Source organism: Manihot esculenta, chromosome 15 (genome assembly GCF_001659605.2).
Source record: "Manihot esculenta cultivar AM560-2 chromosome 15, M.esculenta_v8, whole genome shotgun sequence".
NCBI lineage: Eukaryota > Viridiplantae > Streptophyta > Magnoliopsida > Malpighiales > Euphorbiaceae > Manihot > Manihot esculenta.
Window position 1 is genome coordinate 27,474,993 of NC_035175.2, and position 72,089 is coordinate 27,547,081.

Below are 72,089 nucleotides of genomic sequence, written 5' to 3' on the forward strand. Positions count from 1 at the left end.
TCCCTCCCTACAGGATGGCCCCAGCTGAGTTGAAAGAGTTGAAAGAACAGTTGCAAGATCTGGTAGATAAGGGCTTCATCCGACCGAGTACCTCACCTTGGGGTGCTCCAGTGCTGTTTGTAAGAAAGAAGGATGGATCCCTCAGACTTTGTATCGACTACAGACAGTTGAACAAAGTCACTACTAAGAACAAGTACCCATTGCCAAGGATCGACGATCTATTCGACCAGCTAGCAGGAGCGGGTTGTTTCTCCAAGATAGATCTGAGATCAGGGTACCATCAACTGAGAATAAGGGAAGAAGACACACCAAAGACAGCTTTCAGGACCAGATATGGGCACTATGAGTTCCTTGTAATGCCGTTCGGGTTAACAAACGCCCCTGCAGCATTCATGGACCTCATGAACAGAGTGTTTAGACAGTACCTGGACCACTTTGTTATTGTCTTCATAGATGATATCTTAGTGTATTCCAGGAATGCAGAGGAGCATGCCCATCATCTGAGGATAGTTCTGCAGACCTTGAGGGAACATGGCTTGTATGCCAAGTTCTCCAAGTGTGAGTTCTGGTTGAGGAGCATCTCATTCTTGGGGCATGTAGTGTCAGAGAATGGAATAGAGGTAGACCCCAAGAAAGTGGAGGCTGTGAATAACTGGCCTAGACCTACCACAGTGACTGAGATCAGAAGTTTCTTGGGTTTGGCTGGTTATTACAGGAGGTTCGTTCAGGACTTCTCAAAGATTGCAGCTCCTCTAACCAGATTGACCAGGAAGAACCAGAAGTTTCTGTGGACCGACCAGTGTGAAGAGAGTTTCGAGGAGCTTAAGAAGAGGTTGACTTCAGCACCAGTGTTAGCTCTGCCAACTAGCAATGAGGACTTCACAGTGTTCTGTGATGCATCCAGAGTAGGTTTGGGTTGTGTGTTGATGCAGAACGGCAAGGTGATCGCTTATGCTTCTAGACAGCTGAAGAGGCATGAGTTGAATTACCCCACACACGATCTTGAGATGGCAGCAGTCATCTTTGCACTCAAGATGTGGAGGCATTACCTCTATGGGGTAAAGTGTGAGATCTTTACTGATCATAAGAGCCTGCAGCACATCTTGAGCCAGAGAGAACTGAATTTGAGACAGAGGAGGTGGGTAGAGCTGCTCAGTGACTATGATTGCAGAATCCAGTACCATCCGGGTAAGGCGAATGTTGTGGCAGACGCCCTAAGCCGGAAGTCACTAGGCAGTTTATCCCACATCACGGCAGAGAGGAGACCGGTGGTGAAGGAGTTTTACAAGCTCATGAATGAAGGTCTACAGTTGGAGTTGTCTGGTACAGGTACTTTGATTGCACAGATGAAGGTGACACCCGTGTTTCTGGAGCAGGTGGCTCAGAAACAGCATGAGGACCCAGAGTTAGTGAAGATTGCCAGGACTATTCAGTCGGGCAAAGATAATGAGTTCAGATTTGATAGTAAGGGGATCCTCCGCTATAGGAGTAGATTATGTGTACCAGATGACATAGGGCTTAAGGGAGACATTATGAGAGAAGCTCATAATGCAAGATACAGCGTTCACCCCGGAACCACCAAGATGTATCAAGATTTAAAGAAGGTTTATTGGTGGCCAGCGATGAAGAAAGAAGTGGCACAGTTTGTGTCCGCCTGCGAAGTATGTCAGAGGGTGAAGCTGGAACATCAGAAGCCGGCTGGAATGCTTAACCCGCTACCTATTCCAGAGTGGAAATGGGAGAATATAGCTATGGACTTCGTAGTGGGGTTACCGGCAGCGTCCAACAGATTGGACTCCATATGGGTGATTGTGGACAGACTCACCAAATCTGCTCACTTCATCCCTGTCAGGAGTGGCTATTCTGTGGACAAGTTAGCGCAGGTGTATGTAAACGAGATTGTCAGACTGCATGGGGTTCCCGTTTCTATAGTGTCAGATAGAGGGCCCCAGTTCACCTCCAGGTTTTGGCGGAGTCTGCAGGATGCCATGGGTACCAGGTTGGATTTTAGCACTGCCTTCCATCCACAGACAGACGGACAGTCAGAGAGGACCATCCAGACCATAGAAGATATGCTAAGAATGTGTGTGCTGGACTTTGGCGGTTCTTGGGGGCAGCATCTACCTTTGGTGGAGTTTGCCTACAATAACAGTTATCATGCTAGCATCGGGATGGCTCCATATGAAGCTTTATATGGAAGGAAGTGCAGGTCACCTGTTTGCTGGGAGGAAGTTGGAGAAAAGGCCTTGGCAGGGCCTGAGTTAGTAGAGATCACCAGCAGGGTGGTACCCATCATCAGAGAGAGAATCAAGACAGCTGCGAGCAGACAGAAGAGTTATGCAGACATCCGCAGAAGACTAGTAGAGTTTCAGGAGGGGGATCTAGTATTGCTCAAGGTGTCTCCAATGAAAGGGGTGGTTCGGTTTGGTAAAAAGGGTAAGCTAGCTCCACGGTACATCGGACCCTTCGAAGTCTTGCAAAAGATTGGGAGTGTATCGTACAAGCTGGACTTGCCTACATCTATGGAAAGAATCCATCCGGTTTTCCATGTTTCCATGTTAAGAAAATACGTGTCAGATCCGAGCAAGGTTCTTAGTGAGCCTGATGTAGAGATCCAAGAGGATCTCACCTATGTAGAGCAGCCAGTGCGGATTCTTGACACTCAGATCAGAAAGTTGAGAAACAAGGAAATCCCAATGGTGAAAGTCCTTTGGAACCACCACAACATAGAAGAATGCACTTGGGAGACACGGGAGTCTATGCTCCAGCAATATCCCCACCTCTTTTAAGGTTAGTCCCTGTGTGTTTTATATGTATGTATGTATGTTATGATGTTTGTTATGCTATGTACTAGTCGAGGAACATTCGGGGACGAATGTCCTTAAGGGGGGGAGAATGTAATACCCGGCTAGACTCCGGTATCGAAATCCCTACCGTCCGGTGGGATCTCGAACGTCGGAAATCTCTAGTAGGGTAAGAACACGTTTTATAAAATGTTTTTATGTATTTTAATGTTTTAAGTACAAAAGAAAATGAGTTTTTACATGAAAAGAGCATTGGAGAAAACTCAGGTTCGGCCGCCGAAAGGCAAGTTCGGCCGCCGAACATGCATGCGTTTTGGAGGCACGTTAGGCCCCCGAAAGCATGAGTGAGGGAAGTCCAGGTTCGGCCGCCGAACCTCATGTTCGGCCGCCGAACATGGCATGCATGCAATGTGCCTCCGCATGCATGCCATGTTCGGCCGCCGAACATGGCATGCATGCGGAGGCACATTCGGCCCCCGAACGTGGTCTGGCCAGCCACTATAAAAGGGTCCCTTAGCCGAAAACGGGCGAGCTTTTCCCCATTTTCGGCCAAGGTGAGCTTTCCGCCGTCTCTCACCCATTTTTGACGTTCTTCCTCTAAATCTTTCAAGATTTTCACTTGTCTTCCCTTGGTTTTGAAGATTTAAGCTTTTGAAACAAGTTTTGGAGCTTTGGGAACTCAGGAGCTCATTTTCGTGGATCTCCAAGTTTAGGTCGTCTCCCTCTCGATCTTCAAGAGGTAAGAGCCGATCTTAAGCTCCTTATGTGTTTTAACTAAGTTTTATGCAAGATCTATGGGTAGAAATGCATGTTAGGATATATGTTGAGTTTATGGGTTTTGATGCTTTGATGAACAATGTAGCTTGTTTATGTGTTGTTGGAAGTGTTGTAGATGGGGTATATGATAGTTTGAGACCCCTAGGTGTAATGTATGTGAGGTATGCATGTTTTAGAACTAGTTTTTTTTTACATGATTTGAGCTTGGGAGGCAAAATGTGCATAGAGGAGCTGAGTTTCTGCCCTTCGGGAGAAGCTCAGGTTCGGCCGCCGAAGTGACTTTCGGCCGCCGAACCCTCTTTTGTGGAGGCAACATTCGGCTGCCGAAGTTGCCCCCGAAAAGAGACTTTCGTCTCTGTCTGGGACTTTCGGCCGCCGAAGGTGCCGCCGAAAGTGCCTGACTTTCGGATCTGTCCAGGGCTTTCGGCCGCCGAAGGTGCCGCCGAAAGTGCCCTGTTCAGTCATTTCATGCATATTTCTATGTGATGTTTTCATGATGTTCTAAGGGATTTTTGGGGAGTATTTTAGAGTCATGTTTATGTATGTTCGGTCCCTCATTTGAGTTCGCCTGTGTAGGTTCGGACCCGAGAAATCAGGGACCCCAGCAGTGAGATAGCTGCTTCAGAGTCTGTTGAGCTTCAGCTAAGATGTGAGTGGAATAAACCTTAAGTTTTTGAATAAATGAAATATAACTTTTTGAGCACGTTCATGCATCATATATGCCATGTGATATTATAGGGTGTTTGCATTAGTAATCACGAATATGTTGCATTGCATAATATGATGTGGATGCGGATTGGCTATTGGATGATCCTTTAGTCCTCCTATGATATGATATGATGAGGATACGGTATGGATTGCCAGTGAGGCCCATTCTACGCCCCTGGACTATGTTAAGAGAAAGACCAGTGAGGCCCATTCTACGCCCCTGGCATATTGGAATGTTATGTTATGTTATGTATGCAAGAGAAAGACCAGTGAGGCCCATTCTACGCCCCTGGCACGATTGGACTATGTTGAGGACTATAGGTGACAATACCATCCTTATGTGATATGTTTGTGATGTGTTGCATTTCATGGAAGCATGAAATATTTTAATATATGTTTTCTCTATTCTGCTCACTGGGCTTTATAGGTCACCCCTCTCCCCTAATCCCAGATGTGCAGGTACAGGGTAGACCAGGAGGTTAGCCAGAGTATGAAGTAATGTTATGTAATAGTTAGAGTGTGGACATGACAATTGTATATTGATGTAATGTAAAAGAGTTTTAATTTATGTTGTGAAATTTTGAATATTGAGGATAGAGTTGTGCTTGACCAATACAGATTGTTAATCCCACTTGCATGTACATGGTCTTTATGATAAGAGATATGAGGTTATGTTTCCACCAAGCTTATGTATGATGAGTTACCCCATTGGAGCATTTGATGAGGGCTCCAGTGGAGGTTTATGATATGTTTATGTTTATGTACAGGTTGAGCTTGGTTGTTATATGAGAATGTTTACAGGTTTATGAGTTTTGTTGATCATGTATGGGATTTACAGGTTTACAGGATATATGTCAGGCTTGCTACGGGTCCCGGCGGCCTTACGCCGATCTGGATCCTAGCGCCGGTAGCGGTCCGGATTTCCGGGCTGTTACATCCGGGTCGTTAGAGTAATTGCAAGAGCCATGAAGGAGCTCGGACAATCGTCCGGAAAACATTCAAGCAAGGGTACTACTGGCCGATGATAATGCAAGATGCCAAGCAACTTATCTAAAAGTGTCGAAGATGCCAAGTACATGCTAACATCCCAAAGACCCCGGGAGAAATGCAAGCGACCATTAGAAGTCCCTAGCCTTTCTTTCCGAGTCATCCTTGGCCCATTTCCTAAGGTATTCGGGTTAAGGAAGTTTGTAATCGTAGCAGTAGATCATTTTAATAAGTGTGCCAAGGCTAAGGCAATGCAATCGATCACCACCCAATAAGCAATTTCCTTTATCAACAAAAACATATTCACTCGATTCGAAATACCAAAGGTAGTAGTCACTGATAATGGAACTCAGTTAGCAAGCTCCAAGTTTAAAGACTTCTGCAAAAAATAGGAAATTGACTTGAGGTTTAGCTCAGCCTATTACCTCTAGACTAATGGAATGACCGAGATAACAAACAGGACCATCCTATAGGGGCTAAAGAAAAGGCTTGACCAAGTCAAGGGCAACTGGCCTGAGGAGTTATCTCATATACTGTTGGCATACAAGAAACAAAACCCTGAGATTTCAGGAAATCCCAAAGAGATGCAATTCAATTTGGACCAAGCCAAATTTCGACTATAAAAGGTCACAATTAGAATGAAAGTTTATAGAAATAAAATATCTAGAATGTTCAATAGTAAGATCAAGCCACGAGCTTTTATTGTGGGGGACCTAGACCTCAAATGAACAGATGTAACGAGCAACAATATTGGGCCTAATAAGCTGGACGAGCAAAAGCACATCCGGGTATGTCTACACTATAGATGGGATAGTAGTGAGTTGGATGTCTAAACTTTAGAAGTGTGTCTCTATGTCATCTATAGAGGCTGAATATGTTGCAATTGTTGAAACTGGTAAGGAGATGATATACATGACTAATCACTTAGAAGAGTTGGGCAAAAAGCAGCTTGACAAGGTTCTTTTCACTAATAGTTAGAGTGTCATACAATTGGTGAAGAACTCAGTGTATCACTTCAAAACAAAGCACATCTGGCGTAGGTACCACTTCACTCGTAGTCTGGTGGAGTTAGAGTGTCATACAATTGGTGAAGAACTCAGTGTATAACTTCAAAACAAAGTATATCCGGCATAGTACCACTTCACTCGCAGTCAGGTGGAAGAAGGTGAGATATTATTTGAAGAAAATTGAAGGTACTAAGAATCCAGTAGACATGCTGACTAAAGGTGTTGATGCCGGGAAGCTGGGGCTATGCAAGGCTTCAGTTGGTCTTCTATATTAGTATGGAAGATGTTTTGCAGCTAGGTGTTTTTTTGTTGGGTACATTGACATGGAGAATGAAGATGGTTGGGTTGACTAGATTAGTCTCCAAGTGGGAGAATTGTTGAGATATGGAGTCTAATGATATATTATGGATTGTATACCATACCCCTCTGAAGGCGGGATCCGGGGACAGAGCCCCAAGATGAATTTTTTTAGGACTATTTTATCCTTTTTACATTTTTTTAGCATATAAATATATAATATTCTTCTAGTATATCCTGTTCGAACACTTATAGAGAAATAAGAAAATTATAGCCATTGTGGACGTAATTAAATTGGTGAACCACATTAAATCTGTGTGTTAATTACTTTTTGTGCTTAATTTTTGGATTGTGTGATTGTTTGATTCTTAACATTAGATTTGTTATGACTTTGCCGACTTTAAATTAATCTGAATCCTAGTATTAATAGTAGTTCTGAACTAGAATCATTACAGAGTCCTTTATAAAATCTATATACTTCTTCTTAAGAAATGATGATGCTTGAAGTTAATTTTTTCGTGTGCTATTTGATTATAATTTATTAATAGATAGTGATTTGTTGAGAGAGATTAGATGAATTTTTAGGTGTAGAGCATTGATTATGAAATTATAATAATTAAGAAAAATTTTAAAATTTTGTGATTTTACCTATTTATTTTTGCTTTCGTTGTGGGTGTTGGGCAAAAGTCATAGGAAGCTTTCAAAAGCGTCGTAGTACTTATCGATAATGGAGTCTGTCATAATTTCTGTCCACCTAACTAGTACAACGGCTTCAATTACTTGTTATTGCAACACCATCCTTAATGGTGAAATTGGGAGATGGATACATGATTCCTTCAACAAGTATTTGCAAAAACCTTAAATTGCAATTAATTGAGTTTTCAATGCTTGCAGATTATTATGTGTTTTCTTTGAGTTGTGTGGATGTTATATTGGGGTGACTTGATTGGAAACACTAGGATATGTTCATGTGAATTGGTAGAAGATGTCGATGAAATTTAAGGTTGGGTAAAAGCAAGTGCAATTGTAAAGGAATAACTCTTTGGGCATAACCTGAGCCTCTATAAGAGGCTTGTAAAAGACTAAGAATGTTGATTTCTCAGTAATATTATGACCGATTAACACGAATATTTCACTAAAACAGGAGGAGAATCCATTATCAATGAAATAGAGTTAGGAATTGAAACAGTTATTAGAGGAGTATAGGGATATCTTAGGTGAGATCAAATGACTATGGCCCCAACGCGCTGAAGATCATCAAATTCCTCTATTACTTGGGTCTAGACCAATATCGGTATGGTCATACTAATACAAGGATGTTCAAAAGGATGAAATTGAAAAGTTAGTCTCAGAAATGCTTTCCACAGGGATAATTCGACCGAGCACCAGCCCTTTTGCAAGTTCGATTCCTTTAGTCAAAAAGAAGGATCAGAGTTACTGATTTTGTGTAGATTATCTCCAATTGAACCGAGCCACTGTTCCTAATAAATACTCCATTCCAGTCGTACAAGAATTATTAGATGATTTGTGCAGTGTAGAATACTTCTCTAAGCTGAATTTAAAATTGGGATATCACCATATTTGGGTAGCAGCCCCTGATATTCATAAGATAGCCTTCAAATCCCATTCTGAATATTATGATTTTATAGTTATGCCCGTTAGACTCATGAACGCACCTACTACCTTTCAAGCAAAGATGAATGATTTATTCAGGCCTCACCTTCAGGATTTTATCTTTGTTTTTTTCGATGACATTCTCATCTACAACAGAGGCTGAAAGGAGCATCTACAACAATTGTAGATTGTGTTGAAGCTCCTCGGAAGGGATCAATTTCAACTAAATAAAAAGAAATGTTCCATTGGAAGATCATCAATTAAATATCTAGGCCATGTTATTTCCAAGAAAGGTGGAGATGGACCAAAAAAGATCCCAGCCATTATTCGGTGGCCGATTCCTACAATTGTAAAAGCTGTATGTGGATTCTTAGGAATTACTGGGTATTATCGGCTTTTTATAGAGCGATATGGACATCTTGTTAGGCCACTCACCAATTTGCTAAAGAAAGAAGTTCAAGGAAATTTTAAATGGAACAAAGAAGCTCAACATGCCTTTGAGACTTTGAAGAAAGCAATAGTGACCTTTCCAGTTTTGAGAATGCCCGACTTCTCAATCTGCCCAATGTGGTATTAATAAGGCTTGGATATCCAATAGAGCAGCGGATGCACTATCCTAAAAGGAAGAAGAGCCAAAATTTTGGGCTATATCAATACCACATTGGGAAGATTAGGACAATATTGCATAAAAAGTAAATGAAGATGAATATTTGGAAAAAAAATTATTATGGAGATTAAGATGGATACAGTAGAATATCATAATTATGCTCTTATTCAAGGTAGACTGTATTACAAAGGAAGGTTGGTTCTGCCTACAAAGTCTCCTTGGGTAATGAAGCTTATCTCTGAATTTCATTATACTCCACAAAATGGTCACTTCAGCCTATTGAACCTATCGAAGGTTGGCCCCCAATTTTTACTAGAAGGGAATGATGGGATGGTATAAAATTTGTGGCAGCTTGTTTTATTTCTCAAACCCATAAGTATGAAGCCCAATTTCTTGCTGGCCTTTTACAATCTTTACCAATTCCAGTTGCCATTTGGAAGGATATTTCGATAGACTTTATAACTACTCTACCTCGCTCCAATGGCATGGTGATTGTGTGCTGATAATGCTACATCGCCTATCCAAATTGGCACATTTCATTCCCTTGCATCACTCTTTTACTGTAAGGATAGTAGTAGGGAGCTTTATTAGAGAAATTTTGCACCTTCATGGCATTCTAAGAACTATTGTAAGTGATTGGACCCCTTATTTCTTTCTAATTTCTGGGGGAAGTTGTTTAGGTTGTAGGGAACTCAATTGAAGTTCATTTCAGTTTTTCATCTATAGACGGATGGCCAAACAGAAGTGTTGAATCAATATCTCGAAATATACTTTCGTTGTTTTTCATCGAAATAGCCAAAAGGATGGGCGAAATGGTTCTATTGTGCAGAATATTAGTACAATACAAGTTTTCAAGTAGCAATTGGCAAGACACCGTTCAAGGTAGTTAATGGAAAACCTCCACCTGTCTTACAACATTACTTACCAGGAGAAGCACGAATGGAGGCAGTATCTCAGCATTTATGTGATTGAGATAAAATAATTTGCCAACTCAGATCCAACTTGACTAAGCTCAACAAAGACACAAAGGGACCTAGAATTTATTGTGGGAGATCTTGTATTCCTTAAATTATGGCCTTATCAATAATTTTTTGTTGCTACCACTATTTATCTAAAATTGGCAAGTCATTATTTTAGGCTATTTGAGATTCTTAGTAGGATGCGAGCTATTACATATAGACTAAAAGTACCGGCTGGTTCCAAAATTCATCTCGTATTTCAATATCTCAATTTAATAAAGTGGTTGGAAACCATTATGAGAAATTACCTAAACACTTGGTAATTACAAAAGAATCAATGGTAGAATCAAATTCATCGCACTAATCAGTTAATCACTAAATTTCTGATTCATTGGAAAGGACAAATAGCAAAGGAAGCAACATGGATAAATAAAGTTGATTTTTAGAGGTAATTTCTATCACAAGGTTTGGTTCTCAAGAGGATGGTAATGATAGGAAGTCCAAATACAAGGTAAGTAGAAATTTGTCCAGGCCTTTAAAGGTTTATACAAGGACGCCTAAGGGCCAAGGCAATGGAAGAGGAATAATTAATTCTCTCTGGGAGGTTGCCACAACAGAAATGTAGAAGGGGGACAGCTGTCAAGAAATGGTTATTGCAGAATATTCCTTGTCAAAATATAAAGAGGGAGATGATTGGAAGAAATGGCATGAAAATTAGCATTCAGAAGTTTTGAAAAGTGGAAGGATTGTTCTGCTGAGGAGCGTTCATCTTTCTTTGGGGATCTGCGAGCCCTCCCCCCCCCCCCCCCCCCCACCTTTTTTTTTTCTTTTTCTTTTAATTGTAATAGCTACTTGTTTCAATAACGTGTTTTCTTGCTATTTGCATTGTTTTGGCTAGTATTTTCTTACAGAGCTTAGATTGGGTGTTTAAACCTTTCTTTTAATAGGCAATACAAGCTGGTAGCTTCCCTTTAAAATTACTGGTTATACTTTGCCTCCACGATCTTCTAATCATGCCTCTTATTCTCAGGCAGTACATGACAGAAGGATTGTGAAGAGAGGAAATCAGGCTTCCATGCAATGGTTTAGACTCACTCTTTCCAGAGGCAGCAACCTGGGAATTTGTCGATTCAATTCAACTGAGATTTTCTTCATTATGTCCTCGAGGACAAGGACAATTATAAGAGAGAGAGAGGGGGGGGGGGTTGGGGGGTTGAAGGTTTGATACGGTGTCGCACGCTGGGAGAGCACTTGTTGAGAAGCTGTTTGGTTCATTAGGCAAGGTGGGAATTTGGAGAAGGTTGTTAGGGTAGTTAGCTGGCAAGATTGTTTAGCTATATTAGTTACTGTAATTGTGTGGGAGAATCGAAAGACGATTCTAATTGTTAATGAGATTGTGTGGGAGAATCGAATGATGATTCTAATTGTTAATGAGAAGCTTCTCTCTCTTCTTGCTGAGTTCATAGTTCCATCCCATTTCTCTCTCTTAGAATTCTTTTGAATCTAATCATAAAGGGTATGGTGGTGCGTATGTCGTAAGAACAACACAACCAGAAGAATGTTACAATGCCTAGGAAAAGCCAAATTTAAATAATAATAATAAGAAGAAGAAGAATTAGGGGTGTGGACTGGGTACAGTAGTAACAAGGGCATTCTACTATGAAGTGAATAACTTGGTACGCAAAACTAGAGTGAATAGATTTAAACAGGAATATTAATGTAATAACATAAATAAACAAAAAACTAAACCTAGCTATCCTTGTACAATAAATAACAAAAACAGGAAGCAAATTATATTTTCTGAAGCTAAAGGTTTCTTCGCCCAAGCTGCCATGCAAACTGATCAACAGCCATTACAGCACAAGACGCTACCCCAATTGACCCATCATACCTGTCAATGCAAGTGAAATTCAATCCTTTTAATATCTCAAGTCCTCTAGCCTTTTATTAGGAGGAGGGAAAAATGGGAGGAAAATCAAGGGAAATTCAGATGACAAGAAACAGATTTATCCAAGTTTCCCTTCCTCACATTTTCCTGTCTCCCAAACGGAGACTTGGTTCCCTAAATCATACAGATGTTTAAATTGGCATCCAACAATGCAGAAATGGAGATGTTAACAGAAGTATGGTAAAGGCTTACAGTGCAAGCAAGAGAAATGCCGCTGTCTGCATGACGATGGCACCTTCACCGGCAGGTTTTGATGTATTTAAACACCTTGCAGAGAACCAATTCTCATGAATTGAAGTAACCATGTCTGTTACCCAATTTAGCCATTGCAAGACAATAATTACATAACGTGCCAAAAGAAGGATGTAAAAAAAATTATGCAGGAGCTACAATTACTATGATGTGGTACCAGTATGTATAGCGAGGCATGGATTAAACTAAATGGCCCCGTTTCCAAGCACTTCAATTTATTGCTCCATTGAAATTAAATAACACGTATTACTAAAATATTCTTGAAGCTAATGAATTTTAATATTTCAATATATATTAAAATAGTCGCAACTTAGAAACATTACTGGCTCAGAAAAGAAAGTGATCTATATTTAAGGAAGAAATGAGAAATTTTAATTTTCAATACATGCTAAATAGAGTCAAATTAGTAAACTAAACTACCATCTCTGAGAAAGACATAAATAATTAAGAATGAAAAAGAAAACTAAATCTATCTTCGTGAGACAACTCGAGTATTTTAATATTTAGGAACCTGCAAATGGGTTGCACAACACAATATGCAATCCAACTTATAACCCATTATTGGCAAAAAAAGTGCTTTCAGAATAAATTTTTTTTAAAAAAATCATTTTAGATGCTATGAAGAATACAGTTAAGAAAAAACTATTTTTTGTTTATTTTGAAATTTTTGTGACTAAAATATATCAAATATATTTTTAAATCTAAATGTTTAAATTTTTAAATAATATATTTAAGAAATTGTTTTTCTTTAACTGCAACACCAAATAGACCCTTCGAGTGATATCACTAATATCCCCCAAACTAAATATTATTAGGTTAGGGGAGAAGATTATTGGAAGAAAACTAAGAGACCGAAAGATTCATTGGTAGGCTTATTATTTTGGCTAGACACCCTAGAAAAAGTAAGCTAATGCATAGAAAAGTAAATTACGAAGTATAGTTGCACTACATCCAAAAGAACATAACAAAAGACAATAGCTCCAATCTTAGAGACGTTATATAGTGTAACCAATGGAAGAGATCGGCCAGAGAGTGGCTTGTGTAAACCAAATAAACATCTTTTTGGTCTAGCCTGCACAAGTCGATGTTCCCTAATGACAACACATATCCTTCCAACTTCAAGTTCAGAAATAATATCTCTCCATACATTGGCCTCCATATCCAATCTCTAAGCTGGTTCCCAATGAAGAAAATCTTCCACGTGAATCTTTATAAAAAAACAAGAACTTCAATCCTAAAAGAAGATCAAGAGCTCTCAATAACTAATCTTCAATTTCAACTCCTTGGATATTCACAAACTAGTTGATCTTTTCCTTCACATACACCTTTCCATCCTCAATAACAAAAGTTTCAGTCCTTACTCCTTAGCTCTAGTTAACATAAGAAAAATGCCAATTTCAATTGCATAATAAAGTCTATTTGTTATCCTACCAAAGTTAAAAATGCACAGACATTGTATTTTATTCGAAATTGATTATAGCAAAATATTGACCTAGTCCCATTCAAAACAAAAATATTTGTACCACAGGACAAGTCCAATCAGATAGGACTAAGGAACAAGTTGGAAAATATTAACTTCACTAGAAAACCATTTTTTTTAATAAAGAAAGACAAATACACTCCAATCAGAGAGGGTGGTACCAATGCAGATGGAGGCCCAGTTCAGGTGCAGGGAATCTGAAGGTTTATCATAAAAAGGCCCAGAAGCACCAAAGGTCCAGGAAACAGATTGGGGTACTCTCATTGTTATAAAGGCGAGAGGCGATCTTAAGGAAATAGGACGAGAGGCGACCTTAAGGCAATAGGGGCTCCTATCGCCTTAGGCAAGAGGCGAGGCGACAAAAAGGCGACAAAGCCAAATTCTTGCTATATATTTTAAATATAAATGTATATATAGGCATAATGTACCATCAATAATATTTTATATATTAGATTAAAATATATAAAATATAGTTGATGATATATATATATAGGAGATTAATATTAATTTCTTAATATATATATATATATATAAATAAAAATATAAAATAGTATATAGGTCTCTAAATTATATATAATGTAATCTATATGATAAATAATATTATTATTTAATAAGAATATAAATAATATATAATATAAAAGAATAATATAATATATATAATAAAAAATAAAATAATAATAAAATATATAAATATAACTAAATAAATTAATATTAAATTTCTATAAATAAACATTATTTATAAATATTTATTATATATTAATATTTCCAATATTAATATTTTATTTCCATGTTACTAATACCAAGGTAATTTATTGTCTAAAAGAAGAAAAAAGTAAAAAAGAGGGAAAAAGGTCAAAAGATTCCATATCTCTTCTTCTTCTTGAGAGAAAAAGCAACTTTTAAATATCATTTAAACTACTTTCTCTTCCACCAAGGCATCTTCTTCTTTCTTCTTCTTCTTCCAACGAGATTCTGCTGTGCTCTTTTTTTTTTTTCCTCTTTCTCTTGCTGTTGAAGAAGAAAAATGGAGGACTGGCACCAGGCAACGCCTCGCCCCTGGCGCCTCGCCATCTGAGGCGCTCGCCTTAGTGAGAGGCGCCTCGTCTGGCACCTCCCATCGCCTTTCACAACACTGGGTACTCTGAAGAGAACAGCTGGTAGTCCTGGGAGAGAATGGAGCACTAGAATAAGAAGCTAACAGCTGGAGGGAATAATGATAGTTATACCGTTGGAGGGATTCTAGGAAATATCTTCTCTTTCCTAAGGATGAACTTGTATTTAGAGAAATTATGCTAGCTGAAGAGGGTATTATTTTGGTGATATTTCTTTTGGGCACTTGTCACTGGCTAGCTTGAGCTAGAAAGGGTTTATCCTGGTTTCTTAAGTTTGGGAGTTGTTATGCTGTGTGGAACCATTTCTTTGCCCTGTATTTGACTATTCTAGTTGAGAATCCAATATAATATCCATTTATTGGCCTTAGTATGGTGATGTGAAACCTCACGTCACTAAACTGGATCCCAAAACCTTAAAGTGTGTATTTTTGGATATTCTCGTCTTCAAAAGGGGTATGGATGTTACACTATTGACCTTCGCAGATATTTGGTCTCAACCATGATTTTAAATAAAGGTCGTTACGGTACGTTAAGACCACTATTTTCAGGTTTTTGACCCTTTCGTTACTGTTACACCTATTATTTAAAGGGCAAGAAAAATCGGTTCCCGTTACGGTTGTTACGACTATTATATAACAGTAACGGCCGTTATTTACCGTTAAGTAATGGTAACAGCCTGTTACCTTGTCTTTTTAAAGTTGCATGGGGTAACAACTCGATTTTTTTTTCATAGATTGAGAAGTTCTATACTATTAATCTCATTTTTCACAAATTTCTATCAAAAGTTAACTATCTTCTACAAATGCCTCACTTTTTTTCTCCTAAACTAAGATCATCAACTACCTTCCTAATTCTATACATTTATACTTTAATAAAATTTGAGTTATTTATCTTTGTGTTACTTATTTGTTAAAGAAAATAATATTTGATGCCAAGTTCTTTTTGTCAAATTTGGAGTACGAAGAATTATTTTTTACTATCCATGTTATCTACATTATTATTTTAGCTATAAATTAATTATTGTTAAAGATGTCTAATAATGATGAACTATGTTGCTTGGACTCGAATCTGGGTCTCAAAAATGGGTGCATTTCCACTTACTACCTATTTTTCATAATTTTTTTATCTTGTAAATTCTACCTTTACATTTTATACTTAGTACTTAGTTATCATTGATTATAATTTATCAGAGTATAAAACTTAATTTAATAATATGTAGTAATCATATTAGGTTGTAATTCTAACTTCTAAAGTTTTAAATTTCTAGTCTAACATTTTAACTTCTAATTATTTTTATTCATGCAGTCACTAAAAAATGATTGCAAGATATCTAAAAATTATTGAAAAAATAATAAAAACTAACCTTTTGCACAGTAGCACTTCAAAACCACTTAGCATGTTAGATGATTTGAGTTCTTCAACACAGTTTGTAGAGAAGTTGATTAATAGCACTTGAAGAGTCTTGAAGTTGAGAGAAACTTGAGAGAACAGTGGAGAGAAATCAGAAAAAGGATATTTTGGCTTGGGAGGAAATTGGAAGGCTTCAAAGTGTGAATAAGAAGGTGTCTTCTGACTTTAATAATTCATAGACAACGTAAAAGCTGCCTCCTACAGCAATTATGAAGGTTCCTGCACATCGAGGGAGAGTAACGGTTGTTATAGCTGTTAAGTCACAGCTTATAATGGTCGTGATTGTTGTGTAACGACCATAATTGGTAACATTTTTTTTTTCACCGTGAAAGAGAGGGCCTTAACAGCCACGGCTCCTTTGAAAACCTTTAAACGATGGCTGTTACATTGCGTAATGACCTTCATTTTAAAACCATGAAAGCAACTGAAGATGCTACTTTTTTTTTCCTTGGATGACTGTCACTGATGTTTTGAATCAGTTTCCTTACATCAAAATTGAGGACAAGGCTGTTTTTGAAGGGATGGGTAATGATACCAATGCAAATGGAGGCCCAAGTTCAGGTGCAGCGAAGCTGAACATTCATTATAAAAAGAAAAAAAGGCCCAGCAGCACTAAAGGTCTAGGAAATAAACAGACTGGGAGACTCTACAAGAGGACAGCTGGCATTCCTGGAAGAGAATGAAACACTAGAATGAGAAGCTGCCAGCTGGAGGAAATAATGTTATAACGTTGGAGGGATTCTAGGAAATATTCTTATCTTGCCTGAGAATTTGTATTTAAAGAAATTACGTTAGCAAAAGAGGGTATTATTTTGGTGATATTTCTTTTGGGCACTTGTTGCTAGCTAGCTTGAGCAAGAACAAGTTTATCCTGGTTTGTTAAGTTTGAGAGTTGTTTTGCTGTGTGGAACCATTTCTTTGCCTGGTATTTGACTGTTCTAGTTGAGAATCCAATATAATATCCATTTATAGCCTTATTTCAATTCTTAGTAAACTCTTCTTAAGTTCCTAACTCTATCAGATAGTGGTTAAGAGAATAGAAGGATAAAAAATAGAAACTGCATATAAAGCTGAAAAATATTACACTTCTGGAAGCAGTGATCCCAATTAAGAATAACTTGTTTGCCAAAAGTAGCAGCTTTTGGATTAGAAGCAACTTTGTCAGTTAACAATATTAACAAACTTACTGCATTCAATTTAGTAGAAAAATTTTAACACTTCAACAACTAGCTAACAGAAATTTTGTTTGTCACTAGATTTTATTTAATTCAACACAAATATCAAACATTAGATCAACAGCTGAAGCAGAACTCACATTGATTTGGCCCAATAATAAAGCTCTCAGTTTGGAGTTTGTTGTGCTTGATGAAATCAATGAATTGACTTAGTTCAATTGGATTGACTTTTATCCCTTCTTGTTCTGCACTAAAAGCACCCAGATCATAATTTTCCATCACTTCTGAACAGAAGTTGCTTAACACTGTCCATCTAAGAAAAGCTTCTTGCAACACATTATGAATTTACAAAGGATGTAAGCTTATTTTAGTCTCTCCAACATGAGAAAAAGCATGGATTTCATACATGCCCATGAACAGAAGTAAGTTTTAAACAGGTGAAGTGAAATATATCACATTTCAATTTTACTTTCCTGGGTTCCATATAAATTCATTTAAATTTTACCAAGTATCCAGCATGTTTCCCACAATAGCATCTTTTTCTTGTTCTTTTCTTTAGCTTATATCAAAACAGAAACTTTTTATCACATCTTCAAGTAAATTAAAGTTTTTAGCCCATCTTATATTTTCACTATAGCATGTGATGCTTATGATAGAAACTTTATGGACTTCTAAACAAAGTAGGAAAAAAAACACAATTTCACTTCCCCATAAGTTAAAACAACCCCAAAAACTGGAGGGAGAGAGAGAGAGAGAGAGAGAGAAAACTCCCGCAGGACCCTTCTTTCTCCCTCTCTTTCTTTACCCTACTTTTCCCCTAATAAGCAGTAAAATTCATATTAGAGTGAAAGGTAAAGGAAGATCATCTGAAAGCATATTGTCGGTATTGCACTAATGCTAAAATTTTTCTCAGTGAATAAACAGAAAAGTTAAAGAATAATATCACTTTCAGATAGAAATTAAAACATAGAAATGTAAGCACAGTTATCACTTACATGGTAGACAACAACCGTGATGGTCCAGAGGGTTCATAGTTAATAAGCAGGGCTGCCTTCAATGGTTTATCTAATAAGTCATAAGAAACAAAATCTGTCAATATACGAATACACATATATATATGTGAATTCTGATTGAAAAGTCTGCCTTACCAGTGGAGCCAATATTAAGCAAAGCCCACTTCTCCCAAGTTTTGTGTACAAAACCCCAATCCATTCCACCAAATGCTCTAATCAACCTGTGCAAAAATTTCAAATTTATACATCAAGAAAGAAAGTTTACTAGAAATTGCAACACATTATTTTTTCTAAAGAGGTGGGGGGGATGACAAAAGAAAACACACAAGTCAAAGAATCTCTAGTAAAATCATAAAATGCTATAAAAAAAATATTTGCTTTAATAAAACAGTGCAGAGGCCGTTAATGATATGGTGAGGTTTGATTAAATGAAGATGGGAGAGCAGGAAAGGCTGTTGTAGCTCGTTGACTGTTAAGAAGCAGATGAAAGACAGTTATAGTTGTTAAGCCTTCAAAGGTCACAGTGAACAGGGACTTGACAGTTGACACATGGATGGATGGTGCAAAATGCAGCAGCATTGGTTAAAGGCTCAACAAACCCCTGAGGCTATAAGTAGAGTAGTAAATAAACTGATGTATGGATCCATATGAGACAGTTAATGAAATTGATTCTTGATTCTTGCTCTCACTCTTTGTATTTCTCTTGATAGCGTGGCTTCAAATCATGGTCACGGGTAACGGAAATAGACCTGTAATTACTGTTGCAGCGCAAATTTTTTTCGAAAATTTGCAAAGTTCATGAAATTAAAAGAAATCTAAAGATGAAATCAAAACTAAGTTATACAACTTAATAATAAGTTAAAATATATCAAATAAACACAAAATTAAGTTAAGTTATACAACTTAGTTTTGTGTTTTATTTGATATATTTCTACTTATTATTAAATTATACAACTTAACAATAAATATAAATATATCAAATAATAAGTACAAATATATCAAATAAACACTTAAAAGGTACTAAAGCTTGAGAGAAATTTGAGAGAGTTGAGAAGAAGTTGATTAATATCAATAAGTAATGTGTAGGCTGCATTGAAAGAACTTGAGAGAAATATGAATGTTTTTTTAGTTTTTTGCTTTGTAATATGAATATGAACGAAGGTTGCCGTGTAAGAACCCTCCCATATTTCATATTTATGTGACTAAGGCTGCTGGTGGAGGGAAAAAAAAAAAAAAAAAAAAAAAAAAAAAAAGATGATCTGAAGATTCCAGCATTGAAAAGAAAAGTAACAGCCGTTATGGCCATGAAGTTGCATGATGGCCATTACAGCAACAAAATTTTATTGCCGTTATTTCAAGGTCTTAACGGCCACGGGTTCCTTTAAAACTAGTAAATAAACATAACAGCTGTTATTTAAAACCATATTGATAGTGTAAATTCCCATATCAGTGGTATTAGAGCAGGTCAATCCTTGGCCATGGCAGGAGGAACTCGCTCATATGAATTGGAAAGGAAAATTACAGCATGATACAGGAATTTGAAGGCAGGCAAGAGAATTTCAGGAAAGAGTCAGAATTGCGCAACCAGAAAACTTTAGATGAGATCAAGGCTTTGCTAGGAGGATTAAGTGTATAAAATATGGTAAAGGCAGAATGAAGAGGACCAGAAGGGAATGTTGACAACCATGTGGGATCCAGTAGCAGAAGCCAGCAATCTTGGGGAAAGTCCACTAAATTGGAATTCCCTAGATTCAATGGTCAGGAATTGAAGGGTGGTTACTGCTGCTTGATTACTTCTTTGATGTAGTAGAGGTTGCTGAAGGATAGGATCAAAATGGCAGTCTTGCACTTGGAAGGGAAGGCTCTAAAGTGGCACCAAGGGTTTTTGAAGATTAAAGGACCCGTTGCCGACCAGGATTGGTAAGTGTATGTTGGTCCTTTGTCTACAAGATTTGGCAGCAATGCCATGAGATTGAGGACCCTCTGGCAGATCTGAGGAACCTGAAAAAGTTTAGTTCTTTGCAAGAATATCTTAATGCATTTGATGAGATATATACTAAGGCTGGTATTAGGGAAGATCAAGCCCTAAGCTTCTTTCTCTCTAGATTGGTTAATAAGTTACAAATGCTAGTGAGAATATTTAAGCCAGCCACTCCTGATCAGACTAATTCTTTGGCCACATTGCAACCAATTACTGTGGCTTCTATTCAAATTTCAATATAAACCAAAGCCTCCTGTTAAAAATCATAATTCTAGTTTTACATACGCCCTATTCACTAGAACTACCACTCATGTTCATAATAACAAACTGGCATTGCCTAGTGCTAATTCCAAGGAACAAGTGGTACTCAATTCATTCTGATCAGTACCTAACCCTACTACAGTGGCTGGGAAGAATCTGAGGATTACTAATAAGGAAATGGATGAGAAAAGGGCAAAAGAATTATGTTTTTGGTGTGATAAGAAATACACACCTAGTCACAAGTGCAAAAAGAAACAGGCATTTGTAATGCAGTTGGTAGAGGAAGATGATGATGAAGAGCTAGGAATCAATGGAGAAGTAGGAGAGACTTTTACTCATATGCAGTTATCTCCTTAATGCTATATGGGGGTTGCATGTAGGAATGTTACCGGGTAGGATACGCGAAGTTTTAAGTATACAAACCTGAATCCATTTATAAACACAATACTCAAACCCATTTAGAAATTAGATTTCACTATACGCACCCGTTCCAAACCCATTTATCATTACCTGCATACTACCCAAATCCAATCAACTCAAAGTAATGTTGCTGAAATGTTACTCACAAAATAGCTTCATGGGTCAAAAAATACCCGAACCCACACTGGAAAAGAAAATGATAAAACAAATTCATCTAAGTTCACCAACATAATAATAATCGTAGAATATAAATAGAATTGCAAAAAAAGAAGCTGAAAGGCATAGTATTTAAACAAGACAAACAAGCCTAACAACAAGCTTACTGTGTCAGAATCCAAGGCTTAACATTACATTTTTCATGTATATATATAGGGGTTTCATTTGCAGGGAAATGAGAACTGTATTAAACCTGCAGAATTGTACCTATTTCACCAGGAAGAGCTTTGTTTTTATGAAATAATGATGTAGGAGACATCAAAAAATATAAATTGTAATTGGATTTGTCTTGCAAATGCAGGTCATGCGATAATTAACCTTGCAGAGAAGTCAAAACAAGAAAATGATCCCTTAATGATGTTTTTCTAGTCATCTCCTTTAGTGAATGACTGTAAACAACTGGTGGTTTGTGGTGCCATTGTGTCAATTTCTATCTTCTTTACATTCTCTCCAACTCACACAAAAAATTGTTCTCCCCTTTTTCCCTGCCTCCATGCCCAGTTGTAACTTGAAAAAAATAAGTATTATTCGGAAAATATTTGACCAACAGAGATAGTTATTTGTAGATAACAAGCTTTCCAAATTTGAATCTGTCAAGCATTTTGTTGTACAATTAGGACATTTTAGCCAGACCCATGAACAATTAAAAAATGCACAAATCATTAGTAGATACAAAGCAAAGTATTCCTAAAACCTGCACTGACTTAGAGTGGCAAGGCGGCGAGTAGGGCTAGCGGCGGGACAAGAAGCAGCACCGAGGACGAGTACGGCGGGCCGGTTGACAGCGAGCGGCGGGAGAAACTACGTTGGAAGTTGGTGCGGCTGTCGGGTGCTGGTGCTGCAGCAACTCGTTGGGTAAGGAGAAGTTGGAGAAGTTGGAGAAGTGTGTTGGGGTAATTTTCATCAGTATTCTTACAGCTTCCTCATGTCACTCATCTTCAACTCTTTTTTTTAAAGTCTAATTTATGTAAGCATTGAACTCTTGTTAGGGCACTAGAATTTTAGGGAATAAAATTGTAATTTTTAAATAATAAAATTTTTAAATATTAATATTGAAATAAATTAATATAAATAAAAAGCAAGTTAACCATCTAAACAGATATTTATAATTCCTTTTATATTATTTATTTAGGGTGTATCATCTTTACAAATCATTTTATTTTTAAAATTTTTATTAAAGAGTAATTAGTTGGTCACAGAAAAAATAATGTTTAATTAATTATCTAATGCTATTAAATTCTATTTTATTTTTAATTGGTATAGATTTCAAATCTATAACAAAAAGTTAGGATTAACTAATAGGTCAAGCTTCTAGGTGACTATATTAAAGGAGTTATTCAACACCACCTCTCTCAAAGAGAAGTTCATCAAATTTCCGGCCGATCCCCGGCAATACGACCCCGCTCCAAACATGCACGTGTCCTCATGCACCACCACTGCATTCTACATCTCCTTCCATGTGCTGGCGTGTGAGCTCTTCTCCAGCATCCTTTTCCATCGACACTCCTTTCTAGCCCTCTTTTTGGCATGTCGCGCCTTTGACTGGTCTTGTTTTGTGACCAAATTCTCCTTTGAGCTTTTCAAGGTGTTTTAATAGTAACTTGGTCATTACTGCCTCTTTTGTATTATCGGTCTCTTTTTTATCTTTAAAATATCATATAAGAAAGGCACCAATGGAGATGATGTATGTGTTTTTGATATTGCCCCATGGATTATTGATTCTGATGCAAATAGATATATATTGGATTCCTCTAAATGCTTCCTTAATTACCTTTCGTGTCTACAAAAGGACACAGTCAAAATAGCTGATGGTTATTTTGTTCCTGTCTCTGGAACCAAATCGATTGTTTATACTTTTAATATTAAGCTATCATCTATTCTCCATGTTCCTCATTTTTCTATTAATCTTTTTTCTGTCAGTGCTCTTACTAAAGTTCTTAACTATAAAATTGAGTTTTTCCTGACCATTATATTATTCAGGACCTTCAAACTAGGAAGAGAATTGGCTATGGCAGACTGCACAATAGTTTATATATGTTGGAAGGGAAATTAGGTTTGAAATCACCTCATGCTCTTTCTGAAAGAAATCAGGATGTCAACCAGAAAATCATATAATGACATCGACGGTTAGGACACCCATCTTTCTTTGTTTTAGAGAAACTTTATCCTGATTTATTTTCCAAGGCTCAATGTGGTCTTTAGTTTGTAATGTTTATGAGTATGCTAAGCCTATACAAACCTCTTTTCCCTCCAGTAACAATAGGAATACGATCATTTTTATGACCATCCATTCCGATGTTTGGGGACCTACTCAAACGGTCTCACTATTTGATAATCGTTAGTTTGTTACTTTTATTCATTGTTATACTCACATAACTTGGGTTTATTTGATAAAGGCATAGAATGATGTGGTTTTTTGCTTCCAATCTTTTCACAAGATGATTTGTACTCAATTTGATGCTAAGATAAAAGTTTTGAGAATTGATAATGGTACATAGTACATGGATGATCATTTTTCTACTTACCTAGAGTCTAATGGGATACTGCATCAAACTAGTTGTCCTTACACTAATGCGCAAAATAGTGTTGCTGAAAGAAAAACTAGGCACCTATTAGAAGTATTTTAATATTTCCTTTTCACCATGAATCTTCTAAAAAACTATTGAGGAGATGCAGTCATAACCGCAACTTATCTCATTAATAGAATGTCTCTTAAAACTCTTGCCTTTAAAAGCCCTTTAGAGGTGCTACAAGGAAAAAATATTTATACTGTTCCACCAAAGGTGTTTGGATACACGTATTCTGTTCATTCTTAGATAGGTGGGAAGCTTAATCTGAGGGCTTTTAAGTGTGTGTTTGTTGAGTACTCTCCCACACAAAAGGATTATAAGTGTTACCACCATCTAGAAAATACTTTGTCAGTATGAATGTTATGTTTAGAGAGACTGAACCTTACTTCAGTACTACCCCATTACCTCTTCAGGGGAAGAACAATGAGAGAAAAGAGATGATTCCTAGTCTTACAACTCTAGAGTGTTTTATTTTAGAGGAGACTACTATACATAGAAAGACTATTGGTGATCAGGAAAAGATAATTGGACGTTTGAATAAACCAGATTTAAGAAGATACTCAAGAAGAGACACAACAAAAGTAGAAAAAGCTATTGTGTAGCCTACTCAGTGTCATGAATCTTCCTCTCCTCCATCTGATGAGTCATCCCTAAATCTTGAGCTCATTGATGATTTAAATAAACCAATTGGTCAAAGAAAAGGAGTTAGATCTTGCACAAAGCACTCTATTTCTAACTTTCTCTCTTATAATTCTTTGTCTCCATCCTATAGAACCTTTGTCTTGTCTATTTTCTCTGTGTCTATCCCATAGGATTAGAAGGAAGATCTCAAATATTCTAATTGGAACGAAGCAATGATTGAAGAAATAAAAGTATTGGCTAAAAATGAGACCTAGGAGTTGATATCTCTTCCACCTAAAAAAAAAAACTAGTTGGCTGCAAATGGGTGTTCACTGTAAAATACAAAGCAAATGGATCAATTGAAAGATTCAAGGCTAGACCAGTTACCAAGGGATACACTCAAACCTATAGAGTGGATTACCAGGAGACATTTGTCCCTGTTGCCAAAATGAACTCAATCAGAGTATTAATATCTTGTGCTACCAATCTTGACTAGGACCTACAACAATTTGATGTGAAAAATGCATTCCTCCATGGAGACTTAGAGGAGGAAGTGTATATGAAAATTTCTCCGGATTTATTGATAAAAAAATACAAGAAAAGGTGTGTAGATTAAAGAAGGCTTTGTATGGGTTAAAGCAGTCACCTAGAGCTTGGTTTGATCGATTCAATAGAGCTATGATTTCCTTTGGCTATCAACAGAGCTATGCTAACTATACCTTATTTTTCAGACATCACAAGGATAAAATTACTCTTCTCATAGTCTATGTTGATGACATAATAATAGCAGGAGATGACACTGAAGAGATGACTCAGCTGAAAAAACTTTTGGCTCAGAAGTTTGAAATTAAAGATCTAGAAAAATTTCAGTATTTCATGGGAATCGAGGTTACCAGATCAAAGAAGAAAATCTTTATTTCTCAGAAAAAATACATTCTTGATCTTTTGGAAGAAACTGGTATGTTAAGCTACAAACTAGCAGAAACTCCCATTAAGAGCAATAACAAGTTACAAGCAGGGATTGGTGAATCAGTAGATATGGGCAGATATCAGAGATTAGTAGGCATACAAACGGATTTATCTTTCACATACTCGACCAGACATAGCATATGCAGTCAGCTTAATCAATCAGTTTATGCATGATCCTCGTGAGTCTCACATACAAGCTATTTTTCACATTTTGCGATATTTGAAGTATGCTCCTGAAAAAGGTCTCCTATTCTCTAAGCACAGTCATCTCCACATACACACATTCACAGATGCTGATTGGGTTGGATCCTTTGATGATATGAGGTCAACTAGTGATTACTGCACACTTGCTGGAGGAAACCTTGTCAATTGGAGAAGCAAAAAGCAAAGTGCTATTGCTCGATCAAGTGCTGAGGGGAATATAGAGTGATGGCATAAGGAGTTTGTGAACTCCTATGGTTGCAGAGATTGTTGGAGGAATTGGAATTATTGGAGAGGGACAAACTCCTCTTGTATTGTGACAACAAAACTGTCATCAATATAGCTCACAATCCGGTTCAATATGACTGAACGAAATACATAGAGATTGATCGACACTTCATTAAAGAGAAGTTAATAAATGGTGTCTTGAGATTAGATCATATGACTTCTAATTCTAATGAACAGCAGCTGATGTGTTTACCAAATGGCTCAACAATAAGACCTGTCACACCTTGGTTTGCAAGTTGGCAATGTGTAATATTGATGCACCAACTTGAGGAGGGGTGTTGACCAATATAAAAGATTTCTAATTAAGAGGATTCAAATATTTGGGATCCTAATTAGACTTGGTTATAGGGCTTGGTTGTAGAGATTTTATTCTTATTGTAAATATTCCTAATTTAAATTGATTTTTTGTATATAGATACTCAAATCTTGTAAAAATTAATTCAATTGAAATATAAATAAAAATTCTCAAAATTCTTCATAGGTAACATAGAGTTTAATGAAAGTGAACTTGAAGTTCAAGGAGTTTTAAATAATATATATAATTAAATGATTCCAAGGGAGATTTTGTCGGAAAGTTAGAATTCCGACACTGAAGTTTAGCCGGGTATTACAGGTTAGTTGTACAGAAAGTCCTCAACTCAACCATGGCTACGTTGCATTATGGAAGAAGAGGGCTAGAAAATCCTAAAGGACAATAATGAGGGTAATTGTGAAAGCCATGAAGGAGCTCGGATGATCGCCCGGAAAGCATTCAGACAAGGATACTACTGGCCAACGATAATGCAAGATGCGAAATAGCTTGTCCAAAAATGTCAGAGATGTCAAGTACATACGAGCATCCCAAGGACCCCAAGGGAGCTGCAATCGGTAATTGGAAGCCCCTGGCCTTTTTTCCAGTGGGGGCTAGACATCCTCGACCTATTCTCGAAGGAAGTTGGGTTAAGGAAATTCATAATCGTGGCAGTGGCTCATATTTCAGTAAGTGGATTGAGATTAAAGCAGTCCAATCCATTACCACCCAACAAGCGATCTCTTTTGTCGGCAAGAACATCCTCACTCCGTTTTGGAATCCCAAAGCTAGTAATCAATGACAATGGAACTCAGTTTGTAAATTCTAAGTTTAAAGATTTCTATAAGAAATGGGAGATTGACTTAAGGTTCAGTCCGACCTATCATCCACAGACTAGTGGAATGACTGAGGTTACAAACAGAACTATCCTACAAAGACTAAAGAAAAGAATCGATAAAGCTAAGGGCAATTGGCCTAAGGAATTGCCCTCATATACTTTGGGCATACAGAACAATCCCAAGCATAGCAGCAGGGGAAACATCTTTCTCTTTTGTGTACGAGCTAAGACAGTAATCCCTATGGAAATCCAAGTAAGCAGTTTCAAGACATAACACCTAGAGATTTCAGAAAGTCCTGAAAAAATGTAATTCAATCTGGATCAAGCCAATTTTTTACGAGAAAATGCTGCAATCAGAATGGCAGTTTATAGAAGTAAAATGTCCAGAATGTTCAACAGTAAAGTCAAGTCATGTGCTTTTAATGTGGGGGACTTAGTCCTTAAAAGAATAGATGTAATAAGCGGTAATACCGGGACTAGTAAGTTAGGCGAAACTGGAAAGGGCCATTTAGGGTCTTGAAGGTTATTCATCCAAGGTCTTATAAGCTGGCCAAGTCATTCCTCACTCTTGGAGTATTTGTAATCTGAGGAAATTTTATCAATAACTATTAACGAGGTATTTTTTCACGTGTTGTGTTCTTCAATGATAAGGAACATTGGGATTATCTTCTTCAAAAAGATTAAAGAGCACTCATTAAAGGCCACAAGGAGGGTTCCGCTAAGCCAAAATCCGGGTGTTAGTCCCACAAAACAAGACATCTTATGCCAAGCCATAAGGCGGGTTCTGCCAAGCCATAATCCGGGTGTTAATCCCGCTAAAGAAGGTATCTTATATCATGCCACAAGGCAGGTTCCACCAGGCCACCTAATCCGGGTGTCAGTCCCGCTAAATAAGGCATCTTATGCCAGGCCACAAAGCGAGTTCCACCAGACCACTAAATCCAGGTGTCAGTCCCGCTAAATAAGGCATCTTTTGCCAGGCCACAAAGCGAGTTCCACCAGACCACTAAATCCGGATGTTAGTTCCGCTAAATAAGGCATTTTATGCCAAACCACAAGTGGGATATCCGCCAGGCCATATGTCTGGATGTTAGTCCCGCTTTATAAAAAGTTACAAAGGCATTTCATACCTAAGCCGCAAGGCAGATATCCGTCGGGCCGCATGTCTAAGTATTGGTCCCATTTTGCAAAATTTCCAAGTTATTTATTTTATGTCCACTAGTTTGGATAGTAATCGGGTGTTATAGTCGGGTGTTGATCCCTTAGCATTTTTTAGAAATTATTCAAGTCTGGATTGACAAAAGTTGGATGAGGACGAGTATGGAGCACATAAACACTTAGTGAAAATAACATAAGAGGAGGGATATCTTCATATTCCTCCTCCTGAATCTCTATTAAATCGGTATTTTCTACATCTATTGTATTATCTATAGAGACTCGGTCGGTGAGATTTTTCTCAGCTTGTCCCTCCTCCTCTTGCTTGCCTTTATCTCCCTCCTCCTTCAAAAAGATGTTGTCTATTCAGGTAAAGTCTTCAGAAGGGAACAACTTCACCAGCTCTTTCTTGACCAGTCTTGGCCCTCGATGAATATCTCTCCTCCTCGGGCCACTATCTCTTAAAGTTTTGCTTCTAATTCAGTGATCCTAGAAGAGGCGGCCCGAGCCCCTCAGCCTAAGACTACAGCTCCTAGACTTGGCACTGAAGTATGACCACTTGATCCTCAGCATTCTTCGCCCGGGTCTTAAGGGCAAGCTTGGAAGCATTGGCCTCATTCAAATTTGCCTGGAGCTTGTCCATTGACTCTAGAGTTTCTTTCATGGTACCCTCCACTTCATTAACCCGAGCCTTCAACCTCGAGCACTTCTCTCAAAGGAGATTTTTGTTTGTTTCTTGAGCCCCAAACTCCCGCCTCAAAGCTTTATTGTGCTCTTTGGCCATGTAGGCATAGAGAGCACTCTCAATCGCAGAGTGGATAATATTGTCATAAAGATCGTCAGTTTCGACAGCATTCTGGCAATGATGATCCTCGGGCCTTAAAGCGTTCTTAGAAATAAGGACATATAGGTGGGGCTCTTTAAAAAGGTAGGTAGTCTGAATCAAAGCCAACACTAGATGCTGGATGCCTAGGGCCATGCTGCTTCCACACTAGCCTCTTAAATAGGGACCACTGTAGAAGTATCCTAAGAAGAAGACTTAGGTTGAGAAGGGGTTGTTTTCTCGGTAGCAGGTGAAGGGGATGGAGAAGGAAGCATGGTGATCTCCTCAGCGCGATGAGCATACTTAGGTGGAGGCACGGTCGCTCCAGCAACAACCTTGCCTTTTCGGGTAGTACGTGCTGCTTCGAAAAATTTATTTCTTGATCCGGCCATATCTGCATAGAGCAAAAAGTAAATAAGTAAGGCAGTTTGAAATACAAACGAGGTTGGAAAGGGAAATACCCTACTCGTTGGCTAGAGAGGTACTTTCCTCAAGGTAGGGAAGGCTGGGCGGGTGAGGACTCTGAGCTTGGCTCGCCTAGGGTTGGATTTACCAAGACAAAATGGTATTCCCCATCGCCTTGAGGATGTCTATCTTCTAGGACGTAGCAATCGTCTAGAGGAAGTCTAGAGCCTTTTCCTCATCCCTCCGCGGCTGGACCCCATCCTTTCTCAGCTCTAAATACATGTTCCAACTGGTATGAAGAGCACCAAAACCCTCGGACATCTGATGGCGGAGGATAAAAAATTTATTCTTCCATCGCTTTAGGGAAGAAGGTATCCGATCAAACAATTTCTAGCATTTCCTCTCACTGAAAAACCAGAACTCTTCGGTTTTTTGAGTATCTAGCTGGTATAGTTGAGAGAAGAAGGTTGTGTTCGACTCAATGTTGTTATTAAAACAAACGAACAGGAAGGCCACCAAGATTCTCCAACTGTTAGGGTGCAGCTAGGCGAATGAAAGCTTATGGAACCAAAGGACCTTAATGAAAAATGGGTTCATAGGGAACCGAAGACCCGCCTTCAGCTACTCTTTATAGACTACGATAATATCCTTTGTAAGGATCTGGTCATTTGCGCGAATGCTCAATGATGGAGCAGAGACGCGAAAGATTTCTCGAGAGATGTGGTATTTGTCATGAAGATAACCTATGTCTCTCTCCATTAGAATGGAAGGGATGTCGCTGATCAGACTGCCTTCGCCTTTATTTACCACCCTCAGTGGAACGATGAGAGCTGGAGTACGAATGGAACCATCAGAGAAGGCACTTGAGGCAGGACTTCTACCAAAAGCAGAAAAAGGAGTGTTCCTATTCATTGCTATGAAACTGAAGGCGAATAGAAATTACCTTAAGTGTGCAAATAAGAGAAGTGGTCAAGACTTTTCTAAAACACAAAAATCAGTTGTAAACAAAAGTGGTATTTAGAGGAAAAGATTATATGACAGTTTTGACGACAAGTTTTAAATGCAGCTCGAAGATCAAGATAGCCATCATTCATGGGCAAGAGCAAACAAAGCGACGTGAGCGGGAAAAGACCAATCTAAATGAACCACGTGCCCTAGATCATGAAGACAACTGTCACCTTTGAATCTGAAGAATCAAAGACCAGTAGGGGATCTCTAATGTAACACAATAATCGTTTAAAGTAAGTCATGAGCTGTCCTCATAAGACAAAGTCACGTGATAAGAGTCTGATAAGCTGATACGTGACCCCACCTGTGGAAAGGAAGATCCGGATACTATAGCACTCGGTTCTTCATCAAGATTCACCCTCCCTTGAAGAGGTCGAGTCTTCACATAAAGTTACCGTTAACAGGCACCATCCAACAGATTCTCATTACATCTATAATCATGGGATCTCCGATCAATTAGCCGATGGGTTCCCTTATCAACTAACCGGCACCACCCAAATTTTTAGAAAATGCTATAAATAACTCCATCTTCTTATACTATAAAAGTTAATAATCGCAGAAATAAAAATACGCAATCCTTACGTAACTACTCTTGAATTCTATATAATTCTTTACATTTGTCCCTATTTATTGATTTGAGCGTCGGAGTCACTGCCATAAGTGCCAACCAACTCACGTTCTCTTTTTTATAGATTGACTAATCACAATACAGGTTCATTTTGGCTACATCAATAAGTATTTTTGAACTCTTTTTATTAGACATTATAAAAAATATTTCATATTTTTATGTTTAAAATATTATTTTCCATAAGACATTTATTAATTAGAGAAAATAAATTAATACCTTAAAATTAGTGTGCATTTAAATTCAATTTGAATTAATTAATTTGATAAAATTTAAAATAATAATCATAAAATGAAGAAAAAAGATAATATAATAACTAAATTATTAATAAATTTATTGAATTTAGATTTTATTTAAGGTAAATAATTAATTTAATTAATAATTATTTTTTAGTTTCTTTAATCATAAAAATGAGAATTATGAAAAAAAAAAATCTAAAATGATTATTTTAAATTTTGAAAATTCGGAAATCTATATCACAGGATGAAATAAATTATTTTAAAACGCAACTAATTCGAGCAAATTATTGAAATAAATTAAAAATTTGGCGATGAAAATGAATCATCCTACCCAATCTCAACCTTTCGTTCCATTTTATATCATGCATCCTCGACCGTTAATTCAGCCTTACAAAAACCTAACCCTAAGTCATTTCCACTGTCCATGATTCTTTCTAATCTACCATCCCATACACCGTCAAAGCCACTCCCTACCTATGCCACAACCCTCATTGTCTTAGCAGCGGCATACTCATCGGCGTTGCTTTCACCCCAATTCCACTAATCTAACGTACAGTCCAAGATCAATTCAGTTATCTTGTAATCTCTATCATGGTTTTTCTGTTTTCTCTTTTTAATGCACTTCTTTTTTCTGTTATTGATGTGTTTGATGATGGATTTTTGTGTATTTGAGACTTTTTTATCTTTATTTCGGCTGATCTTTTATTGGAAGAAAAATTGTTATGGTTTCTTTCTTTTTAGTCATTGGTTTCTCTGTTTTGGGTAATACAAGTTGTTTAGTTGAATTAAAAGTTTTGCTATTTGATTCTTCACCTGGTCTGGATTCATAAATCCATAAAATCTAAATTCCCCGTTTGGGAAAACTCTCTTGTTTGTTTGTGAATTGATAAGCTATAATTCATTTGTTTTAGATATTTAGACTAATTAAAATTTATGCTTTCTTGTTTCCTTTTTTGGTTGAACGTAGAGCAATGGCAGGGAGAGAAGTTCGAGAGTACACCAATCTTACAGATCCTAAAGGTGATCCTATATGGTTTCTTGATTTTGGTTTCCCCCCTTCCTTTCATTTGTTCTCTATGTATTATTCTTCATGTTTAGTATTTGATGAAAGCAACTAACATGAACTTTCATTCTTTGTAGATAAGAAATGGGGAAAGGGGAAAGATAAAATTGATGATGAAGACATCACTTTCCAGCGCATGGTTGCCAAGGTTAGCGGATCGCCTCTCCTAATCCTCTCTTTCCCTTTATGTACTTTTATTATGACGAATTGCTTCACTTCTAGCTATGCCATTTCTAGTCGGTATCATATGATTACAAATTTCAAGTAATAGGAGGGCTGCTTCAGTCACCATTACTGAACTTAAAATCAAGGATTCCCATAACTTGGGGCTAGTTCTTTTAAACTTGAGCAACTCCCATCTGTCATGCAATAACGCGTTTGCTTGGATGTGCTCTAAGTGAAGACATGTATGCTTATGAGAACCCAATTTTTTGTTAAATGAAATTGGAAGCACCTATTGAGGCCCTTGGTTTGGGACCAGGTTTAAACGGTTTTGATCTATTGAACCAAAGGCCTTGAACCATATTGCTAGGTGTCTTTTGCACATCTTGAGGCTTCATTCTTATTTGGTGATAACCAAGTTTGAGATCAATCTTGGAAAATATCATATCCCCATGAAGTTTAGCCAAGAGACCATCTATTATGGGAAATGGAAACTTGTTCTTGACAATTAAGTCATTAAGCCTAGTCAAGGCAAAGCTTCCATGTCCCATCTTTCTTCTTGATGAGCAAAACAAGAGACGCATAGGGACTGATGCTAAGTTGAATAAACCATTCTTCAACATTTCGGTGACAAGTTCTAGCAGTTGAACGTAAAAAACATCCCATAACACTCCTGAACTATTTTTTTAGTAGAATGAATATGACTTCGCAATCCCAATCAACAAGTAGGGTGAATCTTCTATTGGCATTCTTAAACCAATTTGGATTCAAAGACAAGATTTTTTGAGTGTAGAAAATCTATGGCAAGTTTCAATTTTAAAATTCGTACATCGTGCATGATTATGATAATCAGGCTATTGACGGTTAGTTGCAAAATTACATAATAATTTATGTTTTATATATATATATATATGTCAATATGTTTGTAGTTCAGGTCACCATGCACTAATATGGTAAGATCATATTAATTACACTTTGAATAGATGTGTCATATGATGTTTTCAAAGTACGCTACAAGGTTTGGCTAACAAGTTTTTTTGTCTTCTCCTTTAAATGAGGGTATCTATAGGCCCTAATGTTGATAGTGTTGGCATTAGGCAACAATGTAAATGGAGTGATTGTGGTTCCGAAGGGGGATGACTTAAATTCCTCAAAAAGAGCATGGTACTTGCTCAACAGGTCGTGCATTGCCTTATAAAATTCTTTAGCACTACACAGAAATCAGCGCCTGTGGTGTCCTTAGTAACCCTTTCTTTTAGGGAAAATAGCAAACATTGAATAATGGTGTAACAGGTCCTACTCGTACTTATGTCCCAATTGATCATTGCCAGTGCAATGCAACCCATTGGCTTAGAAACTAGATCTCCCTATACCACGTGGGGTAAGTAACTTCCCATTCCTCTTAAAACTTATCTTAGAATGATGGAAGTCAAACAAGATTGGATTGTGTGCCTTCATCCAATCAACTCCTAGTATAACAGCAAAACTTCCCATGCATTTTGAAATTGTTGAATCCCACATCAATTTGGGATAAGGGTAATGTGCCCCTTAAAAAGCCCCTGGGCACTCCTTTTCCTTGTGCTGGCTTTTTGGGTGAATTAGGTCTTATTCAAATTTAACATGATATCAGAGCCTCCTCACCGATGTGCCTCCACTGAATATTTCATGCTTTAGTGTAGTCCTGAGCATGGGATATTTCATGTCTTAGTGTAGTCCTGAGCGTGAGGGGTGTGTTGAATGCACATCAGTTTGGGATAGGGGTAGTGCGCCCCTTATAAAAGGCTTAAGCACTCCTCAGTCCTTCCCTTTGAGCTAGCTTTTGGTATGAGTTAGGCCTGACCCAAATTTAATAGAAATCTTGGAATCAGTACTTCCCATGGATAGCACTCTTGCCACAATGACAACTATCGCAGGTGCTTCCACCATAGAAATTTTCAGTTCTCTTGTTACTTTCTCATCTAGAAAACTGTTAGTACTGCCACTATCCACTAGTATCATAGCTGCCTGTTTTTATATTGATTAATCATTCTTATTATTTCAGCCCCATGGTTACCTTCCAATGCATGGGTTGACAGAGTGGCCTTTTCCAACAACTTAGGATGTATCCCCTTTCATCACATCATGTCAGTCCTCTCCTTCCTCTACTTGCCCTATCTCCTTCTGCAACATGTAGGGACATCAATGACTTTGGTTTGCATTGGTTACCAGGAAAATACTTGTCACCACAATTGAAACAGTGTCTAGGTTGTCTAATAGTTATCATTTGAGCTAGCATTGGGTTTGGTACTATTTTGGTTTACAAAAGATTGACAGGCAGTGGGGTAGGCTTCTGCAACAATGTTATTAAGGTGAGAGGCAACACCAAGATGATAAGGTATCCTATAGCCTAGGCGAGAGGGGAGGTGAGAACCTTTTTGAAGTGAGGCGTCATAGTGTGTATATACACTATGTATATATATATAAATTATATATACAATATGCATATGTATGCATAACCATACGTTGATATGTGGTAATTAAAATATAATATGTTGACATATTGCCATTTTTGGAAGGGAAGAACAGTATGGAAGAAGAAAATAAGAGAGAGGAGGAGGAGGAGAGTAGAAAGAAGGAAATATTAAAGTAAATGAATTTTCTGTTGCTATGCCAGGTCTAGCAAGGAGAAAGAGAGGAAGAGAAAGATAAAAGGAAACAAAAGAAGATGATAGAGAGAGAGAGAAAAGAGACAACTTGATGGCTGCTGTTTTAATAATTTGAGAGAGACGAGGGCTTTTGTTTTGTTGTTTAGAAGCATTTAAAAACAAAAAAAAGTAAATATTTCATTGTGACGCCGCCTTTGGCTTCTCGGGTGTTAGCGAGTGCCTCGCCCCAACAAGCAAGGTGAGGGGGTGGCACGTTGCCTCACTCGCCTCTCCTCTTGCCTTTTGCCGTGTTATGGTCTTAGGTTAAGAATCTGGTTATGGGTCTTTTGGGTAAGGAGTGTGGATGGTGTTTGAGTAGGTAGGTTGGGGTTTTTCTTTTTGCGACCTATGATAGCTGTTAGTTTAGACTCTAGAGAGGGAACCTGGAAGTGTTCAAAGACTTTAATTGATTTTGAAAGCTGCTTCTCTCATTGATGTTATTGTTTAAATATAGGAGTGAGGCATAACTACCTCCTACATTAAGGAAGCATTACTTCTAATTGGAGGAGCACCCTCCTACAACTAGGAACAACTAAAAGAAAGTGGAGGAACTCCCTCCTACAAAACTGGAATCACAACTCAAAAAAAAAAAACTGAATGCATAAAATAATAAAAATAGTTGAATAAGTCAAACTCCACATGGAATAGTCTAGGAGTTCAATCCGTGGCTGTTTGGTCTTGAGTCCATGTGTGTAATGTGTGTAGACTTGCAGATGTTTGGTAACATGCCACCTTTAATAACACTGTTCTGCAATGTAGGATGCACAGCCCTGATCCTCAACACTGTTGCCGTTATAATGATTAGAGAAGTATGTTTGTGCATTTCGCTTTCATGGTTGTGTATTAGGAGAGGGCAGATTTCTATTTTTAATATTGTTGATAGCAACAAAAATACCTTTCCCCAATCTATGCTTCACTTACGTTGTTAAACGAAATCTTTGGAGTTTTCTGATAACATGCCCTGATAACAACAATATTGTTGATAACAATATTTTTAATATTGTTGATAGCAACAAAAATACCATTCCCCAATCTATGCTTCACTTACGTTGTTAAACGAAATCTTTGGAGTTTTCTGATAACATGCCCTGACAGGGATCTTGGCTTCTCCTGTTGGGCGGTTGATGCTAGCAGATGCAAGAGGTTGCTGGAGAACGTGGAGGCTACCTTCATGGGCGAGGCGGTACCATCTTCACTCTCCTATTTCTGTGTGTGCAGCACACATCCTCATGTTTCTTATTTCTTGTGTTTATCTATAGTTCCTTGAATTTTTGTTTATTCAGCCTTGGACAGCGATGACTTACTTTATCTCAAGGAGCAGATGGAAGCCGAAGAGGATGCAGAACGCCTCCTTCGACGGACTGAGAAACGAGCATTTGCTGCATTTAAAATATCCTTTCTTGGTTTTTATGAATTATTGTCTAATAAATATCATGCTGATGCTGGTAATTAAAATTTGGATCTTATTACTGACCTCCAGGAAATCAGCTAATTCTTTTCAAAATCAGTCTTATGTCATCACACATTTCCTTTCATGATGCTGTTGATAGAAGGTTTATTAGGAAATGCATAAAGTTTATAGCACTCCTTTCCTCTTCATGGCATATGAGGTATTCTGATTGTCCTAGAATCCAAAATGAGCTGCTTACTGCATCTGATAGAGGTATGACTGGGCCTTTCTTTTTACACTTTAATTCTATCCATTATTTTAACATTACAATTTCTTCTGATTAAGAAGGTGCAATATTAAAACTTTGTAGGGGGTCTTTTCACTTGGTGGTTCTCATATCATAAATACATTCTTTTTTTCATCTCATTCTTTAGCCTTGTTGTCATTAGAAAATATTTGCTGTACTATTGGCATCATGCTGTGAGAGTCATTAGTGTTTGTGCTGAAACAAGCCCCCGTGAACGGATGAAGTTGATGGGGGAGGCTACAAGAAACTTTGCAGCTTCTGCCCCCCAATTTCCTCAGAAAAATGTTATTGAACACAGTGGAGCTGTGTTTTGAGTCAGTTGCCTAAATTTAATTCATCAATATATTGATTTTTGCACGGATTTGGTGCTTTTTATATTTTTGAAATTAAATTCTGATTTGAACTATCCTGAATTTATGTATAGTTAGGTCATTTATTGAATGAAAAGTATGCTAGCGCTAGGTTAGCAGCTTGTAGCTGCCTCTGTATTGTGTCCTTAACCAGTAAGCACAAAGCTGCAAGTTTAGCAGATTCTTCGCCTGCATCCGTTCCCTTGCCTCTCCGCGTTGAGCCAAAGCCAAAAAGTGGGATTAGGTATTTTTAGTGTATAATTGTAGTATGTTCATTTTCAACTAATTTCTGGTCTCATCTCTGAATCATCTGGAGTTTAGGCAGCAGGATCTATTGAAGAAAGTGGTGGAAGTTAAACCTAAACGACCAAAAGTTTCAGATGGAAATCATTTTACACCAACATCAAGTGATCATTCTTCAGCAAACTCCTCCAAGGCTGTTGAGAAGAAAGAGTGCTTTTTATCAAAACCAGGCAAAATAGACGAGAATAATGAGGAGAATGCAGCTAAAAATGATACTGGGCAGGAAAATCCTGTTAAACGTTTGCTGGGCTTAGCATATGCAAGTTCTGATGATGAAGATGAAGACTGAGGATTCAGTAATCATGTGTTGAATCGACTATAGTTATGTGATCAATAACAATATTTCATTCTCTTGCCTCCACACTTTGTCAGTGATTTCTGTTTGACAAAGCTCATGTAGAAACTAATATCATACCCTGCAAATAGAGAACATGAAATTTTGTGCATCTCTCTCTCTCTATATATAGATGGATCTATGAGACATGGCTAGTTAATTTGTATTAATTCAGAGTGGGGTAAATTTAGTATTCACCAATTAGCACTTTTTCCATTTGAAACTGTACAGCTAGCTTATCAAGTTACATAAATGGTGGAAGCTACTCTACCCGGTGAAGCATTATCCGGTTTGAATCCAAAAAATTGATCAAATCAATTTAAAATTGAAAATTTAATTTGGTTTATATTATAAGTCATTCCATTATAAACTTGAAAATTTTTGGTTTCATTAGGTTTTAATTTTTTAAAAATTCAATAAATCAAATTCCCTGATGTATTAGTATATTAATTCTTTTCCGTATGCAGCTTAGTGGTACATGAAGTTACTTGACGCCTTTTGCAGGTCAGGGGTTTCAATTCCAAGCGTTCTCCATTTTCTCTTTTTTCTTTACTTTTTATAATAAATAATCTCAACCGTTCATTTCCTTTCCCACTATATGTATCCTTTTTTTTTCTTTTTATAAAAAACCCTACTTAAATTTTTACTTAGTTGCTCTCAGCATATTTGTAAACAAGCCACGATATGATTCATTTCTCTAGAGACGAAGATGAAAGTCTCCACGTCGATGGTGTGATGAAACCGTGACGGATTCCTTAGCAGACGAAGTCATGGACATTAAAAAAAAGAACCCTACTACTTAAATTTTTCCTTAGTTGCTGCCCCTTCATTTTTTCTCCTCCATGGCTCTTTGCCTCTTAGTCTGCTTTTTTTTTTTTTTTCCATACCCTTGCTCTTCTCTTTTCCTTGCATATCAGCACATTTGCAAATAAGCCACAATATGATTCATTTCTCTAAAGACGAAGATGAAAGTCCCCACATTGGTGGTGTGATGAAATCGTGACAGATTCCTTCACAGACGAAGTTGTGGATATTATGATGGATGCAAAGCTGATGGTTACTGATTTCATAAATCTATTTGCTCTACTTTTTTTTGTGCCATTGAAGCATCTCTTCTCCCATCTTCATTCTAGAAAGTTAGCTCATGAATAAAGCTCTTGTTTTTTGTTTTGAATATTATTTGTATGCAACTTCAATTAATATGTACAAATGTGGGTGATTATCTGATACTTGAATCTCGTTTGATGAAATTCCTCATGGACATGTTTGTATTTTAATTGAATTTAAACTTTGATTTATATCCAGTTTTGAGTGCTATGTACAAATATGGCCATTAGCTGATGCTTGATAATTATTCGATGAAATTACTTAAAAAAGCATGATTATACTTAAATTTTAGTTGAATAAGAATTCTTAGTTGATTTTATATTAAACCAATTTTTGAATCCAATCAAATTGAAATTATGCATTCGATTCGGTTTGGTTTTCTCACTAGTCTAATTTGATTCGGTTTTCACAATTAATAAATTCGATTATTTTAGTTTTGAGTGGTTCAATTTGACTGATGCTCAAACCTACTTTAGTGTGAGATAATGTTTTAAGTCAACAAATTACGGAAAGAAGTCATCGAATTACTTTGTTTCTATTTTGACTTTGACATATTCTCAAAAAACTCTCAAAGTTTACTGGTCAAGGCTGTGATTTTATTTCATAGATCTTCAATTTAATGAAAGTCTCCGTGTAGGAAGGTGGCCAAGTTTTAGAAAGTTTAATCTTAATTCATGAAATTTTATGTAGATTCGAGCTTGACCTTAAGTTTGGTTTGAACTTTAATATTAGAGCTTAATCAACTCATTTAAACTCGAAAACTAATTAGCTAAAAAACTTGATAACATAAAGCTCGACCTCAAACGCAATAATATAGAGTTGGAGCTCGAGCTTGATTTGAAAATTAAATCAAACTATTTTATAATATATTTTTATTTCCATGAATTATTAGTTATTAATAGTAATGTTGTAAAAATTAGATTGATAACGTGGTTGGAATGAAACTGTACTGTGACTGACTGAAACCTGCAAGAGAGAACACGTGAGGCGGTGGTAGGTGCCCATAGCAGCCACTCGACGCTTAAGTCAATATCTTTGAAAATAGAGAGAATATAATGGATTACTTAGAGTTTGAGTAGAATTAGAGATAACATACCTTTGTCTCTGTGATGCTCCTTCTTTTTATACTATTGAAGGAAGAGATAAATATGAAATCTTTCCAATAATCCTGTGGTGATGTGGCCGTCTGCTTGATACGGGATATCACAGGCTAATAAGCGGGAATCTTGCAATTACGGGCATAATAGAGTTATGTTGGGTTGTCTTTGACAATGGTAACCTCGTGTTGAGTCTCGCTTGATGAGGGAAGGGCAAGTCTTTTGGTGATGACCCGTGTATTTGCGGTGTTTGAATCTTTTACCTTTGGGATGGGCCGCCTTTCCTGTGTGTCCAGTTCTCGCCACGTGGCCCTATATCATCGTGACAGGTCGCAGTTTTCTTTGAGCGGATGTTATGTAACATTAGAGGTCACTTCGCTAGTTTTTGATTCTTCAGATTTGAAAGAGGTATCTCTTATCGAGGTTTGGGACACGTGGTCCCTCAAGGTTAGTTTCTAGCTGTTCAAGTCGTTTCATTTCATCTAACTGCTATGTTTCTTGTGCCACATTTAAAGCTTGCTGTCAAAACCGTCTTATAAAAGCCCTTCGTCTTCCCAAACACTACTTTTTCTTTCTGCGATTTTTTAGAGAGATTTGCCCCACAACTTCCTTCCCATTGTTGTTCCTTATAGCCTCATTCTTCTTGCAATAATTTGTTTTTCTTTTTCTTTATTATGAATAGGACTGCCTCTTCTTCCCTTATCGGTGTTTCTATCTTTAGCTCCTCCTTTGATAGCCCCATCCGAGCGCTGGCCACTATTGTTCCTTTGAGGGAGGCTCTGGAGAATGAGAGTGGTTTACTCTGTGATACCCCATCTGTCTTCCTAGAGCGTGATGTGGATTGTTTGTATGATACTTACCACATTTCCCGTGAGTCTTTCTGAATCTTTACTCCTTCTCCCCGCATTTGTGCTAATAACTCGACCCTTGCTGAAGACGCCATCATCATTTTCGAAGAACAGTTGAAGGCGGACCTTCACTTCCCCCTAGACCCTTTCTTCGTGGAGGTCCTTCGGTTCCACAAGCTTTCTGTCGCCCAACTTCATTCCAATGGCTGGAGAGTCTTGGTGGCTTTTTGGTTCATGTGTGTTAATAATCACATTGAACTTAGTGTAGCACTCTTCTCCTAGCTATACCAACTAAGTACCCGTAAAAATGAGAAATTCTAGTACTTTAGTAGTCGAAAGTACTTGAACATTTTTTACCGAATTTCTTCCTCTTTGAAGCGGTGGAAGAATAAATTTTTTATCTTTCGTCATCGGATTGGGAAGGGGTTTTGGGCGTCTTCAAGCCAGTTGGTACTATTGGGTGGAGTTAAAGAATGATGGGGTTTGTCCGAGGAGAGAGGAGGATGAGGCTTTAGCATGTCTCTTGGTGATGGCTAAAGCTTTAAGGAAAATTGACATTACTCAGGCGGTGAGGAATGCTATTTTTTTCTAGCAGAGTCATCCGTCAGCAAACCAAACCCGCTATCCTCACTTGCCCAATTTTCCCAGCCTTTCCAAAAGTATTCCCCTGGCTCGGGATCAGGGTACTTCTCTTTCCCTCTTCTTTATTTTTAAACTGACTTTCTTACTTACTTTTCCCACTTTTGCAGATATGGCTGGGTCAAGCAAATTCACCGAGACGGTGCGTGCTGCTCGTAAGTGTAATACCCGGCTAGACTCCGGTATCGGAATTCCTACCGTCCGGTGGAATCTCGGATGTCGGAGACCTCTAGAAGGGTAGAATCATGTTTTATAAAAATGTTTTAATGTGTTTTATGATTTTGAGTATGAAATTGAATGAGTTTTTGCATGAAAAAGTCTTTGGAGGAAAACCCAGGTTCGGCCGCCGAAGGTCAAGTTCGGCCGCCGAACATGCATGCGTTTTGGAGGCACGTTAGGCCCCCGAAAGCATGAGTGAGGGAAGTCCAGGTTCGGCCGCTGAACCTCATGTTCGGCCGCCGAACATTTGCATGGATGCGGAGGCACATTCGGCCCCCGAACGTGGTCTGGCCAGCCACTATAAAAGGGTCCCTTAGCCGAAAATGGGCGAGCTTTTTCTCCCCATTTCGGCCAAGGTGAGCATTCCGTCATCCTTCCCCAATCTTGAGTTTTTCCTTCCTTTTTCCATGATCTTTACAAGTTTATAACTTTGGTTTTGAAGATCTTTGAGCTTAGAACGAGTTTTGGAGCTTGGAGACCAAAAGTTGGAACTTCTCCCATCTCCAAGTTTAGATCTCCTCAACCCTCGATCTTCAAGAGGTAAGAGCCGATCTTAAGCTCAATGTATGATTTAAACAAGTTTTGTGAAGTTTTAAGGGATAGAATGCATGTTAGGGCATATGTTGAACCTATGGGTTTTTGATGACTTTTTGAACAATGTAGCTTGTTTGTGTGTGATTGAAGTGTTGTAGATGGGGTTTATGTATGTTTGAGGCCCCTAGGAACTTGTATGCATGTTTTGGTTGAGATATATGCATGTTTGGAAGGTTTGGAGGCGAAATGTGCTAAGAGAGCCAAGTTTCTGCCCTTTGGCAGAAACCAGGTTCGGCAGCCGAAGGTACTTTCGGCCGCCGAACATGGCTGGGGAGGCAGGCCTTTCGGCTGCCGAAGTTGCCCCCGAAAAGAGACTTTCGTCTCTGTCTGGGACTTTCGGCCGCCGAAGGTGCCGCCGAACCTACCTGACTTTCGTCTCTGGAGGGACTTTCGGCCGCCGAACCTGCCGCCGAAAGTGCCCTGTCCAGCCATTTCATGCATGTATTCTTATGGTTAATTTATGATGTTTTAGGGGGTTTTTGGGGAATAGTTTAGAGTTATGTTCAAAGTATGTTTGGTCCCTCATTTGAGTCCACCTGTGTAGGTTCGGACCCGAGGAACCGAGGACCCCAGCAGTGAGTTCAGCTGCGGTGTTGTCAGAGTCAGCCAGAGGTGAGTGGAACTATAACTTAATCTTTTAAATTAAATGCTTTATCATGTTTCATGCATCATGATTATGCAATAGGATGATTGCATTAGTTTTCACGAATATGCCGCATTGCATAAATTGTTGTTGTTGTGGGTGAATGTCGGATGACCCAGTTAGTCCAAGACAGGAAGACCAGGCCCCATGCTACAGGCCTGGCACAGAGTAAACAAGTCCAGGCCCCAGTCTACAGGCCTGGCACAGAGTAAGGCACGGTTATGGGACTTGAAGACCAGGAGCCAGAGGAGGCCCTGGGAAAATGGTAAGTAATGTATGTTCTGACAGGAAAGACCAGGACCCCATTCTACAGGCCTGGCACAGAGTTAACTTGGACTAATTGGTGACGAGTTCGCCCAACCCTTATGTGAATTGTTTGTGTTATGATGCATTTCATAGAGCATAGTGTTGATGTGTTTTAATAGCTCTACTCACTGGGCTTTTAGCTCACCCCTCTCCCTTTTCCCCCAGGCTTACAGGTACAGGATATAGTACGGGAGTCCGGATAGAGTAAAGAAGTCATGCCTATGTAATAGCTAGCAATGGACATGATCAAATTGTAATGTAAAAGTACAGTATAGTTATGTAATGAGTTTTATGGATGTTAGTGTGTGCTTGACCATAGAATGTTGTATCCCTTTTTATACATGATCTTAGAGGTTTTGATGATGTTTATGTAAACCAGCTCAACACAGGTTATGTTATCCTTTGAGGGCACAGATGAGATCCCACAGAGGGATCAAAGTTATGTTCATATTTATGCACAGGTTGAGTTTGGTTGATGTTTATGGAAAGAAAAGTTTTAATTCTTATGCATGTTATTGATCATGTATGGGATTATACAGGTTTACAGGTTTTATGTCAGGCTTGCTACGGGTCCCGGCGGCCTTAAGTCGACCCGGATCCTAGCGCCGGTAGCGGTCCGATTTTCGGGTCGTTACAGAATGGTATCAGAGCCCTAGGTTCATATGGTCAGACCTAGAGTGTCGGGCTCATAGATGTTATAGAAGGTCAAGCACAATAGGAAAGATCATGTCCACTAGGATAGGATGTGGAGTCCTATCTTGCATGATGATGTGAAATGCCATGACTTTATGCATGTGCATTAATGATATGCTATGATATGTGATGTATGTGATGCGGGTTCATGTGTGCCCACATGAACCATATGATGCTAATGTTGCTTGTGATGCGTACTGTTTTTCAGAAAACAGGATGAGAGGAACTCGTCGATCAGCAAGGTTGACTGGAGTACCGCCTGAGGATGAGGGCATGAGCGCCCGTCCTCCTACATTGCCTAGGGCAATGTCAAGCAGGTCCAACAGGGACAGAGTAGCAAGAGACCCTAGAAGGTCTCTGGATCTGGGTAGAAGCAGATCAGTCAGAGGAACAGTTCAGGGAGGAGCTTCAGAGGATATGGGGGATGATATGGACGTAGAACAGAGGAGGGATGGCAGTTTGGGAGTCAGTATGTCAGAAGAAGGGATGGGAGAATCCCAAGGAGGCACTCAGGCCTCGGGATTTGTACAGCCACCTCACTACCCACATTTCTCACAACATCCCGGGTATTCGATGGGAGGTACATCGGATTACCCTAGTTTCACCCCTTATCCCACACAGATGCCATACCCACCTTACTACCCACCATACTCTCAGTACCCAATGTATCCACCTCCACCCTACTATCCAAATCCAGCAAACCCTACCTCAGAAAATGTTGTACCACCTCCACCACCTGCAGAACCAGCAGCCCCAGTTGCTCAACCACCTAGACCTAGCTCAGTCAGTGGGAGCAAGGTTAAGATGACAGACTATATGAAGCTGGGTGCTCCCCAGTTTGAAACCGGTAATGATCCGTTTGTGTACTTGGAGCGGGTCAAGGCAATTACAGATGAGATAGGGGCAGATGACAGTAGAGCCATTCAGATGGCCGGGTTCACGCTTAAGTGCAAAAAGGCACGGGAGTGGTTCAAAAATTATGTGAACCCGAGAGTGGACAACATGACTTGGGAAGAGTTTGCAAACGAGTTTGCAGGATGGGCTTTCCCTGATAGTTCAAGGGAATTGAAGATGATAGAATTCGAACAGTTGAGGCAAACTGATGACATGAGTGTAGACGAATATACTGACAGGTTTATGGAGTTGCTGCCATTTGCAGGGCAAGACCTTAGCACAGACCAGAAGAAGTCGAGGAGGTATATCATGAAGCTCCATCCCAGGTATTCCTCCTTGGTACAGTCAGCAGATAGAGAGAGTTTTCACGCCATAGTAGATATGGCTAGGAGAATGGAAGCTAGTGCCATCATTCAGGGGACAGTTAAACAGACAGTGGCACAAGCTTCTGGTTCTAAAACTCCGGGTGGGGGAAAGTTAGATCCCTCTACCCTTAGTGCAGCAGCTTCAGGCAGTAAGAGATGGAGTAAACCCAAGGGTAAGAAGAATAAGTTCTGGAATAAGGTCAAGTCTAGTCTGGGATTTGGAAGTGGCTCAAGCTCTGGTGCGGATAATGCAGTTTGTGCAAGGTGTGGCAGACCACACAAGGGAGTATGTCGGTTTGGGACAAACACCTGCTTCAGATGTGGTCAGGAGGGGCATATAGCTCGAGACTGTCCAAGAGCGGCCCCGATGGCTCAGTCCCAGCAGACAGCTTCAGGCAGTGTAGCGCAGCCAGCAGCTCCAGCCATGACTCAGGCCAGTGGCAGAGGCAGAGGGAGAGGAGCAGCCTCTTCTTCAGCGGGTTTCAGAGGTGAAGGTCCATCAGCCCCAGCACGGATCTTCACAATGACACAGCATGAGGCAGACGCATCCAACACCGTGGTGGCAGGTAATCTCGTCATTGGATGTTCGGATGTATATGCATTGATGGACCCTGGTGCATCTCATTCTTTTATTGCCCCGAGGGCCGTAGAGAGGTTGGGATTGATGACTTCTGGGTTAGAGTGTCCTCTCTGGGTCAGTGGACCCAAGTGTGATCCATCAGTGGCAGAGTCAGTCTGTCAGTGTAGTCCAGTTTTTGTTGAGGGGAGATGCATGTCCGCCGACCTGGTGGTTCTAGATTTGACAGATTTTGACGTCATTCTAGGGATGGACTGGTTATCTACCCATGGTGCTACCTTGGACTGCAGGGACAAGGTAGTCAGGTTCAGAGGTCAGGATGGATCAGAGGTCGTCTTCAGAGGAGACAGGAGGGGTACACCTAGAGGTATGATCTCAGCTCTTCAGGCTCGTAGGTTGCTTAGGAGGGGATGTCAGGGGTACTTGGCTCATGTGAGAGAGCTTAATAGTCAGGTTAGAGAGCCCGCCTCAGTGCCAGTGGTTAGAGAGTTCTTAGATGTGTTCCCAGACGAACTGCCAGGTTTACCACCTGCTAGGGAGATAGAGTTCGAGATAGAACTGATGCCTGGAACCCGACCGATCTCTATCCCTCCCTACAGGATGGCGCCAGCAGAATTGAAAGAGCTGAAGGAGCAGTTACAGGAGCTGGTAGACAAGGGCTTCATCCGACCGAGTACCTCACCCTGGGGTGCTCCGGTTTTGTTTGTGAGAAAGAAGGATGGATCCCTTAGACTTTGTATCGACTACAGGCAGTTGAACAAAGTCACTACCAAGAATAAGTACCCATTGCCAAGGATCGACGATCTATTCGACCAGCTAGCAGGAGCGGGTTGTTTCTCCAAAATAGATCTGAGATCGGGGTACCACCAGTTGAGGATCAGGGAAGAGGACGTTCCAAAGACGGCTTTCAGGACCAGATATGGGCATTTTGAGTTCCTTGTAATGCCGTTCGGGTTAACTAACGCCCCTGCAGCATTCATGGACCTCATGAACAGAGTGTTTAGCCAGTACCTGGATCACTTTGTTATTGTCTTCATAGATGATATCTTAGTGTATTCCAGGAGTGCAGAGGAACATGCCCATCATCTGAGGTTGGTTCTACAGACCTTGAGGGAGCATGGCTTGTATGCCAAGTTCTCCAAGTGTGAGTTCTGGCTAAGGAGCATTTCGTTCTTGGGGCATGTAGTGTCAGAGAATGGTATAGAGGTAGACCCCAAGAAGACAGAGACTGTGGCTAACTGGCCTAGACCCACTTCAGTGACAGAGATCAGGAGTTTCTTGGGTTTGGCAGGTTACTACAGGAGGTTCGTTCAGGACTTCTCAAAGATAGCAGCTCCTCTAACCAGACTAACCAGGAAGAATCAGAAGTTTCTGTGGACCGACCAGTGCGAGGAGAGTTTTGAAGAGCTCAAGAAGAGGTTGACTTCAGCACCAGTTTTAGCTCTGCCAGCTAGTGATGAAGACTTTACAGTCTTTTGTGATGCGTCCCGTGTGGGACTGGGTTGTGTGCTTATGCAGAATGAGAGGGTGATTGCTTATGCTTCTAGGCAGCTGAAGAAGCATGAGTTGAATTACCCCACACATGACCTTGAGATGGCAGCAGTAATCTTTGCACTCAAGATGTGGAGGCATTACCTCTATGGGGTAAAATGTGAGATCTTCACCGATCATAAAAGCCTGCAGTACATCCTGAGTCAAAGAGATTTGAATTTGAGACAGAGGAGATGGGTAGAGTTGCTGAGTGACTATGATTGCAAGATTCAGTATCATCCGGGTAAGGCGAATGTTGTGGCAGACGCCCTAAGCCGGAAGTCACTAGGCAGTCTATCCCACATCACGGCAGAGAGGAGACCAGTGGTGAAGGAGTTTTACAAGCTCATTGAGGAAGGTCTACAGTTGGAGTTATCTGGTACAGGTGCCTTGGTTGCTCAGATGAAAGTGACACCCGTGTTTCTGGAGCAGGTGGCTCAGAAACAGCATGAGGACCCAGAGTTAGTAAAGATTGCCAGGACTGTTCAGTCGGGCAAAGGCAGCGAGTTCAGATTTGACAACAAGGGGATCCTCCGCTATGGGAGTCGATTGTGTGTACCAGATGACATTGGGCTAAAAGGGGACATTATGAGAGAGGCTCATAATGCAAGATACAGCATTCACCCCGGAGCCACCAAGATGTATCAAGATCTGAAGAAAGTTTATTGGTGGCCAACTATGAAGAGAGAAGTGGCACAGTTTGTGTCCGCCTGCGAAGTATGTCAGAGGGTGAAGCTGGAACATCAGAAGCCGGCTGGAATGCTTAACCCGCTACCTATTCCAGAGTGGAAATGGGAGAATATAGCTATGGACTTCGTAGTGGGGTTACCGGCGACGTCCAACAGATTGGACTCCATATGGGTGATTGTGGACAGACTCACCAAATCTGCTCACTTTATCCCTGTCAGGAGTGGCTATTCTGTGGACAAGTTGGCGCAGGTGTACGTTGATGAGATAGTCAGACTGCATGGGGTTCCTGTTTCTATAGTGTCAGATAGAGGGCCCCAGTTCACCTCCAGGTTTTGGCGGAGTCTGCAGAATGCTATAGGTACTAGGTTGGATTTCAGCACTGCCTTCCATCCACAGACAGACGGACAGTCAGAGAGGACCATCCAGACCATAGAAGATATGCTCAGAATGTGTGTGCTGGACTTTGGCGGTTCTTGGAGGCAGCATCTACCCTTGGTGGAGTTTGCCTACAATAACAGCCATCATGCTAGCATCGGGATGGCTCCATATGAAGCTTTATATGGAAGGAAGTGCAGATCACCTGTTTGCTGGGAAGAGGTAGGAGAGAGGTCTTTAGCAGGACCCGAGCTAGTAGAGATCACCAGCAGGGTGGTGCCCATGATCAGAGAAAGAATCAAGACAGCTGCAAGCAGACAGAAGAGTTATGCAGACATCCGCAGAAGACTAGTAGAGTTTCAGGAGGGGGATCTGGTATTGCTCAAGGTGTCTCCAATGAAAGGAGTGGTTCGGTTCGGGAAAAAGGGTAAGCTGGCTCCGCGGTACATCGGACCCTTCGAAGTCTTGCAAAAGATTGGGAATGTATCGTACAAGCTGGATTTACCTGCTTCTATGGCAAGAATCCATCCGGTTTTCCATGTTTCGATGTTGAGAAAGTTCGTGTCAGATCCGGGCAAGGTTCTTAGTGAGCCTGATGTGGAGATCCAAGAGGATCTAACCTATGTTGAGCAGCCAGTACGGATCCTAGACACCCAGATCAGAAAACTAAGAAACAAGGAAATCCCGATGGTGAAGGTCCTTTGGAACCACCACAATCTGGAAGAATGCACCTGGGAGACACGGGAGTCAATGCTCCGGCAATACCCTCATCTCTTTTAAGGTTAGTCTCTATGTGTTTTATGTGTATGTTATGTTATTTGCTATGCATGTGTTAGTTGAGGAACATTCGGGGACGAATGTTCTTAAGGGGGGGAGAATGTAATACCCGGCTAGACTCCGGTATCGGAATTCCTACCGTCCGGTGGAATCTCGGATGTCGGAGACCTCTAGAAGGGTAGAATCATGTTTTATAAAAATGTTTTAATGTGTTTTATGATTTTGAGTATGAAATTGAATGAGTTTTTGCATGAAAAAGTCTTTGGAGGAAAACCCAGGTTCGGCCGCCGAAGGTCAAGTTCGGCCGCCGAACATGCATGCGTTTTGGAGGCACGTTAGGCCCCCGAAAGCATGAGTGAGGGAAGTCCAGGTTCGGCCGCCGAACCTCATGTTCGGCCGCCGAACATTTGCATGGATGTGGAGGCACATTCGGCCCCCGAACGTGGTCTGGCCAGCCACTATAAAAGGGTCCCTTAGCCGAAAATGGGCGAGCTTTTTCTCCCCATTTCGGCCAAGGTGAGCATTCCGTCATCCTTCCCCAATCTTGAGTTTTTCCTTCCTTTTTCCATGATCTTTACAAGTTTATAACTTTGGTTTTGAAGATCTTTGAGCTTAGAACGAGTTTTGGAGCTTGGAGACCAAAAGTTGGAACTTCTCCCATCTCCAAGTTTAGATCTCCTCAACCCTCGATCTTCAAGAGGTAAGAGCCGATCTTAAGCTCAATGTATGATTTAAACAAGTTTTGTGAAGTTTTAAGGGATAGAATGCATGTTAGGGCATATGTTGAACCTATGGGTTTTTGATGACTTTTTGAACAATGTAGCTTGTTTGTGTGTGATTGAAGTGTTGTAGATGGGGTTTATGTATGTTTGAGGCCCCTAGGAACTTGTATGCATGTTTTGGTTGAGATATATGCATGTTTGGAAGGTTTGGAGGCGAAATGTGCTAAGAGAGCCAAGTTTCTGCCCTTTGGCAGAAACCAGGTTCGGCAGCCGAAGGTACTTTCGGCCGCCGAACATGGCTGGGGAGGCAGGCCTTTCGGCTGCCGAAGTTGCCCCCGAAAAGAGACTTTCGTCTCTGTCTGGGACTTTCGGCCGCCGAAGGTGCCGCCGAACCTGCCTGACTTTCGTCTCTGGAGGGACTTTCGGCCGCCGAACCTGCCGCCGAAAGTGCCCTGTCCAGCCATTTCATGCATGTATTCTTATGGTTAATTTATGATGTTTTAGGGGGTTTTTGGGGAATAGTTTAGAGTTATGTTCAAAGTATGTTTGGTCCCTCATTTGAGTCCACCTGTGTAGGTTCAGACCCGAGGAACCGAGGACCCCAGCAGTGAGTTCAGCTGCGGTGTTGTCAGAGTCAGCCAGAGGTGAGTGGAACTATAACTTAATCTTTTAAATTAAATGCTTTATCATGTTTCATGCATCATGATTATGCAATAGGATGATTGCATTAGTTTTCACGAATATGCCGCATTGCATAAATTGTTGTTGTTGTGGGTGAATGTCGGATGACCCAGTTAGTCCAAGACAGGAAGACCAGGCCCCATGCTACAGGCCTGGCACAGAGTAAACAAGTCCAGGCCCCAGTCTACAGGCCTGGCACAGAGTAAGGCACGGTTATGGGACTTGAAGACCAGGAGCCAGAGGAGGCCCTGGGAAAATGGTAAGTAATGTATGTTCTGACAGGAAAGACCAGGACCCCATTCTACAGGCCTGGCACAGAGTTAACTTGGACTAATTGGTGACGAGTTCGCCCAACCCTTATGTGAATTGTTTGTGTTATGATGCATTTCATAGAGCATAGTGTTGATGTGTTTTAATAGCTCTACTCACTGGGCTTTTAGCTCACCCCTCTCCCTTTTCCCCCAGGCTTACAGGTACAGGATATAGTACGGGAGTCCGGATAGAGTAAAGAAGTCATGCCTATGTAATAGCTAGCAATGGACATGATCAAATTGTAATGTAAAAGTACAGTATAGTTATGTAATGAGTTTTATGGATGTTAGTGTGTGCTTGACCATAGAATGTTGTATCCCTTTTTATACATGATCTTAGAGGTTTTGATGATGTTTATGTAAACCAGCTCAACACAGGTTATGTTACCCTTTGAGGGCACAGATGAGATCCCACAGAGGGATCAAAGTTATGTTCATATTTATGCACAGGTTGAGTTTGGTTGATGTTTATGGAAAGAAAAGTTTTAATTCTTATGCATGTTATTGATCATGTATGGGATTATACAGGTTTACAGGTTTTATGTCAGGCTTGCTACGGGTCCCGGCGGCCTTAAGTCGACCCGGATCCTAGCGCCGGTAGCGGTCCGATTTTCGGGTCGTTACAGTAAGGGTAAGATTGTTGTTGATGCCTCTGCTAAGTGTGCTTGCCCTTCAGAAGCGGTGATTGTACTTCCTCATTGACTTGCGGTTGTCGAAACCGGTCAAAAATAACCTTTCTGGTTATCAACAATTTACAACTGCAGATAGTGGTGAAAGGATCGAATCCACAGGGAATTGAAGACTTACCTATTTTCCTTATCAAGACCAATAAAATAAACTGAAACAAAAATAAACTGCAAAAGAAGAAAACTGAAAACGAGATAATCGAAGCCGGTCAAAAATATCCTTACTGGTTATCAACAATTTACAACTGCAGATAGTGGTGAAAGGATCGAATCCACAGGGAATTGAAGACTTACCTATTTTCCTTATCAAGACCAATAAAATAAACTGAAAAAAAAATAAACTGCAAAAGAAGAAAACTGAAAACGAGATAAACTGAAACGAGATAAAACTGAAACGAGATAAAACTGAAATAAGATAAAACTGAAACGAGATAAAAATGAAAACGAGATAAACTGAAACGAGATAAAACTGAAATGAGATAAAACTGAAAGAGAAATAAACGGAAAGCAAAATAAACTAAAACGAGATAAAACTGAAACCAACTAAACTGTAAGTAAAATGGGGGGGTTTTGAGATTGATTTAATTAATCTAAAACTGAAAGCAATAAAAATAAGGCAAATAATAAAAATAAAGAGAAATAAATAATAAGAAAGATCTAGTTGAAGAATTGGATCCACTTTAGTTGTTGGGATTGATCATCGACACTTAGTTTCCTTTGGGTTGATTCAATAGATTAGTTATGGAGATGGAAGACGTTTCTCACCACCATTATCTCTCCTTATGATTAAACCAATTAGGGAACGTCCTCTAATTAATTACTAATTAACAAATTGCCAAGGAACGTCCTTGGGCCTTAGGCATCAAAACAATTGTCAATTGCATTAAGAAATAGAGAGATCCAATCCTAGCTACCTAAACGTATGGAGATAACGCTAGATCATACAATTTCCTTGAGTTTTATCCCAAGTGTTCTTATGTAAGAATAATCTAAGCATTTACGGACTTAAATCATCCAAACTAACATATTATTACTTTGCAATCAAGAATCAACGTAGATCTAAACAACAAAGCAATATTAAAATCAAGCATGAAATTGCATAAATATTGAATAACCAAAAGTTAAACAATGTTTGATCAAGTCTCCCAATCCATAAAACAACCAAAGTATCACCTAATCTTCAACTAGAATAAAAGATTTCAGCCTCTCATGGCTGAAACCAAACCAAAAATAAAAGAAAAGAAGAAAGGTAGAAGAAGAGATGTGAATTTCGTAGGTGTCTCCCAAGGGGAGCTTAAGGGGCCTGTAGAGGCTCCTTATGTGGCTTTTTATAGTTGAAAAGTATTGTCCAAGGTCATACTTACTGCCCAAGAGGTATTTTTTTGCCCAAGTTATGTCTGAAAAGGAAAGAATCGCGTTTTTCGGCTTCAGAAGGAAGGTTGCGCGCGAATGCTTTGCGGAAGGAAGTTGGTGCGCGCGGTTTGGTCTAAGAAAGGGAAAGAGGCGCAGATTGTGCTTCCTAAATAAGTTTAGATGCTGACCTTACTTCCTAATTAGTGTAGAGGCTGCCCAAGATGCTGCCCATGTGCAACTTGCTGCCCAAGTTGTTGCAGAAAAGGAAGGTGGCGCGCAGATGGCTCTCAGAAGAGGAAAGCGCGCAGATTGTTTCTGAATAGGAAGGATGCACGAATTTTGTTCTTCAAAGGGGAAGATATGCTTGTCCATACATTCCTTTTTAGGTGGAGCCTCTTTTGAAATTTGAATATTGAATGCAGAAGAGGAAGAGCATCTCTTTGAGATCTTGCTGCCTAAATAGGAAGATATGACTGCTGCAGTGTGTGCACATCTTTGAACAAGGAAAGAAAGATCTACGATTTGAATTTCAAATAATCTTCTGACTGAGCTTTCCTTGTTTGCTTTTGCTTCTGCACTTTCCTCATTTGAAAACTTTCCTCATTTGAAAACTTTCCTTTTCTGAAAACTTTCCTTATTTGAAAACTTTCCTTTTTTGGCACTTTCCATATTTGACACTTTTTTGCAGTTTTAAGAGCATTTTCTCCAGATTGTCTCTTTACACCTAATATCTGCAAAACATAATTAAAACCACAAAATTAAGTAGAAAAGATGTAAATAAACATCAAGAACATAATGATGAAATGGACTAAAATATACTCTATCAAATACCCCCACACCTAGCTTTTTGCTTGTCCTCAAGTAAATAAACATAGTCAAACAAGTTTTCTTTGCTACTTGATCCTTATTTCCACTTAAGCTCTTACTCTAGACACCTATTTTGAATCATTGCAGTGAAGAATATATGCATGAAGATTACTCACCTTCTTTCCTTGTTTCCCTTTACTTACCATGGCTAGGATTTGTTTTTCTCAAGAGAGATCATACATGCACATTTATTTGTTCAGATAAGACTTTTTCTAGCTTTCAGAGTGATTTTCCCTTACCTTGAAGTACTTTATTCAGACTTTTGCACTTTAGATCTTGCTTGAAGAAGTCACCAACCTTTTGACGTGAAGGTACATATTTGTGATACCCACCCCCAGTTACTCAGTTGGTCACCTTTCCAAGTGGCTACTAGCTCTGTTCTTAGTCTTTTGACCATTGGAACAGTTTTTGATTTGTGCTTTTGAGGTCTTTGCCTTTGCTGAATTTTCTTTCTCTCAATAATTTGGGCAAATCAACACCAATTGCTAAATCAAGTCACATTAAGTTCATTCACACAACTTTCAACTTTTTTTTCTCATCAATTGAGGGTCATCAATATATTTTTCACCATTGGAAAGCTCCAAGATTCAATTCAAAAGGCAATTATTAAGCATGAATACAACTCACTGCAATTGATTCAACATAAGTTTAAAGAGTCATAACATCAATGGGGTCATGGAAAGAAAAGCTCATCCAACATAGTCTATATGATGAGTAAAGCATCTAAAAAAAACAGAAACAAAAATAAATAATAAAAAAAAACTGTGGCTATTTGTGTGTGTTATTGAAAGCAAAAATGAAAAAAAATGTGGCTATCTGTGTGTGTTATTGAAAGCAAAAATGAAAAAATTTCAACTAATGCAAGCAAACTAAAAATCAAAGCAAAAATAAACTTAAAAAGTAAAAATTTAGAAATGTGCACCCCCACACCTAAATCATGCATTGTCCTCAATGTATAAGAAACATAAAAGAACAAAGGAAACTGAGTACTCCCCTGGGTGTGGTGTGCATGGTGCGATCCACTTGATCAAGACTCAAGTGATTGGAGGAGGGAAGAGAGTCCCAACTGTATTGAGTAGAAAGTGTAGTACTCCTTTTGATTTGGTCATGGCCCATCTTACTTTTTCCATGTACTCATGAAGTAACATGATTAGCTTTTTCTCTTTCAGATGAGGAGTGCCTCTAGCTCTCATGTTTGCATTCTTGAGATGATTGGGTAACACTTTGAACTCCAATTCATGTTTCTCTATGTGTAGCTGCAAATTGATACTAAAATCTGGCAAAACAAACTCTACCTTATCTGGAGGTTTGGGCAAGCATTGATTTGCATGCTCCTTTGGTTTGGGCTATTGGACTACCATTTGTTCCTTGTGAGCATGGACTGTTTGCGTTGGCTCTATGGCTGACATGGTTTCAGTTTGCTCCTTCTGCACAAGATTGGCTATTTCTCTTTTTATGACCGAAAATAAACTGAACAATAATAAACTTAAAAATGAGATAAAAACTGGAAGTGTTGCAGGACTGTCTTGCGCAAGGCTTTTGGCAGAACTGGATCAAGGGGCCTCCTTCTGTTCAAGATTTGTTTGCATTGGAAGGCTGAAAGGTGTTTCAGTTTCCTCCTTCTGCATGGGACCTAACTGAGGTGGAAGATTGATTTGTGTTGGAAGCTGAAAGGACGCGCCTGAGAGGATTTCAGGTACTCCTTCTTGCGCAAGATTGATCTGCAATGGAAGAATGAAAGGAGTTTCATGCGATGGAAGCTGAAGAGGTGCAACTAGAAGAGTTGCAGGACTGTCCTGCGGTCTAAGCTGAGGTGGTTCAGTTGGAGTTCCTTCTGACTGCGCAAGATTGATCTGAAGAGGTGTGATTGGCTCTCTTTTGTTCTGTGCGTGTTCGCAGTCCACCTGTTGGATGTAACAGTTAGTTTTTTTTCAGTTCTGGCTCTTTTTGGCTCTTTTCCCTGCAAAAATCATTATTTAGCATATCATCTTGATCTACATAAAAATTTTCTTGGCTCATACAATCAATGATATCTAAACTTTCAGCGGTTTCTGTTTGACCAGTTTGTTGGGACAAACAGTTTTCTGGTTGGGTCTCTTCAGCAACTTGTTCCTGTACTTGCCAACTTTCATCATCATCCCATACATCTTGAAGCTCTTCCTCTCTTCTTAACATGGTTTCATTCAATGATTTGTTCAATTGATCCTGTTGGATACTTTGCAAAGTCTTCATAATCTCATCAAGATTGGAACTTTGAGGTTCTGGTTGGGCTTGATATCCTTGATAATCCTGGTAGTTGTTAGCCTCTGCATAACTGAAGTCTGGATAGTCTCTCCAACCTGGACTGTATGTGTTATAGTATGGATCATGTCTTGGCTGTTCATAGAATCCTTTAAATGCATGTACTTGTTGGTCCCTTGCATAGCCATAATTTGGATGGTCTCCCCAATGTGGATTGTATGTGCTATGGTAGGGATCATGTCTTGGCTGTCCATAGGGTCCTTCAAATGCAATTGCTTGTTGGGCCATGTGATCCACTTCGTGTTGGAAACGTTGCAAAGCCTTTAATTTCTCATAAAGATCAGTATTGAAACCTTGAGGTATTGGTTGGGCTTGTTCAGCTTGGCCTATAACAAAAATTCTCACAGCAGAGATTAGTTTAGAAAGTTGAGAACAGTAAACAGATGTACTTACCTTAGCCATGATTCAGATCTGCGATGGTGACCGTGCCTTTGGTGAAATTTTTTTTTTTTAAATTTGGTTCTGAAAGAAAAACAAATAAGTTAAATCAACTCCCCGGCAACGGCGCCAATTTTTGACTCGCGGTTGTCGAAGCCGGTCAAAAATAACCTTTCTGGTTATCAACAATTTACAACTGCAGATAGTGGTGAAAGGATCGAATCCACAGGGAATTGAAGACTTACCTATTTTCCTTATCAAGACCAATAAAATAAACTGAAAAAAAAAATTAACTGCAAAAGAAGAAAACTGAAAACGAGATAAACTGAAACGAGATAAAACTGAAACGAGATAAAACTAAAATAAGATAAAACTGAAACGAGATAAAAATGAAAACGAGATAAACTGAAACGAGATAAAACTGAAATGAGATAAAACTGAAAGAGAAATAAACGGAAAGCAAAATAAACTAAAACAAGATAAAACTGAAACCAACTAAACTGTAAGTAAAATGGGGGGGGTTTTGAGATTGATTTAATTAATCTAAAACTGAAAGCAATAAAAATAAGGCAAATAATAAAAATAAAGAGAAATAAATAATAAGAAAGATCTAGTTGAAGAATTGGATCCACTTTAGTTGTTGGGATTGATCATTGACACTTAGTTTCCTTTGGGTTGATTCAATAGATTAGTTATGGAGATGGAAGATGCTTCTCACCACCATTATCTCTCCTTATGATTAAACCAATTAGGGAACGTCCTCTAATTAATTACTAATTAACAAATTGCCAAGGAACGTCCTTGGGCCTTAGGCATCAAAACAATTGTCAATTGCATTAAGAAATAGAGATATCCAATCCTAGCTACCCAAACGTATGGAGATAACGCTAGATCATACAATTTCCTTGAGTTTTATCCCAAGTGTTCTTATGTAAGAATAATCTAAGCAATTTCGGACTTAAATCATCCAAACTAACATATTATTACTTTGCAATCAAGAATCAACGTAGATCTAAACAACAAAGCAATATTAAAATCAAGCATGAAATTGCATAAATATTGAACAACCAAAAGTTAAACAATGTTTGATCAAGTCTCCCAATCCATAAAACAACCAAAGTATCACCTAATCTTCAACTAGAATAAAAGATTTCAGCCTCTCATGGCTGAAACCAAACCAAAAATAAAAGAAAAGAAGAAAGGTAGAAGAAGAGATGTGAATTTCGTAGGTGTCTCCCAAGGGGAGCTTAAGGGGCCTGTAGAGGCTCCTTATGTGGCTTTTTATAGTTGAAAAGTGTTGCCCAAGGTCATACTTACTGCACAAGAGGTATTTTTTTGCCCAAGTTATGTCTGAAAAGGAAAGAATCACGTTTTTCGGCTTCAGAAGGAAGGCTGCGCGCGAATGCTTTGCAGAAGGAAGTTGGTGCGCGCGGTTTGGTCTCAGAAAGGGAAAGAGGCGCAGATTGTGCTTCCTAAATAAGTTTAGATGCTGACCTTACTTCCTAATTAGTGTAGAGGCTGCCCAAGATGCTGCCCATGTAACGCCCCGAAAATCGGACCGCTACCGGCGCTAGGATCCGGGTCGACTTAAGGCCGCCGAGACCCGTAGCAAGCCCGACATATAACCTGTAAACCTGTATAATCCCATACATGATCAACAATCATACATAAAAATTAAAACTTTTCTTCATACATACTGTCATCAACTAACTCAACCTGTGCATACTCTGATCATATACATAACATAGTCCCTCTGTGGGATCTCATCAAGCCTTAAAGGCAAAACAACCTGTGTTGAGTTAGTTTACATAAACATCATAACATAAGATCATGTATATACAAAAGGGATTAACAATATATTGTGGTCAAGCACAACTCTATCCTCAATGACCTCATTACATAACATCCTGAATATTTTTACATTTCATCATAATACAATTGTCATGTCCACAATCTAACTATTACATAGACATACGACTTTTTCTTCTTGCCTTCTCTATCTATCCCGTACCTGCAAACCTGGGGGTTAGGGGAGAGGGGTGAGCTAGATGCCCAGTGAGTAGAACTGTAAAAAGAATATTTAAAACATGCTATCATGAAATGCGTCACTGCACAAACAAATCACACCACGGATGGACTGATTCAAAAATCCCTCAACTCCATGCCCGGCCCTATTATGGGCACCACAGGACTTCGTATTGTCCGGCCCTATTATGGGCACCACAGGACTTCGTACTCGGAGTTATTGCCAGGCCCTATTATGGGCACCACAGGTCTTCGTATTGCCCGGCCCTATTATGGGCACCACAAGACTTCGTATATAGAAGGCTAATGAATCATCCTAATGTCCATCCACTATCATCTATCACAACAATACAATGCGGCATAGTCGTGAATTCTAATGCAAACAACCTATAATATGATCATGATGCATGAAGCATGATAAAAGCATTTCATTTCTTAATTTAAAAGGTTAAGCTTAGTTCCACTCACCTCTGGCTGACTCTGACAAACTCTGTAGCAGCTGGCTCACTGCTGGGGTCCTTGGTTCCTCGGGTCCGAACCTACACAGGTGGACTCCAATGAGGGACCAAACATACATAAACATAACTCTAATATATTCCCCGAAAACCCCCTAAAACATCCTGAAAATATCACATAGAGATATGCATGAAGTGGCTGAACAGGGCACTTTCGGCGGCACCTTCGGCGGCCGAAAGTCCTGGACAGAGACGAAACTCAGGTAGGTTCGGCGGCACCTTCGGCGGCCGAAAGTCCCAGACAGAGACGAAAGTCTCTTTTCGGGGGCAACTTCGGCAGCCGAAAGGCCTGCCTTCCCAGCCATGTTCGGCGGCCGAAAGTGCCTTCGGCTGCCGAACCTGGTTTCTGCCAAAGGGCAGAAACTTGGCTCCTTTGTGCATTTTCGCCTCCAAACTCACCAATCATGCATATATCTCAACCAAATCATGCATACAAGTTCCTAGGGGCCTCAAAACATCAAATACCCCAACTACAACACTTCAAGCATACTCAAACATGTCACATTGTTCATAAATCACATAAAACCTAACATTTGCTTAAAAACTCATACAACCCTATACATGCCATTCTACCCCATAAAATCACTTAAAACTTACTTAAAACACATGAGGAGCTTAAGATCGGCTCTTACCTCTTGGAGATCGAGAGGGAGACGACCTAAACTTGGAGATCCACGAAAATGAGCTCCTGAGTTCCCAAAGCTCCAAAACTTGGTTTAAAAGCTCAAAACCTTCAATGCAAGCTTAAAACTCAAGAAAAATGGTAGAGATTTGGAGGAAGAACACAAGAGTTGCAAAAGGAAGGTCGGAAGCTTGCTGTGGCCGGAAATGGGAGAAAGCTCGCCCATTTCGGCTAAGTGCCCCATTTATAGGTGGCTGGCCAGGCCACGTTCGGGGGCCGAATGTGCCTCCGCATCCATGCAATGTTCGGCGGCCGAACTTGACTTTCGGCGGCCGAACCTGGGTTTTCCTCCAATGCTATTTTCATGCAAAAACTCATTTAGTTTCATACTTTAAAACATTAAAATTCATGAAAACATTTTATAAAACATGTCTTTACCCTTCTAGAAGTTCCCAACATCCGAAATTCCATCGGACGGTAGGAATTCCGATATCGGAGTCTAGCCGGGTATTACAGCCCATGTGCAACTTGCAGCCCAAGTTGTTGCAGAAAAGGAAGGTGGCGCGCAGATGGCTCTCAGAAGAGGAAAGCGTGCAGATTGTTTCTGAATAGGAAGGATGCACGAATTTTGTTCTTCAAAGGGGAAGATATGCTTGTCCATACATTCCTATTTAGGTGGAGCCTCTTTTGAAATTTGAATATTGAATGCAGAAGAGGAAGAACATCTCTTTGAGATCTTGCTGCCTAAATTGGAAGATATGACTGCTGCAGTGTGTGCACATCTTTGAACAAGGAAAGAAAGATCTACGATTTGAATTTCAAATAATCTTCTGACTGAGCTTTCCTTGTTTGCTTTTGCTTCTGCACTTTCCTCATTTGAAAACTTTCCTTTTCTGAAAACTTTCCTTATTTGAAAACTTTCCTTTTTTGGCACTTTCCATATTTGGCACTTTTTAGCAGTTTTAAGAGCATTTTTTCCAGATTGTCTCTTTACACCTAATATCTACAAAACATAATTAAAACCACAAAATTAAGTAGAAAAGATGTAAATAAACATCAAGAACATAATGATAAAATGGACTAAAATATGCTCTATCACTCATCCCCTTCCCCAGCTTACAACCAAGGAGCTGGCACTGCTTCAGCCCGAATCCTCGGCACTGGGTGCTTTTGCTTCTAGCTCAGCTCCTGAGCTCCCTGTTGATGCCCCTTCTTCCTCCATTTCTGCGAGTGCGAGTGTTGAGTCTTCTTAGCCTGCAGGCATTCAGCGCTTGGCCTTGGAGCTAAACCGAGCACCTTCACTCCTTGATGACCCTTCTTTGGGTCTCCTGCTAATCAAGAGTGCGTTGAGGCCCGCAGATCGCTGCCACTTGAATAAGGTTAAGACGGACGAGCTGTTTGTTAATGGCATTCATTTTGCACTGGAGGGTGCCCTCTGCGCCTATGTGGCCAAGGATTGTTTTAAAGACTTGAGGTGGGAATTTGGTGCAAACGAGATGCACATAGGGCTCTTGGCCGAGGAATGTTCAAGCTTGAAGTCCCGGGTTGCCGAAGTTGAAGGTATCATGAAGGAGACCCTAGAGTCAGTGGACAAGCTTCAGGCTAATCTTGATGTGACCCTTGCTACTAACCTGGGCCTTGAGGGCTAGGCTAAGTCAACTAAGGATCAAGTGGCCCTGTTGTAGTGCCAGGTTTTGGAGCGGCAAGCTCAAGCTGAGTAGACCCGGGCTGCTTCTACCAGGGTTGTTGAGCTCGAGGCAAAACTTTCTGATCTGGGTGTCTATGATCCGCACTGGCTGTTCAACATAGGTGAGATCCTCTTGGACCTCTACATCAGGCTCACTAAGAACCTTGCTCGGATCTGACACAAACTTCCTCAACATTGAAACATGGAAAACCAGATGGATTCTCTCCATCGAAGCAGGTAAATCCAGCTTGTACGACACATTCCCAATCTTTTGCAAGATTTCAAAGGGTCCGATGTATCGTGGGGCTAGTTTACCTTTCTTCCCGAAGCGAACCACTCCCTTCATTGGAGACACCTTGAGCAATACCAGATCCCCCTCCTGAAACTCTAACTGTCTTCTGCGGACGTCTGCATAGCTCTTCTGTCTGCTTACAGCAGTCTTGATTCTTTCTCTGACTATGGGTACCACCCTGCTGGTGATCTCTACTAACTCAGGCCCTGCCAAGGCCTTTTCTCCAACTTCCTCCCAGCAAACAGGTGATCTGCACTTCCTTCCATACAAAGCTTCATATGGAGCCATCCCGATGCTAGCATGATGGCTGTTATTGTAGGCAAACTCCACCAAAGGTAGATATTGCCTCCAAGAACCGCCAAAGTCTAGCACACACATTCTGAGCATATCCTCGATAGTCTGGATGGTCCTTTCTGACTGTCCATCAGTCTGGGGGTGGAAGGCAGTACTGAAATCCAACCTAGTACCCATGGCATTCTGCAGACTCCGCCAAAACCTGGAGGTGAACTGGGGCCCTCTATCTGACACTATCGAAACAGGAACCCCATGCAGCCTGACGATCTCATCCACATACACCTGCGCCAACTTGTCCACAGAGTAGCCACTCCTGACAGGAATGAAGTGAGCAGATTTGGTGAGTCTGTCCACAATCACCCATATGGAGTCCACTCTGTTGGATGCCGCCGGTAACCCCACTACGAAATTCATAGCTATATTTTCCCATTTCCATTCTGGAATAGGTAGCGGGTTAAGCATTCCAGCCGGCTTCTGATGTTCCAGCTTCACCCTCTGACATACTTCGCAGGCGGACACAAACTGTGCCACTTCTTTCTTCATCGCTGGCCACCAATAAACTTTCTTCAAATCTTGATACATCTTGGTGGCTCCGGGGTGAATGCTGTATCTTGCATTATGAGCCTCTCTCATAATGTCTCCTTTTAGCCCAATGTCATCTGGTACACATAGTCTGCTCCCATAGCGGAGGATCCCCTTACTGTCGAATCTGTACTCGCTATCATTGCCTGACTGAACAGTCCTGGCAATCTTCACTAACTCCGGGTCCTCATGTTGTTTCTGAGCCACCTGCTCCAGAAACACGGGTGCCACTCTCATCTGGGCCACCAAGGCACCTGTACCAGACAACTCCAACTGTAGACCTTCCGCAATAAGCTTGTAGAACTCCTTCACCACTGGTCTCCTCTCTGCCGTGATGTGGGATAGACTGCCTAGTGACTTCCGGCTTAGGGCGTCTGCCACGACATTCGCCTTACCCGGATGATACTGAATCTTGCAATCATAGTCACTCAGCAGCTCCACCCACCTCCTCTGCCTCAGATTCAGATCCCTCTGACTCAAGATGTACTGCAGGCTCTTATGATCTGTAAAGATCTCACATTTCACCCCATAGAGGTAATGCCTCCACATCTTGAGTGCAAAGATTACTGCTGCCATCTCAAGGTCATGTGTGGGGTAATTCAACTCATGCTTCTTCAGCTGTCTAGAAGCATAAGCAATCACCCTCTCATTCTGCATCAGTACACAACCCAGTCCCACACGGGACGCATCACAAAAGACTGTAAAGTCCTCATCACTAGATGGCAGAGCTAACACTGGTGCTGAAGTCAACCTCTTCTTAAGCTCTTCGAAACTCTCCTCGCACTGGTCGGTCCACAGAAACTTCTTATTCTTCCTGGTTAGTCTGGTCAGAGGAGCTGCTATCTTTGAGAAGTCCTGAACGAACCTCCGGTAGTAACCTGCCAAACCCAAGAAACTCCTGATCTCCGTCACTGAAGTGGGTCTAGGCCAGTTAGCCACAGTTTCTGTCTTCTTGGGATCTACCTCAATACCATTCTCTGACACTACATGCCCCAAGAACGAAATGCTCCTCAGCCAGAACTCACATTTAGAGAACTTGGCATACAAGCCATGTTCCCTCAAAGTCTGCAAGACCAACCGCAGATGATGGGCATGTTCCTCTGCATTCTTGGAATACACTAAGATATCGTCTATGAAGACAATAACGAAGTGATCTAGGTACTGGCTAAACACTCTGTTCATGAGATCCATGAATGCTGCAGGGGCGTTAGTTAACCCGAACGGCATCACAAGGAACTCAAAATGCCCATATCTGGTCCTGAAAGCCGTCTTTGGCACATCCTCATCCCTTATCCTTAGCTGATGGTACCCCGATCTTAGATCTATTTTGGAGAAACAACCCGCTCCGGCTAGCTGGTCGAATAGATCATCGATCCTAGGCAATGGGTACCTATTCTTGGTAGTGACTTTGTTCAACTGCCTGTAGTCGATACAAAGTCTAAGGGATCCATCCTTCTTTCTGACAAACAAGACTGGAGCACCCCAAGGTGAGGTACTCTATCGGATGAAACCCTTTTCTACCAGCTCTTGCAATTGCTCTTTCAACTCCTTTAACTCGGCTGGAGCCATCCTGTAGGGAGGGATAGAGATCGGTCTAGTGCCAGGCACCAACTCTATCTCGAACTCTATCTCCCTAGCAGGTGGTAAACCTGGAAGCTCATTAGGAAAGACATCCTGAAACTCTCTGACAACTGGCACCGAGGCCGGCTCCCTGACCTGACTGTCTAGTTCTCTCACATGAGCTAAGTACCCCTGACATCCCTTCCTAAGCAACCTACGAGCCTGAAGAGCTGATATCAGACCTCTAGGTGTGCCCCTCTTGTCTCCTCTGAAGACGACCTCTGACCCGTTCTGGTCTCTGAACCTGACTACCTTGTCCCTGCAGTCCAAGGTAGCACCATGGGTAGATAGCCAATCCATCCCTAGAATGACATCAAAGTCTGTCAAATCTAGAACCACAAGGTCGGCGGAGAGGCATCTTCCCTCAATAAAAACTGGACTGTACTGGCAGACTGACACTGCCACTGACGGGTCACACTTGGGTCCACTGACCCATAGGGGACACTCTAACCCAGAGACTATCAGACCTAACCTCTCAACGGCTCTCGGAGCAATAAATGAATGAGATGCACCCGGGTCCATTAATGCATACACATCAGAACACCCAATGACGAGATTACCTGACACCACGGTGTTGGATGTGTTAGCCTCCTGCTGAGTCATGGTGAAGATCCTGGCTGAAGCTGATGGACCTTCACCTCGGGAACCAGAAGAAGAGGCTGCCCCTCTCCCTCTACCTCTGCCACTGCCCTGAGTCGTGGCTGGAACTGCTGGCTGTGCCACACTACCAGAAGCTGTCTGCTGGGGCTGGCCCATAAAAGGCGCTCTAGGACAATCCCGAGCTATGTGTCCCTCCTGTCCACATCTGAAACATGCATTAGTCCCAGCTCGACACACTCCCCTGTGCGGTCTTCCACACCTCTGGCATTCTGTACCATCTGAGCCTGAGCTCGAGCCACCGCCGAATCCCAGACCGGATTTCAACTTGTTCCAAAACTTATTCTTCTTCGGCTTCTTGGTGGTGCTATCCCACCTCTTCTTACCTGAGCTCTGAGAAGAGAAACCTGGTCCTCCTCTGCTTGGGGTCTTAACCCCTGAAGACTGGGTCACTGACTGCTTCACTGACCCCTCAACTATAGCACTTGCCTCCATTCTTCGAGCCATATCCACCACAGTGTGGAAACTTTCTCTCTCAGCTGACTGAACCAACGAGGAGTACCTGGAATGCAGCTTCATAACATATTTCTTGGCTTTCTTCGTATCTGAATCTAGAGCTTGCCCTGAAAAAGGCAATAGCTCCAAGAATTTTTCCGTGAACTCCTCTACACTCATGTGCTCTGACTGCCTCAGTTGCTCAAACTCAATCATTTTCGGTTCTCTAGAACTGTCTGGAAAAGCCCATCCAGCGAACTCATTCGCAAATTCTTCCCATGTCATACCGTCTAGTCTCGGGTCCACATAACACTTGAACCATTCCCGTGCCTTCTTGCACTTTAAAGTGAACCCTGCCATCTGAATGGCCCTGCTGTCACTTGCCCCTAGCTCATCAGTTATTGTCTTCACTACTCTCAGATACTCAAAGGGGTCATCCCCTGACTTGTATTTGGGAGCATCTAGCTTGAGGTAATCTGTCATCTTTACCTTGCTCCCATCGACTGAGCTAGGTCTAGGAGGTTGAGTAACTGGGGCTGCTGGTTCTGTAGGTGGTGGAGGTGGAGGTGCAGCATTCCCCGAGGCGGGGTTTGCCGGGTTTGGATAGAAAGGTGAGGGTGGATAAGCTGGGTACTGTGTATAGGGTGGATAGAAAGGTGGATAAGGCATGTAGGTAGGGTAGGGGTTAAAGCTGGAGTAATCCGATGTGCCTCCCATCGGATACCCTGAACCCTGTGGGAAGGGTGGATAATGGGGTGGAAAACCATACCCCGAGGCCTGAACGCCTCCCTGAGACTCCCCTGTCCCTTCTTCCTCCATGCTCACATCCAAGTTTCCATCCCTCCTCTGATCCTCTTCTGTAACCTCCCTCACTCCTGAAGAACTTCCTCCTCTATCAGTCCCCCTTCTGCTGGCATCAAAAGACCTTCTAGGGTCCCTTGACACTCTCTCTCTGTTGGCTCTACAAGACATTGCCCTAGGCAATGTAGGAGGACGGGCGCTCGTGCCCTCATCCTCAGGTGGCACTCCAGTCAATCGCGCAGATCGACGAGTTCCTCTCATCCTATTCTCTGAAAAACAGCTCATAACAAGCAAACATTAGCATCATATGGTTCATGTGGGCACACATGAACCCTCATCGCATACATCACATAGCATATCATATCATTAATGCACATGCATAAAGTCATGGCATTTCACATCATCATGCAAGACAGGACTCAACATCCTATCCTAGTGGACATGACTTTCCTATTGTGCTTGACCTTCTAGAACATCTATGAGCCCGACACTCTAGGTCCGATCCTATGAACCTGGCTCTGATACCACTCTGTAACGCCCCGAAAATCGGACCGCTACCGGCGCTAGGATCCGGGTCGACTTAAGGCCGCCGGGACCCGTAGCAAGCCCGACATATAACCTGTAAACCTGTATAATCCCATACATGATCAACAATCATACATAAAAATTAAAACTTTTCTTCATACATACTGTCATCAACTAACTCAACCTGTGCATACTCTGATCATATACATAACATAGTCCCTCTGTGGGATCTCATCAAGCCTTAAAGGCAAAACAACCTGTGTTGAGTTAGTTTACATAAACATCATAACATAAGATCATGTATATACAAAAGGGATTAACAATATATTGTGGTCAAGCACAACTCTATCCTCAATGACCTCATTACATAACATCCTGAATATTTTTACATTTCATCATAATACAATTGTCATGTCCACAATCTAACTATTACATAGACATACGACTTTTTCTTCTTGCCTTCTCTATCTATCCCGTACCTGCAAACCTGGGGGTTAGGGGAGAGGGGTGAGCTAGATGCCCAGTGAGTAGAACTGTAAAAAGAATATTTAAAACATGCTATCATGAAATGCGTCACTGCACAAACAAATCACACCACGGATGGACTGATTCAAAAATCCCTCAACTCCATGCCCGGCCCTATTATGGGCACCACAGGACTTCGTATTGCCCGGCCCTATTATGGGCACCACAGGACTTCGTACTCGGAGTTATTGCCCGGCCCTATTATGGGCACCACAGGTCTTCGTATTGCCCGGCCCTATTATGGGCACCACAGGACTTCGTATATAGAAGGCTAATGAATCATCCTAATGTCCATCCACTATCATCTATCACAACAATACAATGCGGCATAGTCGTTTATTCTAATGCAAACAACCTATAATATGATCATGATGCATGAAGCATGATAAAAGCATTTCATTTCTTAATTTAAAAGGTTAAGCTTAGTTCCACTCACCTCTGGCTGACTCTGACAAACTCTGTAGCAGCTGGCTCACTGCTGGGGTCCTTGGTTCCTCGGGTCCGAACCTACACAGGTGGACTCCAATGAGGGACCAAACATACATAAACATAACTCTAATATATTCCCCGAAAACCCCCTAAAACATCCTGAAAATATCACATAGAGATATGCATGAAGTGGCTGAACAGGGCACTTTCGGCGGCACCTTCGGCGGCCGAAAGTCCTGGACAGAGACGAAACTCAGGTAGGTTCGGCGGCACCTTCGGCGGCCGAAAGTCCCAGACAGAGACGAAAGTCTCTTTTCGGGGGCAACTTCGGCAGCCGAAAGGCCTGCCTTCCCAGCCATGTTCGGCGGCCGAAAGTGCCTTCGGCTGCCGAACCTGGTTTCTGCCAAAGGGCAGAAACTTGGCTCCTTTGTGCATTTTCGCCTCCAAACTCACCAATCATGCATATATCTCAACCAAATCATGCATACAAGTTCCTAGGGGTCTCAAAACATCAAATACCCCAACTACAACACTTCAAGCATACTCAAACATGTCACATTGTTCATAAATCACATAAAACCTAACATTTGCTTAAAAACTCATACAACCCTATACATGCCATTCTACCCCATAAAATCACTTAAAACTTACTTAAAACACATGAGGAGCTTAAGATCGGCTCTTACCTCTTGGAGATCGAGAGGGAGACGACCTAAACTTGGAGATCGAGAGGGAGACGACCTAAACTTGGAGATCCACGAAAATGAGCTCCTGAGTTCCCAAAGCTCCAAAACTTGGTTTAAAAGCTCAAAACCTTCAATGCAAGCTTAAAACTCAAGAAAAATGGTAGAGATTTGGAGGAAGAACACAAGAGTTGCAAAAGGAAGGTCGGAAGCTTGCTGTGGCCGGAAATGGGAGAAAGCTCGCCCATTTCGGCTAAGTGCCCCATTTATAGGTGGCTGGCCAGGCCACGTTCGGGGGCCGAATGTGCCTCCGCATCCATGCAATGTTCGGCGGCCGAACTTGACTTTCGGCGACCGAACTTGGGTTTTCCTCCAATGCTATTTTCATGCAAAAACTCATTTAGTTTCATACTTTAAAACATTAAAATTCATGAAAACATTTTATAAAACATGTCTTTACCCTTCTAGAAGTTCCCAACATCCGAAATTCCACCGGACGGTAGGAATTCCGATACCGGAGTCTAGCCGGGTATTACAGCCCATGTGCAACTTGCAGCCCAAGTTGTTGCAGAAAAGGAAGGTGGCGCGCAGATGGCTCTCAGAAGAGGAAAGCGTGCAGATTGTTTCTGAATAGGAAGGATGCACGAATTTTGTTCTTCAAAGGGGAAGATATGCTTGTCCATACATTCCTATTTAGGTGGAGCCTCTTTTGAAATTTGAATATTGAATGCAGAAGAGGAAGAACATCTCTTTGAGATCTTGCTGCCTAAATTGGAAGATATGACTGCTGCAGTGTGTGCACATCTTTGAACAAGGAAAGAAAGATCTACGATTTGAATTTCAAATAATCTTCTGACTGAGCTTTCCTTGTTTGCTTTTGCTTCTGCACTTTCCTCATTTGAAAACTTTCCTTTTCTGAAAACTTTCCTTATTTGAAAACTTTCCTTTTTTGGCACTTTCCATATTTGGCACTTTTTAGCAGTTTTAAGAGCATTTTTTCCAGATTGTCTCTTTACACCTAATATCTACAAAACATAATTAAAACCACAAAATTAAGTAGAAAAGATGTAAATAAACATCAAGAACATAATGATAAAATGGACTAAAATATGCTCTATCACTCATCCCCTTCCCCAGCTTACAACCAAGGAGCTGGCACTGCTTCAGCCCGAATCCTCGGCACTGGGTGCTTTTGCTTCTAGCTCAGCTCCTGAGCTCCCTGTTGATGCCCCTTCTTCCTCCATTCCTGCGAGTGCGAGTGTTGAGTCTTCTTAGCCTGCAGGCATTCAGCGCTTGGCCTTGGAGCTAAACCGAGCACCTTCACTCCTTGATGACCCTTCTTTGGGTCTCCTGCTAATCAAGAGTGCGTTGAGGCCCGCAGATCGCTGCCACTTGAATAAGGTTAAGACGGACGAGCTGTTTGTTAATGGCATTCATTTTGCACTGGAGGGTGCCCTCTGCGCCTATGTGGCCAAGGATTGTTTTAAAGACTTGAGGTGGGAATTTGGTGCAAACGAGATGCACATAGGGCTCTTGGCCGAGGAATGTTCAAGCTTGAAGTCCCGGGTTGCCGAAGTTGAAGGTATCATGAAGGAGACCCTAGAGTCAGTGGACAAGCTTCAGGCTAATCTTGATGTGACCCTTGCTACTAACCTGGGCCTTGAGGGCTAGGCTAAGTCAACTAAGGATCAAGTGGCCCTGTTGTAGTGCCAGGTTTTGGAGCGGCAAGCTCAAGCTGAGTAGACCCGGGCTGCTTCTACCAGGGTTGTTGAGCTCGAGGCAAAACTTAAGGAGATAGTGGCCTAGGGTGGGAGATATTTATTCAAGGCCTAGATTCCGTGAAGAAGGAAATGATGAAGTGTTTCCCTTTTGAGAATTTCTCCTGGATTGACGACATCCTACTTGAGGAAGAAAATGAGGGTGAAGAGGACAACAAGCTGAAGATACTCCCGAAGAGGAACGTGCTGAAGATACTCTCAAAGAGGAGTATGATGAAGGTATACCCTCTGACCGGGTTCCTCCTGTTAATTTAGTAGATGTCAAAAATATCAATGTAATAGAGACTCAGGCGAATGAGCCTGATGACCTTGCCATTTTGTAACTTTTCATAATTTCTAATGAGAATGTTGTGCTCTTATTTTCATTAAGCGTTTATACATTCTGTAAATAATCTCCTTTTAAAAAAAAATTGCTCAAGGAGCTAACACCCATTTATGACACCTGGTCACTGACCTATCTTGTGGCCATGAAATAAGAGACTTAGTGGCTTTCTGGAATGGGACTATCGCCCAAACATAAGGTACGACAGATGCCAGCCTTGTGGCTTTAATTAGGGGGTCCAACACCTGAGTGGTTTGACAAACATGGCCTAGCAAAAACTGCTTTGTGGCCTTGATTCGTGAGCCCAACTCTCGAGTAGTCTGGCAGAAACTGCCTTGTGACCTGCCCTAGCAAAAACTGCCTTGTGGCCTTGATTCATGAGATCAATGCCCAAGTGGTCTGGCAGAAACTGCCTTGTGACCTGGCCTAGCGAAAACTGCTTTGTGGCCTTAATTCATAAGACTAACACCTAAGTGGTCTGGCAAAAACTGTCTTGTGACTTTGCCTAGCAAAAACTGCTTTGAGGCCTTAATTCGTGGGACCAATGCCCGAGTGGTCTGGCGAAAATCGCCTTGTGACCGGGACTGGTAAAAGCTGCCTTGTGGCCTTAATTCGTGGGACTAACGCCCGAGTGGTCTGGTGAAAATCGCCTTGTAATCTAGCCTGGTAAAAACTTCCTTATGGCATTGATTTATAGGACCAATGCCTGAGTGGTCTGATGGAAACCACCCTATGACCTGACTTGACGAAAACTGCCTTATGACCTTGATTCGTGGGACCAATGCATGGGTGGTTTTATTGTTCCGTTTCACCGAGGAATATAACATATGAAAATACCTCGTTAGCTTTATTATTAAGAGAATATCCTCCATTTACATATGAGGGTGGAACCACTCGGTTCCTCAAATAGCTGACAAAATATGAACAATACCAAAACTCTCATGAGATTTTGGGTGGACGATCCCCATGGGTAAATATTTCCTAAGATTTCCAAAAGTTCTCTACCTTTCCGATAATTATGTTTGTAATTTGCTTACTTTCTCTATCCCTCGCTAGGTCCTTTAGTTATCACATGTATGACTCCTACGGGTTCTCTACCAAGAGTTGTCTCAGGGGTTATTTCCTCGAGCTCAAATCTTTTTTCTTCTTTTCCTTTACTCGTGAATTTTCAGAAGGTGCCATCTCTTATAAGCCTTTCGATCTCGTCCTTTAATTGTCGACACTATTTTGTTGTGTGGCTATGATATTCATGGAAGCGATAATACTTGGTCTTATCTCATTTTTTTGCCTTCTCGGGATTAAGCTTGGGCGGCCACCTAATTTCTTTATCATTTTTTCTGATTCACATCAAGATACGAGTTCATGAGTCACTTAGCATAGTGTAATTCTTATACATACTCTGTTTGTCCTTCTTTCGTGAGATGGGCTAGCTCCTGTGATCACCTTCATGGGCTCGTCTCTCGGGCTTTTGACTTTGCATTTGATTCGCCCTCTTGTCTTCCTTTAGTGCCTGGACCTCATCATCCAACTTGATATACTTCTGGACCTTATCTATCAACTGTTGGTATGTCGCAGTTGGGTTTTTAGTTAAGAAATCCATGAATTTGATATTGCAATTTCCTTTCTATGGATCTTCAGCAAGACAGAGGAAAGCTTTTTGGGAGGTATACAAGTGATAAATCTGGATTTGAATATCACAGCAAACTGTGTAAAGTTTTATATTGAACTTGGGCTTAAGTATTGGTATCATTTCTAAGTCAAACTCCGAAGGAAAAACTCGGCATAATATAAAATTATTGACATCCTGAAACTGCATGGTCATCCTAAAGATGGCAAGATGGCTTTTGGGGTCTGCCGTTCTATCGTACTTGTCTAAGCTAGATAGTTTGAACTTGGTGGAAAAGGTTTCCACTGATATTTCTTCTGAAAGAGGCGAGACACCATCTAGACTAAAATCCTCTTCTTGTTCCTTTTGATATCTTTATATGGCTC

General features: G+C 40.5%; 2 protein-coding genes across 14 annotated transcripts; one reads left to right on the forward strand and one right to left on the reverse strand.

Annotated features, from left to right (window-relative positions):
• Positions 1–11,330: 11,330 nt before the first annotated feature.
• On the reverse strand, positions 11,331–21,968 carry LOC110602680. Of its 9 annotated transcripts, none has more exons than XM_021740250.2 (8): positions 21,733–21,968; positions 21,571–21,618; positions 20,728–20,784; positions 18,286–18,371; positions 18,133–18,202; positions 17,278–17,387; positions 11,901–12,015; positions 11,331–11,651 (listed from the first exon to the last, which is right to left on the reverse strand). In XM_021740250.2, exons 3-8 carry the CDS (start codon positions 20,766–20,768, stop codon positions 11,567–11,569), a joined length of 507 nt encoding a protein of 168 aa, XP_021595942.1. In that variant the 5' UTR covers positions 20,769–20,784; positions 21,571–21,618; positions 21,733–21,968; the 3' UTR covers positions 11,331–11,566. The 9 variants fall into 9 exon arrangements, 8 of the variants coding, with proteins under 8 accessions (XP_021595942.1, XP_021595943.1, XP_043807235.1 ...); XM_021740251.2 differs by having other exon boundaries at positions 21,723–21,968; XM_021740255.2 differs by lacking the exons at positions 20,728–20,784; positions 21,571–21,618 and adding an exon at positions 20,903–20,996 and having other exon boundaries at positions 11,396–11,651; positions 21,733–21,966.
• A 9,483-nt stretch (positions 21,969–31,451) lies between these two features.
• On the forward strand, positions 31,452–37,764 carry LOC110601924. Of its 5 annotated transcripts, none has more exons than XM_021739329.2 (7): positions 31,452–31,609; positions 32,027–32,079; positions 32,200–32,270; positions 36,103–36,151; positions 36,252–36,358; positions 37,177–37,259; positions 37,337–37,764. In XM_021739329.2, exons 2-7 carry the CDS (start codon positions 32,031–32,033, stop codon positions 37,605–37,607), a joined length of 630 nt encoding a protein of 209 aa, XP_021595021.1. In that variant the 5' UTR covers positions 31,452–31,609; positions 32,027–32,030; the 3' UTR covers positions 37,608–37,764. The 5 variants fall into 5 exon arrangements, with proteins under 5 accessions (XP_021595021.1, XP_021595022.1, XP_021595023.1 ...); XM_021739330.2 differs by having other exon boundaries at positions 31,457–31,638; XM_021739331.2 differs by having other exon boundaries at positions 31,457–31,630.
• Positions 37,765–72,089: the final 34,325 nt, after the last annotated feature.

Excerpts from the sequence above, each read along its gene's own strand:
- LOC110601924 (XM_021739329.2), top strand. The coding sequence starts at position 32,031 with ATGGCAGGGAGAGAAGTTCGAGAGTACACCAATCTTACAGATCCTAAA. Across the intron at positions 32,271-36,102 it reads TCCAGCGCATGGTTGCCAAG|ATGCAAGAGGTTGCTGGAGA; the intron begins GTTAGCGGATCG and ends TGATGCTAGCAG. Across the intron at positions 37,260-37,336 it reads AAGCCAAAAAGTGGGATTAG|GCAGCAGGATCTATTGAAGA; the intron begins GTATTTTTAGTG and ends TCTGGAGTTTAG.
- LOC110602680 (XM_021740250.2), bottom strand. The coding sequence starts at position 20,768 with ATGCAACCCCCATATAGCATTAAGGAGATAACTGCATATGA. Across the intron at positions 18,372-20,727 it reads AAGGAGATAACTGCATATGA|GTTGATTAGAGCATTTGGTG; the intron begins GTAAAAGTCTCT and ends ATTTTTGCACAG. Across the intron at positions 18,203-18,285 it reads GCTTAATATTGGCTCCACTG|ATAAACCATTGAAGGCAGCC; the intron begins GTAAGGCAGACT and ends ATGACTTATTAG.